The sequence below is a fragment of the Convolutriloba macropyga genome, chromosome 6, assembly GCF_964194025.1.
Source record: "Convolutriloba macropyga chromosome 6, txConMacr16.3, whole genome shotgun sequence".
NCBI lineage: Eukaryota > Metazoa > Xenacoelomorpha > Acoela > Convolutidae > Convolutriloba > Convolutriloba macropyga.
This window is the reverse complement of record NC_134473.1, coordinates 61,602,027-61,664,317: the sequence shown is the minus strand read 5'-3', so window position 1 is coordinate 61,664,317 and position 62,291 is coordinate 61,602,027. Positions and strand designations below refer to the sequence as shown.

The 62,291-nt window shown below is 36.1% G+C and overlaps 1 protein-coding gene across 3 annotated transcripts; it reads right to left on the bottom strand.

Annotated features, from left to right (window-relative positions):
• Positions 1–3,813: 3,813 nt before the first annotated feature.
• LOC142341113 (uncharacterized) lies at positions 3,814–50,166 on the bottom strand. Of its 3 annotated transcripts, none has more exons than XM_075391994.1 (5): positions 49,910–50,166; positions 22,772–22,897; positions 9,835–10,018; positions 6,643–6,746; positions 3,814–4,084 (listed from the first exon to the last, which is right to left on the bottom strand). In XM_075391994.1, the coding sequence occupies exons 2-5, from the start codon at positions 22,772–22,774 to the stop codon at positions 3,998–4,000; spliced, it is 378 nt and encodes a 125-aa protein (XP_075248109.1). In that variant the 5' UTR covers positions 22,775–22,897; positions 49,910–50,166; the 3' UTR covers positions 3,814–3,997. The 3 variants fall into 3 exon arrangements, with proteins under 3 accessions (XP_075248109.1, XP_075248110.1, XP_075248108.1); XM_075391995.1 differs by lacking the exon at positions 49,910–50,166 and adding an exon at positions 41,436–41,833; XM_075391993.1 differs by lacking the exon at positions 49,910–50,166 and adding an exon at positions 26,344–26,708.
• Positions 50,167–62,291: the final 12,125 nt, after the last annotated feature.

Sequence of the window (62,291 nt, the reverse complement as noted above, 5' to 3'; positions counted from 1 at the left end):
TTCATAAAAATTCGCTAGGCCGACAAAAGATTTCAGTTGTTTCATATTTGATGGTACTTTTCGATTTTCTCGACATGTTTAGGATCGGGTGCTATTACTTTGTTTGAAAGTGAGTAACCAAGAAAATTATCGCTTGAGACTGGTTTAGAGTTGGATTTTTTCATTGATGGTGGATTTCTTCTCCCGTAGTCCGCTTTTTACCGCTAGCATTTGATTCTCGTATTGCTCCTTTGTTTTTCAATATACAGGTACATTATTTTGAAAGATGAGCACAACCTTGATTGCTTTCAGAATTGACTCCATACATTTCTGGAAAATGGATGAAGATTTTTTCCCTTCCTATGGAAGCCTGCACAACTTGAACAACCCTTGCGATGAGTTGAATTTGCGTATTTCTTTTCCATCCTCGTCAAATTCAATTTGATAATATGCGTCTGATGTCAATTTTGCCAAAGTAAGAGACCCCATGGAGATTATGGAATGTGGTCTCCGTGTCTGGTGTTGGATAAACCTCTTCAATGACATTGCCGTTAAGTTGACTTTCAGGTCGACGCATAGCTCCCTTTTTCTTCCGCTGCCAAACTACTGGCGATGCATTTGTGACCCCACCAGGTTGCACTGGCTCCAGGATGCCTTGTCGCACAATCGTCTTGTTTCTTTTTGACCCTGTTTTGTAGAGGTTGAGCTTTATTTCTAGCCTTGCAAAACATCGGCTGTTATGCCGGTATTAGTTTCACATGCGCTTTGTATCCTTTGACTGCAGATAGTTTTTCATGTCTCTGCCATTTAGTCCAAACTCTTTAGTGATCTGCTACTCTTACTTTAAAAGGAGTGTCTAGTAGTTTTTTAAGGCACATATGGCTCCTAAGTTACAGAAGTGGTTCTTTTCCGCGCATACTCAGAAAGAGATTTGCTACCTGTAGATCCACTTTAGTACCGTCGGTGTTGAGTTTGTCTTTCTTCTCTGCGCTACATTTCGGCACAATAGACACAATTCACGCAGTCTCGGATTCAGTTCTGCAGATCCAAAGTTTGTCTATTGGTCGGTGGTCTGGACGCCATTGTCGTGGTCTCGAGCATGAGTAACAAGAATTTGTTTATTTTAAAATCTGAATTAAAAGTTGTCTAAAAGTATAAAAATTTACAGGTATTAAAGAAAATTTACAGAACCGTCTAGATATTGGTAAAGTGATATTTGATATAAACTGATTTTTACTGTATGAAAATTTACAGAACTGTCTAGATATATATAAATTGATTTTTACCTCCACATCCATTACCTCCACATACGACTAACAAGAATTTTACTATTTGAATAATTGAATTCAAAGTGGCCTAAAAGTTCAAAAATTCACAGGTATTAATAGCCGCTATCGGTATGAAAATTTACAGAACTGTCTAGATATAGATAAACTGATATTGGCTGAAGTATGAACAAGTTTTTCCCCTTGCCGTTTATAGCATGTATTAGTGCATTTTTTGCACGAAACATGGTTCTCTTAACCTGAGAATGTGTCATTGGTATCTACAGAGAAGATCATTGAATTGGTTTATGGTCATCACTGATGGTGAGAAGGTCGAGTTAATCGCTCAAATTTATGGTTTATTTACACGGATAAACTCGTTGTGTTACGAACAAATTTGAAATAACGATTCGTTTCAAATTAGTAGCCATTAAATAAATTTTTCTTCAACATCAGGTAAGAAAGGTTTGTTTATATCGAAGTTTCATTGTAATCTCCTATTTCGGATCTTCGCGATATATCAGAGGGTGCTTCACGTCAAACCAATCAGTGCCAATGTACACTTCGTATATATCTGATCTTGATGTTTTAATCTCATATCTTATATGATGGTGTTGATAAACAAATTAGATTTCAGATTTCTAGATTTGAAGATCCTGAGAGGCTTAGAGTATAAAATTCCTAATGAAAATTTTTTAAATTGTTCTCAAACGTTTTCTGAAGCAAACGTGTGTATTTTTAGTCTGCAAATTTTTTGCTTCTCCGTTTTCTTCAAAAATATTTTTTTGATTTCACTTCTCGAGTGACTTTTACGCTTGACTTTTTGATATTTTCCGAGTGATTTTACTCGCGAGCAATCAGAAATTAAGTTTGTTACTAAATTGAAACCGATTTTGAGACGAACGGTTTGTTGACCGTTTATTGTCGTCGAGGAGTTTTATCTGGAGTTGCAGATTCGAGCACCTTGCTAGTGAGAAGTTTTTTCGTCAAAAAGTTTTTCTAGCCTATGCACCCTCTAGACCGAAGTTCAACCTGATTCGTTGATCTTATTTCTTAATGCCACAACTTCAAATGCATTTTACACTCAACGATTTTAAGCAATGTGTTTGCCGAAGTTGGCATTAATGTAGAGCAACAAAAAACTGACTATCTTCAGGGGTAGCAATGTCGCGTGCATATAGGTAACCCGGTTGAGCGGAAATGTGCGTTTGCATATAATGCTCCCTGATCAAAACCTGAAAACATCGATTTAAAAAGAGCGTGTTGTCCCATTGATTGATTGCTGCATCTTTTCTGAGAAATTTTTAGTGGAATTTTTTCTTGAAAAAAAATAATTTTTTGCACTGCTGGCTTGATCATTTTCTGAAGCTTTATCCTGGGATATGAAGAAAGCTAAACAAAAATCTATTGATGAAAAGTCAATGTTATTTTCCTATGTAAACACTGACGTCTCAACAGATTCATCGAAGAAAAGTGTACTTTTTCCACAAATTCCGATACATAGGGAAAAGGTCTTCTTACTGTCAAATCAATAATATCGCAAATAAATGTTAAAAATAAATAAATAAAAGTAAATAATGTGTGCCAATGATTTGCAACAAAACTTCATAAAAAGTTTTGATTCATCAAAAATGCCTCTTTCCGAAAGAGAACTTTGTGGGGAAACTTGAAAGAGGGAACTTTGTGGGAACGTTCCAAGAAATAACTGCGCATGTAAACATAAAAGCGTATTTTTACGTCAGAAGGTGGAATTTAATTGGAAAATGCCAGGATTGAAGTACCCACTAATTGAAAACTTGAGTTATCGCAATTGAAATGTGTTTTGATTTAGTTATCTATTACTGGAACAATCCTTCTGTTGAAGTTGTTCAGTAAAAAGTGTTACTGTTAAACGAAATCAATTGTTAGAAATATCATAATAGAAACTCAAATTCGATTGACGGTTTATAGTACGAAAAGTAGCAATGTTTTCTATTCTACTTAGATTTTTCTCAAGAAATAAGTTTTATTGTCTCTTAATAATGTTGAAGCTATAAATTTTCTATAAAATTTTGCTAGATACCAGAGAGATTTTTATTTTAACCAAAAAATGATAGTAGATAAAATTGAGCATGAGTACTGTGGGCAGGTGATGTGAAATCAACCAATTGTTTTTTTGCCTTCGCCCTAACGTTGTCTCATGTGCCAACTATTTCAGTTAATTTGGCTTTCATTGGTTTCAAAAAAAGAAATTTTACTGGTTAACATGAATGCAGTTCAGTAAAAAAAAATTTGAAATTTTTTCCTCCATAAATCCAAAAGTGGTGGCGATGTATATATATAATGTGAATATATAATAGCGATGTATAAGCAAGGCTTTTTGAAAGGTTTTTCTGCTCATTTTATTTCGATAGCCCTTTACACTTCGATGTAAATTGAGTGATTTTTGAACTGATTATATTATATTTTTAGAGATCAGAAAATACTTTAATACTAAATATTGAGTTGAAAGTATTGGGTTGAAGCAGGATGTGCATTACACGTACATGCTCATTACATGCTCTCAATCACTCAATAATGTTCAAAACAATTAAGGTAGCATGAATTTGTAAATTGATCGAAATTTGTAGAAATGGAAATCTAAATTGCGAATTGCTAAGGTCAACAAGATACACAAGCACATATAGAGAAAACAAAGTTCAGAGGAAGGGATTGTTAGCATAGAAAGGGATGTTGTAGAGAACGGGAACAATGTTCCTATGACGTCACACTTGCTAATTAAAGGCGTTTGTGTAGACTGCAGTGTTGGATGGAAGAGAGGCTGATGATGCTGATTGCTGCTGAGAAGCAGAGGCCGTGTCCTGTAACAAACTTTCATTAGAAAATTAATTTACCCACAGTTACAACACAATTAAGTTCCTCCAATCTGTGGTTCAATTGAACTATTAGTAATCATCACAGCAAATATAATCCCAGGGTGAGGTCCACGACAAGACAGGTGTGGGCGAGACGGACGTGAGTCGCGGACAGGGGCCCAGTGCGACCCTCTATGATAGTCTGGCCCGCGCCATCCGTCTGACCCATACCTATTTTCGGTCTGGTCTATACCTATTTCCTAGTGTGACCCCGAAAAAAGTTTTTTCAACCTCTGGAGAGGTTATCTTAAGATAGTTAGCTCTAATTAGCCTCCAAACAAACTATTTGGACTTATCAAAGACCCGAAGTCCAGCTTAATACTGCCGCCAGTCCTCTGCATGAAATATTTGAGCCTTGAAATGACCCTTTTTGTAAACAGGAGCCGACTGTTAGCAACTGGCAACATGACGTTAGACGATTGAACAAACTGAATTTCGATTAAATACTCTAGGATTCGAAGATTGCTTGGTTAAAAAAGACAAAATAGTGCAAGTTGATTTTTGGGCCTAATAGTGGCAACAACACAATCTCACAACGTAATTTATGAGAGAAACGACAGCCAATTATTTTTGCCAATTGAAAACTTGTCAATTTATTGAAGGGGGTACATAGCAGTCTCAAAAGTTAAGTTCATACAGCCAGAAACAGATTTTTATTCAATATATGTAAAATATCCACATTATTTTTAAAGTAAAAACTGAGCAAAAACTAGTAAAAACAGGAATAAATTGGAAATTTTCAAAATGTTTTTTTTTAAAAAAAACTAAACTGCAATGGGTAGTTTTTATCTGTCTGATGAACTTTTTATAAAGAGCGCCAATGTACAAAGTTTATCAGCTATTTAGCAAAATATTATATAGCTCTAATTGCATTATAATGACTTTGACCACTTTTACGAGGGATTCTCCAAGAATACAAAAATGTTCATGTCAAAGTTTGGTTAATTTTGTTACAAAAATGCTTCACTATGTGACAAGAACTTTTGGTGACGTTGCCAATTTCAGTTGTTTAATAGTCTTTTGCATGGCGTCTCTTTCTCCCAAACTCTTTGTCCCGACGAGAATCAATAGAAAATAGATTTGTAAAAGTCCATGATTACTGAAAATTTTTCTAAGAATCAATTTTTACTCCGAAAATTGATAAAAACTTTCAGTTTGAAAGGCAAAATTGATGGATTTTGTGCCGCCCCGTTAGTTAAGCAAGAAGAAAATTTCCGATTGACGTTGTTTATTTCGAAATAATGAATTGTTTTTTTTTTCACAAAACCCGTTGAAGTTTTGAAACTTAGGTGGCAATACGTGTAGTAGGGTGACAAAATTAGTTTTTTTAATAACTAGAATTTGAAGTTTGCAAGCATAGCCTTGAATTGTTTTTTTTTTCACAAAACCCGTTGAAGTTTTGAAACTTAGGTGGCAATACGTGTAGTAGGGTGACAAAATTAGTTTTTTTAATAACTAGAATTTGAAGTTTGCTAGCATAGCCTTGAATTGTTTTTTTTCACAAAACCCGTTGAAGTTTTGAAACTTAGGTGGCAATAAGTGTAGTAGGGTGACAAAATTAGTTTTTTTAATAACTAGAATTTGAAGTTTGCAAGCATAGCCTTAGAAAGTACAATCTTAGTCTAAAATAATGTATCTTATCACGTAAGTTCCTTTTTGATAATGGACTCGAATTCTATCGGGATGAGAATGCCATAATCTCAACCTTAAGTTGAAATTTTAAGATGAGGAGGTTGTATTAATTAAAAATAAACCGATGTTAAATTTTGTCCCACAAAACCAAGAAAGCTTTGTTCATTGGCGACATTTTTCACCACTTTTTTTAATTGCTCCCGAGCAAACTGTTAAATCATTATTGTAGACGTGTGTGTTTTTTTAACAATATTTTTGCTTGACCGTTTTTGTCGAAAACATTCTTTCGATTTCACTCCTCGGGTAACTCTTTCACGCTTGACTTTATGATTTTCGTGAGTGATTTGAATTGCGTTCAGAAGTTAAGTCTGTTGCTAAAATTTTAGGCGATAAACGTTTATAGCCCATGTAGTTTAGAGGTTGATATACAGGACTTTGAGCTGAGAGTTCGTGGGTACAAACAGCTCCACAGTGGCAAATGACAATTGTCTGCACCACAAAAAAGTTTCACTAGCCTATGTCTCCTTCTAAATTGTCTGCATCGCCAGTCGCTCGAGAGCGTTCGTCCAGCGTTATTCCATTTATGTTTTTTGACCAGTTCGACTTTTTTCAGCAATGTTGTTTTTATGAAATATCGTTTTTAATTTTGACCGTTTTTTATTGGTTTTCCCGCGAAGGCGATGAAAAAGATTCGCAAATAACTGATATTTTCCGAAAACTAATTTTTGTTGGGTTTGGGTTTATTTTGGTCGTCTTAAAATTTTCTTAAATTTTGGAGTAGAAAACCAAGTCATTTTTATCTCCACAGGAATTTGGTACAAAAATTTTTCTGAAGTAAAACGTAAATTTGAGACTATATGAGGAATATTTACCTGTGATTGGGGTTTTACTAGTTGTCTGGAGAGACCCTGCCACACTTTACACTGGCTCTCTGCGCCTGTATCTTTGTACACTAGAGATGCGACCTCTGGAATCACTAAACAAAGATCGAAATATGTTAACATTCTGTCAGAATCTGGGCTGAAATTTTCGGCTACATTCTTTGAGAAAACAAAGGCAATTTTTCAACTTCGGTTCGTTGAAGCTATACACTGACGGAGTTAAAACTTAGGATTAATTTTAAAGCAAAGTTAGGAATTGCTGATTTTGTCCTACACTATTTTCAGATGGTGAATCTTAATTTAGATAGAATTATTGCCCTAATAAACATTATTTGAAGCTTTGCTTCATGATTATACAAAATGTTATTGATGTATCAATCGTTTCGAAGGTATTAGGAGCAACATTAGTAGCTGTGCATTCCACAATTCAGTGTAACTGTTTTCAGTCAGTGCATTGATTAAATCTGGAGGAGTTTTAATCGCCGGCGAATTCCATCTATAGACATTATAAAGCACATAAGCTGAAGATATTCGGGTAAAAATTGTCCATCAGAATTGCGATTGTCTGTAATGTTACATTTTTGACTGTATAGTTTTGTTCCCTATTAGCTCACACATTTCTGTTTCTCTAGAGTTAGTGGAATTTTAGTATTAGTTAAAGGCTACTTCTGCATTTATGAATTGATTATTGTACCGGACAGGGTTGAGGCAAAGCCGAGATGAAACGAAACCCGACAGTTATCAGTGAGGCGTTAAAAATAGTTAAACGCTAAAAAGAACACAGAATTGATTGCGGAAGCTCTTCTTTTTATCAAAGGAAAAAATCAAAGGACGGGCAGATTACAATAAAAAATTAATGGTCTAGCTTCGGCTTTTAAATCAAACTTTCAAGACTAAGAAACTCCCCCTCAAACCTTAAATTGTCTTGTCAATTTTTTTTGGGAAATCGCCTACTTAGAGCCTAGTAAGGCGTATGGCTCTAAGAGAACTGCTCTGCCAATTAATGCTGTCCGAGCGCTACTTGTTTATTCGGTTTTTGAGGACGAAAAGTTAAATGGGTCAGACAAAAAATCCATTCGGCGAAAAATCGCATCAAAGAACCAAAACCCTGGGACTAATATAATTGCTAGAAGCTTCGTCAGAGAGCAATTGAAACTTAAAAAAAAACATAGCAAGACAAGTCCTGAAATACAGTTCACAGAATTGAATGAAAAACTTAGAAGTACTCTACCTGATCAGCAGATCAATTGAACAATGCCAGGCAACACTCAAACAAAATCATCTAAAAACGTTGAGAAACTAAAATAATCAAACAAACTAGACAAAAATATGTTCATTGCGTAAATTCTTAAAGCTTTTACCCCAAAGGCCAAATTTGATCCCTTTAAATATACCTATTTCAAAAATATGTTCAAGAACAATTGTTGTATCTGAAATCGGTCAAGTGTTAAATCTGCTTGACCTGAAAAAATTCATTGGGCCTTGAAGATCGATTAACTCAGAAAATGACACAAAATTAAAGAAATAATATCAATTGCAAATTTTAATGAAATGTTGCTGGCAATCGTGATATTAAAATCTTCAGAATTATTTCGATGTCTCTAGAAGCTATCCAGTAACACAATTCTAAGCCTCAGAATTTTTTTAGATATCAGGGGAGGGGGTGGTGTTGCTGGAGTAGGCGGAGTGTTGCTGGGTTGGAGTTGGGGATGAGTGTGCTCGGTTAGGAGTGAAACGAAAATGAAAACGGGTTGAATGAGAGGGGGAGGCTGAGCAGGAAGAGAGAAGAAAAGGGCAGCAGGAGGAGAGGAGTGGGGGCTCGAGAAAAAGGGTATGACGATGGAATGAATTGGTCCAAACCGCCAAAAATGCCCTTTACACCATGGTTGGTGTCTTAACAGCATGTTCAAGGATTAGTACACTTTAGACTAGAAGAGATCTGAGAGAACCGATCCGCGACTTAATGCCATCCACGATTTATTCATTTTTTTGGTTTTGGTGTAGCAAAAAAAAAAACAAAAACGCCAGACAAAAAATCAACCAAGCAACAAATCGCTTGAAAACAGACCAAAGGATTAATGTAATTAGTTTAAACTGTGGTTGAGAACAGTTAACAGTACAGTTATTCAAGCGTCGTCACGGTCATAACGCACGGAAGGGAGGATGTAACTCTTTGTTAAAACCACTGAAAAAGATTCAGCGTGTTAAATAACTGTAACTTTCGTTTCTGTAACATCTTAGGTTTCTAGCAAACAAATTTCAAAAGTTCGCAATTGTGGCAATAAATGGAGGAAATATATGTCGTGATGGCTAGCTAAGCAGTGTAAGATAAACGCCTCTACACGACAGCAAACGGTGCTGAAAAAGGCCAAATGATTCCTAGAATTCGCTTAGTACGGTGCTAATTGATTCTAGCTCTAAATTAGTTGTTTCCTTATTGTAATATACTGAAAATGATTTTTTCCTCCATTTTAATTGCTTTATACAAAATTTAACAGCATTCTAACAGCATTCATCAGATGTAATAGTTATACACAATTTGCTCTGAATGCCGTGTTTTCAACCTTTTGCTGACTTAAAAAAATAACATTCTCTGTTCAACTTATTTCTTAGAGATTAGAGAAGAAATGGATGCCTGAGAAGTTGGTCTGTTTTGATTATTTGGGTAGGGGTTATGGAAACAATTAGAAAACTACTTCTAATAGATTGATTAGTATTGGGCTTCCTCTCTCTGTTTGACCTCGTGTCAGTTCTTCCGGTGGACTGATCAATTTGTAGTGCAAAAGTATTTGGATCTTAATGCTTGCTCTTTTTATTTTTCATAGATTCAGATGCCAGTGTTATCGTTGTTGAAAAGGATAAAGGATCAAGTAGGAAATTTCAACAGAGCCATTGGATTGCGTGCGGTACTAGCTGGTAATTAGAAAACGTAAGGAGGAGTTGAAATGACATTCTTGTGTCTCCTTCATATTATATCCCATCAAGTTAGTGAGCATAGAGTCTACCTCCCCTAATACCCCTATCAACCTCAAAAACCCTAATTATACCATTATGTGAGCCTATCTTAATGGGTTTAGAGCGCACAGCCCAACCAATTATGGTTCGTATGATTAGGAGGGATATGGGGGTGGGGAGGGGGGGGGGGGGGGGGCTCATAATAGACAAGTGACTTGTGATGTGTACCTTTTGTGACGAAGTTTCCCCTGGATATGCTCTTCCTCTCACTCCTGCATTTGGCCCACACTTTGTCCACCTGGCCAGCATTCAGAGACACTTTCTCACCACTGTCAAGAGTGAACTCTGACTCAGACAGGAAGTGTTTGAACCCACTCACGTCATACACCACTTCACTGTCTGTAAATGTCGACTGCAGAAAAAACACAAACACTTTTATAATTCATACAAACACTATTGTAATTTCTACCTACAAAGGTTTTAATTAATATACTAATTTATGAGTCAGCGAGTCAATTTTAAATTTTTGTAACTAAGAAAGATGATTGCGAGTGACGGATCAAAATGAAAGTTTTCAATCTCAAACCCAACTGAAGAATGGGTTTTTCCTGTTTGTCCCACTACTAATTCAAAGTGTTGTTTAGCAATTAAACTGAACTGCAACATTAGGCCCCAAAACAATTTTATAGTTTTATGATTTTTTGAGGGTTTTGCCTAGAACATTGGCAGTCTTATCACATTTTTCTACTTTACTTGAGTACTTTTCACTGTAAACAATTGAGATCTATTCTTACCCCCCCCCCCCCACCCCCCCCCCCCCCCAGCTTAGTGAGCATATATCTTTTTATCCCCCCATCTTAGTGGGCAAATATCTTTTATGCCACCTGTAGAATTTGAAAAAAACTAGGGTGGGGGAAATTCCTTATTCAAATCACAACAATTGTATTTATCTAAATTTTCGTTAAAACAGAGAACTAGAGTAGTGGTAACTTCGAGTGCCTATTATCCTAAAATAACAGAAAGGGGTATACCAGGCCCTTATATTACTCCTAAGATTCAGATTGGAGGCAGTCGTTTGTATTAAACAGTAATTATAAGGTTCGATTGAGAGTTGTCTAACCTCAGCTAAGACCTAAATATATGGAAAAGAAAACAATTATGGAATAGGTGGCACTATAATTGAGAAGTATACCAAGTTCCCAATACAACTATTTAATACTAAGAGATCAATCTAAGATCCTAAAACTACTAAGTGTGAAGATGAAGGGAAGCTCGTCGTAGTTCACTCCACAACCCAACCAGACGAGTATTAATCAACTTGAATAGAACACTAAGACATTGCCCATCAGGTACTTCAGGCTACTGCAGACCGTGATAATGTCTACCTGGTTCGCCATTCCATACTACATGGGTTAACTTAGCTTGCCAAGTCGTCAACGATCAGGCAGCCCTGACCTCAGCGTGGCTTTCACTATTCAGTCTCCTAAAGGAGCGCGGCCGATTAATACTCTCAGAAGCACTCGTCTTGAAGGCGTCTGTAGTTCCCCTCTCCAAAGTCCAAGTCCCGGGAAATCTTAACTTAACCTAATAGTGACTGATCTCTGTAAAACCACCTATGTATACTAAGATAGATATGTTAAGTTCTGGTTTTAATGCCAATTCATAACACTAAGAAATTACTTAACTTAGAAATTTAAGATTGCAAAGTTACCACAGACCTTATTCCTAACTAAATCAAAGTTATATTCAACCAAGGTGTATTCTCAAAAAGTCTCCAAACTATTTTCTATTTCTCTATTCGATCTCTGAGTCTACACCGACTCTATCGAATAATCCTAAGAAGTTAGAAGAATCGAAACTAAGGAAAGACTATTACCGCTGAGAATAACGAGGATTGTATAATAAGCAGTGAATTTAGAATCAGGCAACTGGGTTAAGAAAACGGCTCAAAAATCAGCCCTATTTATACTCATTATCAATGCGAACAATCAAGATACAATACTAATCTTAGCACCATGATTTATAGTGGGGGTCGTACGGGATACCGAATATGGTTTACTTCTACAAAATTCCTAGAAATCAGTCGCGAGGAATACCATTTATAGAATGCATTTGCACTTTTCTAAGAATTCATTCACACTTCCAGAGATATCAAAATCAGTTAAAACATGCTGAGGAGAATAATCTGACTTCAATAATAGCTATCTAGAATCATCATTTTGAATCGAATATTGGTTAACAGTACCATTTCTCAAAGATTCGTTTATATCAAATTGACTTGAATCAATTTGCTCTTGTCTTGATAAAACTGGTAAGTTAAATTTTCTAAGTTTTAATACTATAGTTTGAATCAAGATTAATTTCGGATTCGGTTTATACGCGTCAAATATTAAAGGTTAGTTTAACTTTCTACGTTTCTAAGTTTATATATTCTACACTTCTCCCTCGGACTCAACTATTCTCCTGAATAGTTATAGATTGCCTCAAGTGATTAGCGCCAATATGTGAGATACACGGTATTATGAGATTACAAGAAAGGTACAACACTCATTAAAATGTGGAAGACTCTAGTTTATTCTGTTCCCTGACCCTACAAAGTAACTCTGTGTGCTGTGTTGGGTGTATATTTTCCCCTGATTCTTCATTGTTATCTTCACGACAAGGTTGTTCCTTTTGTTTAGAGCATAATTTTTTGTGTTTCCATAGTAGGAAAGCTGCTGTAATACAGATAGTTGAAATCCATAAAAACAGTCCCAGAAAACTTATCACAATATTGAACATTCCACCGGCTGCGTGTTTTATTGATTGCCGTTGACTGTGCTGGTGAAACTCCCGTACTAATTTTCTGATAGTTCCGGTGTCTATTTCTAGTGGTGGTTTTGCTTGTAGTTCAACTTTTACATGTTCCAATACTTTTCTTTTGTAGTCAAATGTGGCACTTAGGGAGTTCAGATTGTGGGTTTCTGGGGTTGGCATGGTAAATGCTTCCTCAAGTAAGGGGTTGAGGCTTACCTTCATGACAAGCCTAGATTCGTTCTGACAACTGTCTGTCGAGGGACGAAGAATCAACCTTCCGTTAGGTATTTCAATTCTCCCGTTACAAGAAGGTTGTACGATGCAACTCTGACATCCTCTCAATTTACTGCTCTGTAAGGTGTTTTCTGCGATGTCAGTTATCCAGAATTTTGTAAATGCCGACAAAATAAGGAATTTTGAGTGCGCCAGATAGGTTGCCGTAGGTATTATTGGTAGATGAATGACATCAAATTTGGAAGTTTGTAAAACAGCTGCCTCGTGACCGGAAAACAGACTGATCAGGCAACCAGCTTGTTGGTTTCCAGTCATTGGGAAGGGTTGTTCGCAAAGTTTCAGTCGTTTCGAACCTTGACAGGAGAGAATCTGTGTTTCATCAACTTCGGCAAAGTTTGTCGTAGCTTCCGAGACGACAAGCAGTTCATGCTCGAGTACAAGCACTGAGGCTATGGTTGAATTTGTAATAGGTTGCGGAAGGGGCACTCCTTTAAAGACCTTATGGATAGGGCTTTGACTTGACATAGGGATTTCGATTTTCAATAGGAGTCCATTGTTTCCAATAAAAACATTACGAAGTAGCTCAAGTTCATAGTAAAGACTAACATGCTGGAGTGGTATTGACATCGTCTTGCGATGGAATCGAAGGGGTTGTAAAAATTGTCGTAGTTTGTCTGGTTCAACAAGTCTTGATGGTATTCTTCCGTTCGACAAGTCCTGAAAAGCCTCTCGAACTTTGCTATTGAATTGCTTCAGCTCATATTTGAAGGATTGCACTTCCGAATGAAGAGATACTAGCGCGAAGGAAACGTTATTGATCACACTTTGTGTTTTGAGAAAGAAGGTGAACACGTCGCTCCTCTTGTGGTCGCAGACTTGGGCCTGCTGTACTTGTTCCATATCTTGTTCAAGATTGTTAACAGCGTTCTCTACGGTTCCGAAGTTCCCAGCCGTATAGTTCAAGATAGTTTTCATTTGTTCCTGCTGTTTTAAATTTTCGTTGCCCAGAATGTGTATTGTGTTGTCTGTGTCGCTTGTTAAATGGTGTAGCTTGTACTCCATGCTGTCTAAGTGACTTGCAATTCGCCGCATCTTTTCTTCTGAGTCCTGACAAAGATGGAAGATGGAGAGCATTTTGCAAGCTGTTTTTTCTACTATGGGCTCCAAAACAAGTGCGGCAGCAGCTCCCGCTGCAAGCAAGGTTATTGACCTTCTCTTCCTGTTCGAGAGCTTGGTTGAGTTTGCAAAAATCTTCACATCTCGAATCAGCTGTGTCCTGTCTTCTTCGATCTCGGAAATATCTTTTTGTAGCGACGTGATCAGGGTATTCTGACTGTTTTCGACGATGCCGTTTAACTTTTGGTTATTGCAATATCCCCATTGCGCCTCTCTCCACACACGAGTCTCCATTTCCTTCAGGGTTTTTGAAAAGTGTTTAAATGCGCTCCAATTAATGTCCAAGGGTTTTGGAAAGGGCACTGCAATTTCGATCAATTCAATTGAATCAGCCAGAGCAATCGGAGTCTGTGGGACAAACGCAATGTTTGCTCGGGTTGTTACTTCTGCTAGAGTCAACCGGATAACAAGAAAAAGATAGCACCACTCCATCTAAATACTTGCAAAGTTAGAAAAACTGCACTTGAAGCGAAAAACTTTTTCTATACTGAGACCTAATTTTTTTATTATTATTCTAGTTTGTTTCATATTGTTCTTTTTTTTTAAAGAATTATTATTTTTTTTAAACTAAAACTAGGCTATTAATGAATTGCCTTTTTTCCGGTTTTTTTTCTAATACCAAATTTTTTTATGCTTATTTCTAATATTTTTGTTGTTTGAAAATCTAATTAAACCTTAAAAAATTCAAATTAAATTCAAATGCAATCTGGAATCCGTTTCGACGACTGTTTTTATGCCTAATCGTTTTCTGAAGTCTTAATCGCGACTTTTTTTTAAGGAAAAATTTGATACTTTTGTTTTTGGTTGGCTACAAAAAAAGAGAAAAATTTTATTAGTCCATAGTGATTATTATTAAAAAAAGCGTTCAAAGTACATAATGTAGAAAATTAGTTTGTTCCTGGCTTAAGTCTAAAGTCGAGTTTGTTATGATGATTCGTCATAGGTGCTCAGATCAGGGTTTCATTCGTCATCGATTCCGTATCTCTTGGGGAATCGTTTTGCTCGTTTTGGACGTCCTTCTGTTTCTGAGATCAGACTTGGGCTCGGTGTTTCAAGGTTGAGAGTTGTTGGTGCTCTCTTTACCCCTTTCAATTTATGAGTTCTCTGCATGTCCATGAACTCCGTGTTGATAGTCTTCTCTGGAGTAGTGTTCAGTTGATGCGTTGTCTCTGGCAGGTTTGCAAGTTCAGAGATTGAGGGTGGGGTCTCCAGTTTGGCCTCTGTCATGTCCTTTCTCCCATCAGGTGCGGTCAGTTCGCTTGCCTGCGTTTCTTCAACATCCTGGGTCTTGTTGTCTACCTCTTCTCTGACAGATGGAGTTCTCCCGTTCCTCAAACAGGTTGTGAAAGAAGTCATCTTCTTCCTCCATCCATCTGTATCTTTCCAAGTTTCGAGGGAGAGCCCTTCGTGCAGATTTCCTCGAGAAGAATCCCGAATTTGCTGTCTCCTCCTGGTCATCCACTTCTCCAGTTGGTGGCCGTCTTCCTGGTGCTGGGCGAGTGAGGACTCTGTGTTGATCAGTTTCTTCTTTTACGGGTTTCAGTCTGTTATAATGTACAATCTGCCATTTGTTACAGGTACCCGTTTTCGATATTTTATAGTGCACATCAGAAGTTTTCTCTAACACAATGTAGGGGCCGTCCCACGGCAGAATGAACTTTCTCGATTTGGCTTTGTGGGGAGCGAACAACCAGACGCGATCACCGTTGCTGTAGCTTTCTCCAAAAATTTCTTTACGATATCGGTCTTTTTGTCTCTCCTGGTTGCATCCCAAGGTTTCCCTGGCGTTCATGTGGGCTTCAAGAAATTGTTCCTCTAGCCATCGGGTGAATTCGTAACTTTGGATTTCGTGACCTGGTGCTTTGGGTAGAAGTAGGTCGATTGGGTATTTGCACTCTTGTCCGTATACCAGAGAAAAGGGGGTATGACCTGTTGTTCTGTGCACTGTTGTGTTGTAGACGAAGCTCAGATATGGAAGCATTTCGTCCCAAGTGTTCGGATTTCCAGCGCAGTACTTCGATACAACATCAGCAATGACCCGATTGTGTCGCTCAACCATTCCGTTGCCTTGAGGGTGGTAAGGTGAGGTCTTTGTTTTCTCCATTCCAAACAGCTTGCAGAGTTCCAAGATCAATTCACTGCAAAAATTTGAGCCCTGGTCAGTGTGAATTGAGTCCGGGGCCCCAAACATAAGAATCCATTTCTCCACGATTGCTCTTGCCACGATTTCAGCAGTTGTGTTTTGTAAAGGTGTGCTAACTACATATTTTGTGAAGTAGTCCGTGAGTACGAGAATATATTTGTACCCTCCTTTTGTTTTCGTTACTGGACCCAAAATGTCTGCGGCAATTTTGTTGAAACGAATTCCGACGTTGATCGTTTGCAAGGGTGCTCTCCGTTTCTTCCCAGCTGTGGATCGCGACTGACAAATTAAGCAGTTCTCGCATTTCCTCTCGATCTCTTTTCTCATATTTGGCCACCAGAATCGTTGCCTGGCTCTGTCGAGTGTTTTCTGAAACGCAAAGTGTCCTCCACTGATCTTGGAGTCGTGTAGTTGTTCTAACACTTTTTCTCTTAGACTAATGGGCACTACAAACTGTCTGATATTTGTATTTGTTCCCTCCACAAGCCACTTCCGGTATAGAAGTCCATCTGCAAGTTCCAGTTGTTCCCAAACACTCCAGAGTGCCACCGCATCTTCCCCGGCTGCAATAGCTGCTGCTTTCTTCACGTTGAGTTTGCCAAGTGATGTTTGAGTACCATTCTCGTTTGCGTTGGCCCATTGAAAAACGAGTTTTATTGCAGGGTCCTGCGCTTGGTGTTCTCTTGCTGCTTCTCTGCCCTCCTCCAGGATAATTTCCATCGATGCCTTTTCGTTTTCGGACTGTTCAACTCGAGTCCATCTGAACAGCCAGGGTTTGTAGTCATTCGAACTCTTCCACATTTGGTATTGCTTGGGGAGTCGTTCTCCTTGACAGCTGCACAATTTTCGAGCTGGGTTTCGTTGGGGTAGTTGCTGTCTTTGGTCATCCCCGGATTCCCATAATACTCAGTTTGGCTGGTGTAATCACTCTCCTCGTCGGTTGACCAGCTGAGTCCAAATTTGCCTCTTGATGCCCGCTCTGCCAGTGCAGCTTCAAAAAGTTTTTGGAAACTCATTCCGTAGGGAATTTCGTATTCGTCGTCGTCGTCGCTTTCCTGCTGCTGAGTTTTATTTTGTTGGAGCAATTCGGAGTCCGCGTTCTCCGGTCCGCAATCTGAATCTGTGTCCGTTTCTATCCATTCTGTAGTCCCATCTTCGAACTCGTGCCTGGTGAACGTAAGAGTTTTTGCCATTTGAATTTTGGACAGTGGTTTAGTCTCTGAAGAACATGGATTAAGTTCCGGCGAAGTCACCATTTGGATATGGCCCAGAGCTTCGCTCAAACTTTCAGCTGGGGGGCAGTCGCCAAACATCTCTTTCTTCTCCTCCTCAGTCAGTTCGGGTGTCTGGCTACACTGTCGTGAAAGTCCGTCCGCATTTCCATGTTTTTCGCCAGGGCGATGAACCACCTGGAAGTCAAACTCTTGGAGTTTCTGTAGCATTCGAAAGATCATTCCATCGTTGTTTTGCCTGAACAGCCATTGAAGTGAAGCATGGTCCGTTCTCAACACGAATTTCGTACCCCCTAGGTATGGCTTGTACCATTTCATTGCCTGAATTACGGCTAGGGCCTCTCTTTTCGTTGTTGAATATTTACATTCTGCTGGCGATAGCACTCTGCTTGCAAAAGCAACAGGATACTCAACACCATCTATGACATTTGAAAGTACTGCGCCCAAACTGTTGTCACTTGCGTCTGTGTCCAGCACGAATGGTGAGTTGTAGTCGGGATGAGATAAAACCGTGCTTTCGATCATTGCAGTTTTTAGACTCTCGAAGGCGGCTTGACAGTCTGGTGTCCAGGTGAATCTCCTATTCTTCTTCGTGATCTCGTGTAAAGGTTTGGCTATTCCTGCGAAGTCCTTCACAAATCTTCGATAATAACTGCAGAATCCAATGAATGATCTCACTTCTGTGACGTTTTCCGGCCTTTTCCACTCCTTTAGGTCTTTGATTTTTCCCTCGTCGGGTGATATTCCTTCGGCACTTAAATTGTATCCTAAGTACGTAACTGAGTTTTGGTACAATTTGCATTTCTTTGGCTTCAACTTCAAGTTTGCTTTCCTGAGGGCTTCAAACACACTTCGCAGATGTTTCTCGTGTTCTTCCTCCGACTTGCTGAAGACTAGAACATCGTCCAAAAAGATGAGAACAAAGCCTAAGAGGTACTCGTTAAAAATTGTTGTCATCAATCGTTGAAAAGTGCCTGGGGCATTGCAGAGTCCAAACGGTAGTCGCAAGAACTCGTAGTGACCACCATCTGGAGTAACGAATGCGGTTTTGGGTATCGCTGACTCTGCTAATGGGACCTGCCAGTATCCGGAGGCTAAATCCAGGCTCGAAAAAACCGTTGCTCCATGAAGATGATCGAGGATTTGATCGATTCTGGGTAACGGGAAGGCGTCTTTTCTCGCCACTTCGTTAAGTTTTCGAAAGTCTACACACATTCTGTTGCTGCCGTTTTTTTTCGTAACAAGTACAATGGGTGCGCTGTAGGGGCTTTTGGATGGCCGGATAATATTCCGTGAGAGCATATCTTCAACTTCTTGTTTCACGACTGCCATCTTCCCTGGCGCGAGTCGATAGGGAGCAAGTTTAATTGGTCCAGCGTCTCCTGTATCAATATCGTGTTCCACTAGCTGAGTTTGACCCAATTCCGCATCGTTGAGGGCAAAAACATCTCGAAAACAGGCAACTGTATTCAATGTCTTGAGTCCAGTTCCATGATCACTTGAATCGGATTTCACTAGATTGCAGATCACGTTGAGCTCATCTTCTGACGTTGGTTCGAGAGGGTAGTTTTTCTCTGTTTGTAAGGTTTCACGGCCTTGTAACTCACTCTCCGCGCCGCAAACCTTGACTTGTCCGGGTTTCTCTGTTTTCCAAAGGAATGTCAAATTCACTGTACTGCTCTCTGTGCCCATCATTAGTTGCCTGGACTGGAAGTCGATCGACATTTGATTCTCTTGTAGTATGGGTGTCCCTAATATCAAGGGTACATCTGTGTCCGGGGTGACGAGAAATTCCGTCCGAATAACCATACCCGGACCGAATGCAAGGACTCCGGTGAATTTTCCTAGAATGCGGAATGGGTCGTTCGTTGCTGATAAGACTGTGTCGTGGAAGTCCGATAGTAACATTGGGGGTGAATAAAGTTTGTACGTCTGTTCAGATATAATATTCACATTGCTACCCGTGTCTAGCAGCGCTCTGTGCAACTTCCCGTTCAGTTTAGCATCAACATAAACAGTAGGTCCAAAGATGCCGCTATTGTTCTCGATACTCGCACTGTTAAAAGTTTCATGTCTCTGCGCCCTCTGCAAAATCATCTTAACAACTGGCTGCGTTTCGGCGCTTCCATCTTCTTGTCGTCTTGAAGCAGTGCTACGTTTAGGGCAGCGACTCGCAAAATGCCCCCAATCTTGACAATGATAGCATTGTACGTTGCTGTTCCGATCCACTCTTGCAGGGCTGCGCGATGTTCTCTGGGCTGGTGCAAATTCTGTTAGAAACCGACTCTGTGTATCTAATATCCGTTCCATGATCTGCGTGTGACGTTCCTGTTGCTCCAGTAACTTGTTGAAACTCCTGATTTGGTTTTCCATCAAGTCACTGAGTCCCATGCCAACATTGGTTGCTAGGTCTCTTATTTCAGTTTTTCTTCCACTTTCATCGTCGTCACCTTGGGTCCAACGTACATGTCCCGTCCGCCTTGGTCGATATCGGGCATTCTCAACTTTCTCAATTGCTTCGAGGGCTATAGCTCTTTGGGCGGATGCATTGAAGGTGTCCGGGTCTTCCTTGAGGAGGGTGTATCGTATTTCACTGTCCAGCAGTCCATCGATAAACGCGTCTTTATTAGCTTCCTGCCTTCCTGCTGCGTTCAAGTGAGCGTTTGCTGCTTCGCCCAATTTTCGAACTCTTCGAGAGAATTCTTGAATGCTCTCCCCTTCATTTTGCTGGAGGTTCTTGAACTCGGTTCGTGCACTTCTTGCATTGGGAAAATCTCCGATTCGATTGTTGAGTGCATTGAGAACCCGCTCGATCGTCGGTGCCGGCTGTCCTTGTACTTGAATAAGGTACTGATTTGGAAGGTTGTAGTACTCGTCCAGTGCGTAGTTGTTCAAGCAAGTGGGGAGAACTGCTCGCTGCCTGGCATCGTCCCAGTTGTTTGCCTGAGCCATCGCTTCGAAATGGCGTATCCATCGCTCGAAGCAGTCGAAGTCTTTGCTCGGATAACGTAAAGGAGTTAACGGTGGAGCAGCCACTACTATTTGCTGCTGGGCGTTGTTGTTGTTTGCGTTTGCCATCTGTTTTTCAAATTGTGTTCTACGCTGATAATGTTAGTTTCTCTTTCTCGCAAAACTGTTTCAAACACTTTGCTTTCGTTTTGAGACCCCCCGTGTCAGTGATTTTGGTTTTAATTTCAAAACAGAAATAAAAAGCAAAAACTAGAAACTACGAGTTGTTGATTTGGATTCTCAGTAATTCAAAAGTTAAAACTTTTTCACTATTGTTTAAGTTAACAGTCAATTTTTGTTAATGCCGTGCTGATGTAACTTTTCTACTTGGATCAGTCTTTATTTCTTAATTTATCCTTTTTTTTGTTAATACCAAAGTTTTTTTTTTGGTTTTCACTGACAGTTCGTGAGCCCGGCTCGCGATCTTTATTCTATACCCAATTACTATTTTTTTTTGCTAGTTTCTGATAAAATATCCCTCTGTGGTCGCCAATGTAGAATTTGAAAAAAACTAGGGTGGGGGAAATTCCTTATTCAAATCCCAACAATTGTATTTATCTAAATTTTCGTTAAAACAGAGAACTAGAGTAGTGGTAACTTCGAGTGCCTATTATCCTAAAATAACAGAAAGGGGTATACCAGGCCCTTATATTACTCCTAAGATTCAGATTGGAGGCAGTCGTTTGTATTAAACAGTAATTATAAGGTTCGATTGAGAGTTGTCTAACCTCAGCTAAGACCTAAATATATGGAAAAGAAAACAATTATGGAATAGGTGGCACTATAATTGAGAAGTATACCAAGTTCCCAATACAACTATTTAATACTAAGAGATCAATCTAAGATCCTAAAACTACTAAGTGTGAAGATGAAGGGAAGCTCGTCGTAGTTCACTCCACAACCCAACCAGACGAGTATTAATCAACTTGAATAGAACACTAAGACATTGCCCATCAGGTACTTCAGGCTACTGCAGACCGTGATAATGTCTACCTGGTTCGCCATTCCATACTACATGGGTTAACTTAGCTTGCCAAGTCGTCAACGATCAGGCAGCCCTGACCTCAGAGTGGCTTTCACTATTCAGTCTCCTAAAGGAGCGCGGCCGATTAATACTCTCAGAAGCACTCGTCTTGAAGGCGTCTGTAGTTCCCCTCTCCAAAGTCCAAGTCCCGGGAAATCTTAACTTAACCTAATAGTGACTGATCTCTGTAAAACCACCTATGTATACTAAGATAGATATGTTAAGTTCTGGTTTTAATGCCAATTCATAACACTAAGAAATTACTTAACTTAGAAATTAAAGATTGCAAAGTTACCACAGACCTTATTCCTAACTAAATCAAAGTTATATTCAACCAAGGTGTATTCTCAAAAAGTCTCCAAACTATTTTCTATTTCTCTATTCGATCTCTGAGTCTACACCGACTCTATCGAATAATCCTAAGAAGTTAGAAGAATCGAAACTAAGGAAAGACTATTACCGCTGAGAATAACGAGGATTGTATAATAAGCAGTGAATTTAGAATCAGGCAACTGGGTTAAGAAAACGGCTCGAAAATCAGCCCTATTTATACTCATTATCAATGCGAACAATCAAGATACAAAACTAATCTTAGCACCATGATTTATAGTGGGGGTCGTACGGGATACCGAATATGGTTTACTTCTACAAAATTCCTAGAAATCAGTCGCGAGGAATACCATTTATAGAATGCATTTGCACTTTTCTAAGAATTCATTCACACTTCCAGAGATATCAAAATCAGTTAAAACATGCTGGGGAGAATAATCTGACTTCAATAATAGCTATCTAGAATCATCATTTTGAATCGAATATTGGTTAACAGTACCATTTCTCAAAGATTCGTTTATATCAAATTGACTTGAATCAATTTGCTCTTGTCTTGATAAAACTGGTAAGTTAAATTTTCTAAGTTTTAATACTATAGTTTGAATCAAGATTAATTTCGGATTCGGTTTATACGCGTCAAATATTAAAGGTTAGTTTAACTTTCTACGTTTCTAAGTTTATATATTCTACACCACCCCAACCGCACATGCTATATTTCATATAGTAACTTGCTGTATAACAACACATAATTGTCGCTGGGGGCCTAAAAACACTGGAGGGAGTGGGGAGGGCGGCGAAACAGACTATATCCAACAATTGGTATGCTAACTCTGGACAACAAAGGCTAAAAAGCACACCAATTTTGTTTATAATATTCACAAATGTTGCAACATCGGTCCACAATTTTGAGCATATAATTCTTCAAAGTTCTCGGTCAACCTCAAACTTACATTGACTTGACCTTTTTAGAAATTAATTGAGACCCAAGTTAAAGACTTAATTTTTCATAACAGTTATCGACAGCGTAGTCACCTAATGTCACAAAATTCACAAACAACATGATGCCTCAAAAAAAATTGCTTAAATCGCATGTTTTAATCTAGTCAAATCCAGCACCCAGTCAAGTTTAGCATGTCGAGTTTTGTCCCAAATATATCAATGTTGAATGCCTTAATGAGATTTAGGAAGTTAGTTTAACAGGGTTATGTTTTTGTAATGTACCATGATTATGGCTAGGCAGCTCTGAGGGAGGCCTCTTGTTGATTTAGGTCACAGATGACGATTCAATTCGCAAACACAATGTTCACAAACTCACTGCAATTCACACAGCTCCTCTTGATCTTCGTCCTGAAATTGTTAAAATATCTCTTTATGATTACGCAACAAACTCAAATCTTTCTTGTCACCCAATGAGCAAGAGAAAACTTTCGAAAATTCAAATATAGTTCAAAAATATTTGGTGTATTAATGAAAAAATTCCTCCAACTCAAACCACTTTGTAGAGTAAATAGTGCCACATTAGAAGGCCGATAAAACCTGCCATTATTAAGACTACGAGAGAAGGCAAACACCAAAACCAATTAACAACAAGAAACATTATTTACATCCAAAATTTAATGTTTTTTGAAGAAAAAAAAACTTAAAAATAAAGTTGAAAAAAGACTCAAATATAACTTAAAGTGAAAAAAGCTTCAGTAGAAAAAAATGATGAGACTCGGTGTCAAGTAGTCAAAAAGAACAAAAGGCCAAAATTAAAAAAATACTTCTATTTTTTTCTAAAACAAATAATTTCCAATAACGAAAACCTTTAGGTAGGTCAAAAAGCCGAAAAGCAATGCACTTAAACATTAGATTTGTTCATTTCTGATATTCTTCAAAATCAGTCATGTGATATGCAACCTGTAATTGTTGACACAAACAAGAGCAGAAAAAATAAAAATTAGTCCTTATTTCTCTTAAAACAATTGATTTCAAAGTCATGAAAATTCAGATCTTGTCTGAAATCAGTAAAAAAGTTTCTTTGTTTTTGCATAGTAAGCTGCTAAACTTGCACTTAACTTTTTTTTTCATACGAATACGAAGAATAAGACAAAAACCAAACAAAAAATTGACTTATTTCTGCTTGTGGACGGTGCTGACACCGTTTAAACCATATTGCATCCACTCAAATACATGATATGTTCAATTATGTTTTCTATTAAGCGCCAATAATATGGTGTCTGACTCGTAGTATTAAATCCGGAAACTGAAAATGCCATTACGCAAAAAAGGCAGTTGACATCAAATTTTAATCTATTAGAAAGTCAATACGACCTTTCATTGCTTGTTTTAAGTTTTAAGTTGAACAAGAAAGGAAAAATAGCAGAAGTCAATAATCTACTGTTTATTTTGAAAACGAGTAATTTCTAAAAAACAAAAAGATCATAAATTTTTGACTAAATAAAAAAGATAGACTTCCTTGAAAATCAGTAGAAAACCGTTTAGAGCTGTCAGTATTACTCCTCGATTCAGTTTTTTCTGTTCTGTATTTGACATTAAAAAAGCAAAAAAGGTAAAAAAAACTATGAAAAGGACAGCGACTGATTAGAGTCGGAATTTGGACTGTGAAAAAAAAACTAATCGCGGAAAACTACTGCTCTTGCGTTGAACTAAAACTAGTTCTTCCGAATATTCTGGATGTGGATAATATGACAAAGAGTCATTTTATTGAATAGAGTTAATTTATCAGAACCGGGCTAAAATTTAATTCAAAAACACTCTCAAAGGAATTGCTACTAAAACTAGCCCTATATGGAGTTTACAAAGATTCTGTCAGCAGTTTTAAGGCGTGTTAATCAGGCAAATTCAAACACAGTGTACTAAGGAAGCTTAGTTCCTGGCATTTTTGATGAAAAATTTTGAAACTTGAAAAATATCGCAAATGTTTCAGACAAAAGATTGGATGAAACAGTTCAACAACTCTCATATATCTTTAGATGTAAAACCAACAACACTATCGTTAATGATTTTAATATTTTTTAACGTAAAGACTTCAAGACATTTTAACATTAAAACTTTTAAATTAGGGAAACTGAGACCAAATTCAACAAAATTTAGACAAACGTTCACTGAAGTTTAAACCTCGATAACTTCGTCGAAAAAATGAATTTAACAAAATCTTTTTAAATCTCTATTCTACGCTGGACGAGCTTTCTTATAGAACCACTCACTTCTCTCTTCGATCAATATATTGATTGGTCAAATTTGACTGATAAAATAACGCATTCGATTATATAGTTCCTCCCCCTAACAAAGTGGGCCGGAACAAAAACTAAAAGTGCGCATACAAAAATTTTGCACAATAAAGTTGTCGAATCACTGAGCTACGTTAATTAGGAGCAGAGATTTGATTGCTGCAATCTGTACTTCTGGCACATTTTTAAAAAGTATCATAGGCTAACTAGTTGACGGATCGCTCAATTAAGATGAAGGGTAGCCAATTTTACAATACAGTCAAGGTTGTTAATTTTTGTAAAGAAAATTTGTTGTCGCAATCAAATTTATTTGCCAAAGATGCAACAGCTGTTTGCTTTATTGATAATTCAAACCAATTTCAGAATATCTCGTTGTTAAGATTTCAACATTTGGTCACATGACTTTTTTTCAGTATATTAGAATTGAGACTTCAGCTTATTAAAATTAAAATTTTTTTACTCAAGGTTCAACTGTTGTTTTTTTTTTGCGTCGATCCCATGTAATCAGCGAACGATATCGGTACCACCTTAATTTTTGTTTTATGAGTATGACGACACAAAACCTTCATACTAAAAATTTACCAGTTGTATCATTTCAAAATCCTTGCATGGAGGTCTCTTGAATCTCGTTTTTTTTGTGACATGTCTTTTGTATTTAAGTTTTCCTCTTAAATTAAGGAGTAACTGAAACTTAGTTGCTAATATCCTTGAATTAGTGGCAAATTTTTGTAGCGGCTATTATTCATCTGGACTTCGTTTGGATCCTACACTGTAAAATCTACGAACAAGATTATAATAGGCTCTACTTAGTTTTTTTTATTGAAATACATATTTATGGTTTCTCTGGTGCAAAGATGTGTTGCAAAGAATTTGATGCAGAGGTGTTTCTTTTGCTTTTTGTTGCATTTGATCATTTTGTGCGTAGATTTTAACACTTTTATATATCCCCCTGCTAAAAGAATTACCCCAGTATTTTGATTTTTGCCCTTATTGCTATTTATAGTTTTGTTAGTATAGCGATGCCTTGCTTTGATTTCTTAAAAATTGCAACAGATGCTGCTAGCTATAGCTTGTAGCAAAACTAATTTTTCCAAAAGTAAATGATTTAGTTCTGCCCGCTTTTCTTGCTGTTTTTTTATTTTTTTGTTCAAACTATACGTTTGATTAAGTTTTTATGTATCTTCTAAAAATGTATAATTTTAGTTGCTTCAATATATCAGTTCTCCTATTGATGTACATGTCCTTGGCGACATTTATTTTCAAAAACTTTTGTCCTTAATCTGTGATTTTGGCTAGCATTTCATGTTGCGTTCCTCGCAATTATATTAATTTGGCATGTGTTTTCTTTGACACACAATTTGATTTTTACTAGATTGAAATTTGCTGAAGACAAATTTACCTAGTGATATTTAGTTTAAGTGGAAGGTCGGAAATAGCTATCAAAAGCCCATACAGACGCGACGGCCGCTTTCTTTACATGAAAAAGTTGAAGTTTGAGAATAATTTCAAGCTGATGTCTTAAAGGAACTCAATAAACTTCCAACTTGATAAGGTACATACTTTTCCAGTTGCTCAAAAATGAAGGAGAGAAAAATTGGACGGTAGTAATGTAACTCTGTAAAATTGTAATGTGCTAATAAATGCACTATGTTAATTGTTTTAATGGCAGTTTTAATAGTAAGACTGTGACCTTTGCTTTGACTGTTTATAGTTTGAAGCCGAAACACAACACACAAGCACAAATAAATAATAACAAATTGTCGTGAGTTGTTTGAAAGTGGATTGTGATTATTACAATATTACGATCAGGATGATGATGTGATCAAATTCTACACAAATACAAGCAAGTTTGTTTGAGCGTTTAAATAAATTGTTCTTTTATACGCAGTCTACAGGAAACACTTAAGATAACATACTTATGTTTTATTTAAACACTCTATTCTCTATTCATAATAAACAAAAACTAAATGTTCAGATGTGCGCGCTCCTTTCATTAATTTGAACCCCCCCCCCCCCCCCCCCCCCTCTTCTAACTCACTTGGTTTGCTTCATGCTCCGTTAGTTGTTTTATTTCAAAGCTACTCACTCAGATGCCATTTGGTATAACAACTTCACTCTCGATTGCCAGGCGCCATTTGTTATACAGGAAGCATAGTGAAAATACTGTAATCATTTTTAATTCTTTTCTCCAAGTCTCTTTTCAGCATTTTGAATAGATGGAAATAAATGTGAGGACCACGGATTCTGTTGCAAATTTCTGTCCCCCCCCCCCCCCCCCCCCGTCTGTGACTTAATGAAAGCAAAAAGATCAAAACTATTTCAGATTTGTCTGAAGCGAACGAGCAACTGATAGTTTTTTTTAGCCGTGAGACTGAATTCCATTTAACATTTATAGGAAACAGGCTAACTGTATGCTAATGTGCTTGTTATAACATATTTGATTTAATATGTGGTGGAGTTTGTTTCTTTTTAAGTATGATAGTTTCAAAACTATTTTTTCGAAATGCTCTTTGTTGTCACAAATATTGACAATGTAAACGCAAATGTTTACGAGTAAACCTTTATCATTGAAATCACTAGGTATCATTTAAAGCAAAATAAGCATAATTCATGTTTGACTGTTCGTTTTTATGCGCAAAAGCAGACCTAAATGATCCAAATTTTCTGTTCAATGGAACATTTGACTGTTCTTTGTTTATAATAAACTTTTGAACCCGAAACAGTCCTTGCGACAATACGTTCATAACAAAAATTAAAATACTCAGTCATTGCCGCAGTCGTTGCAAAAATGGATGACATTGCAGTCGAATTGCTCTTTTTGTGGATTCATTATCTTGTAGGAAAACAATTTAAGGTCCTAAAACCGTGCCTTGAGTTACTCCTAGGTTAGCACTAAAATTCGCCAAGAAAATTGAACCTTTTACAACGCATTGTGATCTTCCTACCCGAAAAAAAATAGGAGACTTTCAGACTCGGATACAGTAAAGCACTGTTTTTAAAAAAGAAATGTGATACCAACTAGGGTTGAAGGCCCTCAAATATCCCAGAAGACGGCTGCACGGTAAGGTTTTTTAAATCACTTCCAAAACTCTCAATTACAGTTTCTGTGAGATTTTTTACTTTGTATATTGGCGATTATAAAATGGAAAAAGGGTAGGTGTGTTTGTGTTGGCGTTTGAAAACAGTCGGGAAACTTTAGTTGTGAATCCATTCGTTTATTTTGATGTGCAAATTCGTTCAAATTGCATATTTTCCAGTCGTTACAGCCCATTCGTGGGATTTTTTTTAACAAGTCGCTTATTGTTGTCTTATTTATTGTTGTTGATTTCTGGATATTTTTTCAATTTTTTTTTCAGTTAACCAGTTAGGGACATGTCTTGACCAGTCTTTTGACCCAAGTCCAAAGAACTTTGACAAAAAGTAAAACAATGATCAATATTAAAAAAATGGCGAGTTCATTCTGAAATCTGAAATTGTTTGTTAGTCTTAAAAAATTGATTAGTTATTCATTTTAGCTATTTACAGTTGTAGGTGTGTCTTTGTTTGTCTATTTCAGTATTTGTCCCCTTGAAAGCATTTAATTTTCATTTTTGTTAAGTTGAGCTCTGTTGAGGTCAGTAAGCAATAGATTTATGTCTGTTGATGAACATGGTGTGGAATTTTTAAACCTCAGATTGTTGAGAGAAGCCTTCTCTAGGTAATTACTGAGATTGTAAGAAATGAATGTCACAAACATTTTTCCAATAACGGCTCCCCATTTTCAAGCGAAAATAGATTCGAAAAAATATTGACAGATAATTCATGCTCAGTTTTGCGTTCTACTTCGAAATGCAGTGGAGGTGGAGCATATGCACTTCCACCATTTTGGACGCAGTCTAATGTGATAGTGGTTTGCATAAGTAAGAATGGTCATTATTATTGAAAATAATATGTTTGGCTTTCTGTGATCCTAGTTTCATGTTTCATTCGCAAGGAGAATTGTTTCCTTGTATTATTGGTGAAGAGTTTTTTTAAAAATTAAATGAAAGTTCTATTATTTGCAGCTCAGGATTTGTCCTGCTATGTTTTCTACAGTTCACAATTTTGGAAAGTACTTTGGCTAATATGTTCATTCATTTTGCGATGATCTCGATCTTTCAGAAGCCGGAATGAAACCGTAAAGCTGCGCAGGCACTGAGTTATATAAAAGTTTTTGCGCCAATTTTAATTGTCTTTTAAAAACTAAGTTTGTTGAATTTGCCTAATTCTCTATGTTTGGATCAAAAGGTTCGGTTTACAGCCTTTGAATCTGAAATGTTGCACTTTACCAATTCTTTCTGGTTTTTTAAATTTTTTAAAATAAATGAATCTTTAGTTCAGACTGATCTCAGTTAATTGTGACACAAAGGTCTCAAAATTTTTTACAGTATGTTTTCTGGGCTTTCTATAATTTGGCAATGCCCACATTATTAGAAAAAATTGACGTTTTGTTTTGTTTTCTTTTTTAATAGCTTCTGAAACTAATTTGGACTGCAAACGTATGCCAACAAGCACATTTTAGAAGCTGTGTAGCGATCCGGAATACATTCGCTTCAACAACTGTATTCCAAATTATGCCGTTTCCCCCAATTTTTGACAGTGTTTTGCCGAGGAGGTTTCTGTTATTATTCAGGCTAATTTTTATTGATTTTCTCAGACAGGAAGAGCATTTAAATCATAAGAATAAAAATTCAACAATTTAGCAATGAGGAGAATTGTTTACTTGTATTATTGGTGAAGAGTTTTTTTAAAAATTAAATGAAAGTTCTATTATTTGCAGCTCAGGATTTGTCCTGCTATGTTTTCTACAGTTCACAATTTTGGAAAGTACTTTGGCTAATATGTTCATTCATTTTGCGATGATCTCGATCTTTCAGAAGCCGGAATGAAACCGTAAAGCTGGGCAGGCACTGAGTTATATAAAAGTTTTTGCGCCAATTTTAATTGTCTTTTAAAAACTAAGTTTGTTGAATTTGCCTAATTCTCTATGTTTGGATCAAAAGGTTCGGTTTACAGCCTTTGAATCTGAAATGTTGCACTTTACCAATTCTTTCTGGTTTTTTAAATTTTTTAAAATAAATGAATCCTTAGTTCAGACTGATCTCAGTTAATTGTGACACAAAGGTCTCAAAATTTTTTACAGTCTGTTTTCTGGGCTTTCTATAATTTGGCAATGCCCACTTTATTAGAAAAAAATTGACGTTTTGTTTTGTTTTCTTTTTTAATAGCTTCTGAAACTAATTTGGACTGCAAACGTATGCCAACAAGCACATTTTAGAAGCAGAGTAGCGATCCGGAATACATTCGCTTCAACAACGGTATTCCAAATTATGCCGTTTCCCCCAATTTTTGACAGTGTTTTGCCGAGGAGGTTTCTGTTATTATTCAGGCTAATTTTTATTGATTTTCTCAGACAGGAAGAGCATTTAAATCATAAGAATAAAAATTCAACAATTTAGCAATGAGTCTCTTAAACTTGTGGGGCGACGAACTATATACGCAAATGGCGTTTTTCTGTTCAGTCAATTTTGGCCGATCGATGTATTCATCGTAGAGAAATGTGAGTTGTATCATTAAAAAGCTCGTCCAGCGTAGAATTCAAAATTAAAACGATTTTTTTGAATTTCGTGTTTTTCGAAAAGATATCTAGGTTTAAAATTTTTTGTGAACACGCGATATTTGCATGATTTTGTTCACTTTTAGCAAAATTTTTGTTCAAATTAAGGCCTTTCTATAAAGATATTATTTCAAAATTACATTTCACGCTACAAATTGAAGCAATTTTGTACTACCAATAGACCGATAAAAAGGCTAGTTCTGGTCTCTTGAAGAAGTTTACTATCAAAAAATGTCGAAATCATTTTGAGAGCTGTTTTTTTAGAAAAAATTTTCTACCTATTATTGTTTTTAATCACTCAGAGACTAGTAATTTTTAATATCGAGATTCTGTAAAAGTCAAACCTAATTCATAGTCAACTGATACCCAATGAACAAAATATTTGTTTTCAATTTCCTACTGTTCATTAGGTAAATCTATATAATGCTTTGAGTGGACAGCTAATGGCTGCTAAGACTTTAAATTTTTTTTAACATTTAATTGATATTAAATTTATTCTCATGAACAGTAAGTCAGTCTCAGCAATGGCAGGACCAAGTTCCTTTTTAATGCAACCAAAATTAATCTGGTAGGTGGTTTTATCTGATAACTATTAGTTTTAGGACTTCAAAATCTATAATTTTAGGACTACATTATCTGTATATAAGACTTATTATGATGTCTTTTTGATAATATATTGATGTGAAAGATCTTTTCCCCATCGAGGCATAAGGTAGCGTATTTTTTGGATTTCCTTGAAATCTCTTGAACTTATTGGCCGTTAAGACTTCAAAAAAAATTTTTATGATTTTTTTGGACATTAAACAAACTTTAACTTTTTTCGTGAACTGCAAGTCAATTTAAGTAATAACAGGACCGCTTTTTTGCTACTGCATCTAAATCGAATCTGGTTAGCTGTTTTATCTTCTACCTATTGGTTTTATAACTTGGATGCCATGAGTTTTGACAAAATTTTAAAAAATTTTTGGATATATTTTTTGTGATCTTGGTCACCTTTTAATTTTTATCACAGTATTCTAATATTGATAATTTCCAGATGCTTGACAAAGTTTTTCAATTGATCATATATAAATTTCACAGCGAAAAAATTTATGATTAAAATCGCTTCGACACTTTCTTACACTTTTCTACTGAATTTTTTGGGTTTTGCCTGCTTTTTTGTTGTTTTTGTGATGTCTTTTTGATGACCTAAGAATGACAAACATCTTTATAATCCTCTCGGGGAAAAATGAGTTACGCTGAGAGCTATTGGATTCAGTGGCTGTTAACAATTTTTAAAAAAAAATTTTGAATTTTTTTTTATTGCTAAACTTTATTAAGCCTATTTCCATGATATGTAAGTTAATCTCAGTAATGACATGACCCCTTTCTTTTTTATTGCATACGAAATTAATCCGGTAAGCTGTTTTAACTAATTATTGGTTTTTTGACTCCGATGCCACGATTTTTCGTAATTTCAAAAAAATTCGGATTTTTGTAATTTTTGTTCCTTTTGACGTCTTATCTCATTATCCCATCATTAATAGTTCCCATTGGCTTAGAGAAGACGTCCAATGCATCATCGATAAAGTTTTCAGAGAAACGCTTATGGTTTCAATGGCTTCGAAACTTTGATCTTTTACTTCTCTAATGAATTTCTTGTTTTTGCATGTATTTGTTGTTGTTTTCATAATCATAAGACTTATTGTGATGTCCTGTTAATTAAATATAATTTACAAACATCATTTCTTTCTTGTTGAGGTATAACTTAGCGTACATTTTGACTTCCGTTGAAAGTCATTGATTTTAATGGCGTTGATATAACTGGGTTTCTCAAAAACTTCGTGGTTCATTTTTTTTCTTTATACTTTTTGAGTCATGTTGTAAAGAAAAGAACAATATCATTGCTATTAAAAGTATATGAAGAAAAAGAAAATTTTTTACCAAAAACTTCTTTTTTTTGGGTTTGACACATTTTTCGCTCAATTTTTTCTAAAATTTTCTGTAATTCTTCTTGTCGTGAAATGCTGACTGGTCTCATAGGCTTCTAAATAAGGATTAAATGAATGATGTTTCTCAATTCAGTCAGTTTATATCGAACAGTATTAGAACTTATGATATTGTTCGTTTTCAAAACATTTTTTTTTCAGTTTTTGTTCTTTTCGTCAACTTGTAGTTTAATCTCATCATTGAGAGGTTCCATCCAATTCATTGAATTCAGAAACCTTTTTTCCTTTGATATCATGTCCTAAACGCTGTTTTGTTTGTTCGGCAATATGCGTTTTCATTTACGTTTTGTGAGCGGTCAATATTTGTGTTTCTTTTTCTCTTCTTTTAGCACATTCGCTAAAAAATTTATGTTTTTGCTCATTTTGTCGTTTGTTTTTTTTATCTTAGTCGCTCTAATAAGGCGTGGTGTTATGTATTTCAATTAATAGTTCGGTCGTGTAACGATTTTTTTAAACTTAAACATCTATTTTCAATTATCTCATCATTAGGTTGACAATTATGTCAAAAATGTAGATGAGCTCGGGTCGGAACATTATGTGCGAACGCACATTAACGAGCATCCTAGTTAGTATTCATTTTCTAATTGTGAAGTCAACAACGTAGGAAGCATTGGAGAATAAATGAGAGACAAAGTTTAGGTTCTGTTTGTTCTGAGAAAAAAAGTTCTCGTTCTATTTCCTGTGTTTGCCTTTGCTTATCATTAATTTGCCGAGCAATATGTTAAATTTTTCATTCTCAAGTTCAATTTCAGACAGCAGTTTTTCAGCCGTCTAAGATTCTACCAATTTAGCTCAAAATAATTTTTGGTTATGATTTTATGTTGTAAGAAAACAACCAATTTTTTAATCAGTTTCTGCTTCTGTTTCATCATTTAAACCCCAATTGTTTTCACGATATTCCATCGCAACTGTTTTTTCAATAATCTGCCGGTTTGTTTATTTAAAATTCGACTAGCTGGCTCAGAATTACATCTGAACGTTTTCTCCGAATGGCTACAGAAATTATCTTTACCCAATCATGCCATTTGCTAACTTCCTCAGCCCTTCTTCCCCCCCCCCCCCAAAAAAAAATAATGCTCAAATTTTAAAAAAGCTCAAAAAAGTATCTGGTCCTCTTGAATACGACCAAATTTCATATGCCAACTCTCTATTTTAAGCTTTATCGAATTTAACTTCATGCTCTTTTTTCGATGCAAGGTGAGGAGCGTGTGGTCACATTATAAGAAGAATTTTGAAAACCGCAGGTTTAAATGTTTCTGATACTCAAAGAGTTAAAGACTGGAAATGCTTCCTCATAAAATCAAATTTGATTTTTCCAAGTTTTCTATTTCTCTAAGACGGCATTTGAAAACCACAATGTGTAGTTGCATTTTCTTTTGAAAGAGAATGGAAAAAATGTGATTTTGGAAGGCTTCCGTTTCTGTATTTCTATCGTTGACTTTTTCAGTTTTTTGGTGATTGTTTAGGCTTAATACGGTTATGCTTCGCCCAATGAACCTATGCGGAGTGAACGGAGTTGACTTGTTATTTTAAGGTTTGTTCTAATCTACTAATGTCTTCAAATTTTATGCATTGTGCCAGATTAGAAATATTTTGTGTCAAAAGTGTTTAATTTATAAATAATTTGAAAAAAAAAATGCAAATAGATGAGGTAGAAATAACAGCTGAAACATTATTCCAAAACATTTAATCTTGGTTGCTCTTGTCATCTGTTTCTTAAAACACTATATGTGGTTTTATTCATATTCTTTAAGTGCACTTTGAGATCATCAGATTTGTGGTTTTCATTCTTCTTTGTAGCTCTTTAGCTGCATATCCAATGCTTTGTGATGTAAAGGGTGGGATATTTAAAGATGGTAGATATTTAAAGATATTTAAAGGGTGGGATATTTAAAGATGGTAGACAAACCCAATAATTGATCCGACCCCACATTAGTAGAGGAAGGGTGGTGGGGGAGAAACTGCATACTCAAATGGGTTTTTTTGGTCAGTAAATTTTGGCCGATCGATTTATTTATTCATCGTATAGCGTTGTGAGTGGTATCATTATAAAGCCCGTCTAGCGTCGAATTTATAATAAGAAATACGTTTTTGCATTTCAGTTTTATCAAGGATTTATCGAGGTATAATTTTTTTTCAAAAAGTAGACCGATTTTCGTGTTGTTTTTATTCAAATTTTCTGTGATTTTTTAAAGAGTTTTTTTTATTTTTTGCTAAAATTTGTAAACAATGTTAGTGAGTTTACATTTAAAGATAGAGGAAGCTTGCTGAATAATTTTATCTGAGGTTATTGGCTAAAATTTTTATTCTAATGTTTTCTGAATTTCAGACATTTTAATCAAAATTTTGCTTTTTTAGTCCAATTTGTTTACGTTTGCCAGCGAATTTTTGCGGTTTGCATCTTTTTAGCTTACTTGTGTCGACTTGTAGTTAAATTTTAGTAGCTAAAGAGAGCTTAATCCTCTTTTTATTTCCTAATGAAGTTCAATTTCTGTATTGGTTTTGTTTTAATTAATGGTTTCCTTGCTTTAGTACTAAAAGTTTTCAAAAAACGATGTGATCTTTACATGTTTGCCCAATTTTGAGTTTCCTTTTTTATTAGACGGACAACGGTAGTTGGGACTTTTTTTTAGCTCTGTTCTTGTTTTTTCTCTAATTTTTGTTGAAAATGTTTTTGTTATGACCATATGACGTCACAACCAATTAATATCTGCTTTTTTATCATGAATTTTTAATCGTGACGTCATTTTTCACTCTCAGTAGAGCAACATTCTTTGTTCATTCACGTGTTTAAGATTTTGGTCACAGGTGGCTTACCTCATTCTCATAAGTTATTTCCTCACTTTGAAATTGGCTTTTCTTTACTTCAATATAAAGACATAAGGTCAAGTGAATGTGGGTGTCATTCTAAATGAAGGTTATTTGAGAGAAGCACGTTATAGAATCAGCGATAAGTTGTACAGATTCGTAATGAAAATATAACAACTCAGCATTTATCAAAAGATTTTTTTGTCTGTTTCTTTTATTATCTTTTCACTGTGCAGATCTACGAAGCTATAGCGGCTATTTTCTAACAAACTTCGGCTATGTCAGTCGGCTTTGTTTGTTTAATTGACAAATTATCAATGACCAATCCACTGTGTTTTTAATGAAAGGTCCAATGGAACATAAATAAGTTTATAGTGATTTTTTCTGGTTTTGTTGGCTGCGACACCGTTTTCTAGACATTTTTTAAACAATTCTTTATTTTTTAAAATTATTTGTTTTTTTAGTTGGTCAACGAATTCTTTGTAAGGAACGATTGCAATGTCTGCCTTCAAATGTATACAGGATCAAACCTAATGAATTCTGCGTATAGTTGATGATTTAACTAACTTTCAATTTATATGTTTTCAAAAATAAAAGGATTTTTGAATATACCCATTTTGTTCTGGAGTTTGTGATCTTGTAACTTGGTCTTGTAACAGGTCTTTTTAATTTTTTCCCTAACCGTACGGCAATTTGTATATTTGTTGAATGTTTCGTTTATATGGTTTTTAACGTCAAATCGGTTTATTACTCTCAAAACTGTAGTTTTGGAAAATTGAGGTTCAAGTTCTGTCCTTATTAGTGTCCTTACTTAGTATCAAGCCCAATTGGCTTCCTAGGAAACTCGGTGATGATCTGCTCTTGTTTTTGTTTTAAAGCTTATCGTGTTTATGTTTTTCGATGAAATTCGTTTAAAAAAACTTGCTCAATTTTTTTCTTACATCTGTCAAGGTTCGGGCATTGACTTTGAAAACAGGTTGCACCCTCTTTACAGCAAGCTAAAATTCCATAATAATTTGTCTGTTTTTTTGCAACCAATGGTTTGTTCGTTTTGTTACTACACATATTCATTTAAGAAATGCGATTTCTGATTATCAGGATTTTGTTTAGTTCTCACAATACCAAATCAATGGGAAGGTCCCTCTGTCATTGAAAAAGTTTGCAATTGAACTTGTTTAAAGTTCTGCGGGAATTTTTTATTGTTTAAACGGCTGCGACACAGCCACAACGCTTTTTTGTTAAATTTTTCGTCGGTACGTAATTGTTTCAACCACATAGGAACGGTCCTCAAAAATGAAAACATGCAATTGAATTTTGTCCATTCTGCCGTTTATGTCAAATTGTTACGGCGTCTCATTAGGGCCAAGCGCCATAACTGTTTTAGTGCAACAAAGTATAATTTGCTTTGCTTATGTTTTATCTGAAGCCAAATTGATTTTATCATTTTGTTTTCTTTTAAATATAGACAGAGAGTTTTGAGTGTAATTAATGTTTCTCGTTATTTGAAACTTATTTTATTTTGTCGCAGGTTCTCTGAATGGCAGGTTTCATTGGATTTCTAATGCGCCAATACTTTATTCAGTTAGTGGTTTGCTAAATATTATGCCAATTTTTTATATCTTTCCTCCTTCGGTAGGCCATGAATTTAAAAATGTAGAGGTGAAAATAATGTGAGAACGCACATTGCAATCCTCCTTTTACTGCCTGAAAAGTAATTACTGAGAGACGTATGAATATCATGCCTCGTACGGCAGTGCACATTGCCGTCTGTTGATGGCGAATAACAGCTCAACATGTTTTTTGAACCTGCTCAGAAATCATTGCAATTCTGTCAAAATGCTGATGAAAGAGCAAATGCCTCTAAGTTCTGATTGTTTTGCAGGAGTATAAGGTTTAATCCATGTGATGTAAAATGAGTTATCACCCGGTCTGAAGAGCTGACCACCCAAAATTTTTCAATACTGAACCTGCCTATTTCAATATTAGTTTGTACAAGCAGTACTGAAACAGCTTATTTAAATCAAAGAAATTGGTCAATATGTCCAGGGAACAAAATCACCCGTTGAGAATACTCAGTGTATTTTTATTGTAAAAACAGTATTGTAAAGTTTAAAAATTGATGAAACCGCCTGAGCAAGTCAAAAAAGCATGGAAAATGGATGCATTTTGTAAGGAAACGGTACCAGTGACTTGCATACATACATACTACATACAGTCTGCATACTGATTCATTACATGCCGACACTGATACTGGCTACGTATAATCGGTGAAACGGGTGCTTTCAGGTTTCGTTTTGTGTGCGTTTGGTCTCCGCTTTGGGTGCAACGTTGAGCGTGTATTTGCTTAATTCAATAACCAAAGCAGGTATTTTTCAACCCTCTCAGTCAATTAGCAGTTATTTTCACAATTTTCCGGGTCACTTAGCAGGCGTATTTACAATCTCCTGGGTCACTTAGCAGGTGTATTCGTGATCTTCCGGTTCACTTAGGAGGTTTAGTCACTGCCTCCCCGGTCCTCGGTCACACTACAGTTGTTTTTAACGATATCCCGGACCATTTAACAGGTGTATTCAAGATATCCCGGATGACTTAGCGGGTGTATTGACGACCTGCCACTATTTGCAATTTTGTTGTCTCTCGCCCTTCTTCGTTTGCTTCCTCTATTCGATGTTTGTTTACTTCTTCTACGTTTTCTTTTCAATTGGCAGAGGTGTGATGTAGTATGGTGTGGGGATGCGTGTGGTGTGATTTAGTACGGTGTGGGTATGCGTATGGTGTGATGTAGTATGGTGTTGGTGTACGTGTGGTTTGATGTAGTAAGTTGAGGGTATGCGTGTGGCGGGATCTTGTATGGTGTGGGTATCCGTGTGGTTTGACGTAGTATGGTGTGAAAATGCCTGTGGTGTGGTGCAGTATGTAATGAAAATTTCGGTTGACTAGGGTGCGAATATGCATGTGGTGTTTTGTATTGTGGTGCAAAAATGCCTGTGGTGCAATGTAGTATGATGTGAATATGCCTGTGGTGTGATATAGTATAGTTTAAAAATGCCTGGCAAGTGATGCACAATCGCTGAAGAAACACTTTAAAAACACTGTATTTTAAACTGACAAACAGAGCTGGAACAGGTTAAAAACAAAATGTTTTTGGGCTTACAAGAATCATACAAAAATGTGAATTAGGCTGATAATTGCATGATAGTAGTTATGGATAGATCAAAATCGGGATCAAATCAGAGGTGCAATTTAACTTAGGAAAAAATTCAGTGTATATTTTGACATGAAATAATGTATATATATATATATATATATATATATATATATATATATATATATATATATATAAGTGTAAGAAGTCTATATACAGTTTCTGGATTTACAATCATTCTCATTCCTGGCACCGACTTTTGACCTTTTGATAACAACAAGCCATAACCAAATGGGACTAAATACATCAGTTTGTTGAAAAACTTGTGCAGTAAATATCCAATTGATTTGTGCGATGAAGATCGAAGTCTAATATACCTAAAGATTTAAAATTAGTAAATGAAGGACCATATATGTAATTTGTTTCTCAATTAATTGACACATACATCATTAAACTTTTTATTGAGTTCTATATTTCGCCTTCGACTCATTAATCTTGTCTGGCGGCCTCTGTTAACTTTTGTTTTACTGTTTACCGCTGTTGATCATAATATTTTTGAGTCATTCAGCAGTTTTCGTTCATGTACTGCCAAGATTTGCATAGAAGCAAGATTAATCGCGTTTGTATTTAATGCAAATTTTGCAAATCATCAAAATAAAATTTCTGGTGATTTTTAAATTTTTACCTCTATTTCGAATACTCGCTTAAATTTTGCAATAAATACATCATTTTTTTGCAAAATTTGTGAAAAAATGGCAATAAAGTTTTGCAAGAGTTTAGTATTATGAAATTTTCAGTATTATGAAATTTTTTGCAGACACTTGTATTCAAGGCAGCCAATAATCTTCAATTGCTCTTTATTCTGAAAAAATCACTCAATTTTAATTATTCCCATTTGCATCGGCATTTTGATCACAAGTAGTATGATCATTTATCCTAGCTGTCTATTTCTGGTAAACGTTATAAAAACATAATCAGTAGTTCAAAAATTTTTCTTTGGAAAAAGAACAAAAAAAATAAGAATAATGAAGTTTCTCGGTCTGAATTGACTTTGATGCTTTGAACAATGTTTTGTTGTGTGGGATGTCAGATATCAGAGGATCCAGTTAGCCAAAAAATTGGAAGTCTGTCGGATTGCCAAAATTAAACTTTCTAGCGATTGATAAAACTGGCTCAAATTAATAACTCTGTAGCTTTCACTAGCTCGGCTGAGACAGATTCGTCATATCAAGTCACCCGAATCACTTAGGTATGGCCATGGCGTGCAAGGCGTTGCCAATTCAACTAATTACTTGTTTGAGTCTGATTAAAGGCCCTTTCCTATGATTAACATAGCTTAGCTTTATTTTCCGTTTTTACTGTGATTGACCAATCACAATTGAGTATCATAAAAAGATGCAAAAACCAATCAATCGTATTCCTTCGAAAAATGTTTATTTTTTCTGCTTAATGAACCTTTGCATGAGCCTTCAACTATCTGAGTGCATATTTTGTCGATGATTTATGTTATACGCTCAAGGCTTAACGCTGTTACTCATTTAGACGGATTCTCAATTCTACATTCGAAAAAGTTTTGAATATTAGTTAGAGCTCATTTTAGCTTCGTAAAAATTAGTGACAAGATTCTGTCCAGTTAACCTAAGTGAGTTTTAAAATATATTTTAAAATTGATGCTTAATAGTGTTTAAACTCTTCTCAAATATTTTTCTATACAATTCTGATTTCTGATGTCAAGTTTTGGTTTTGAGATCGATTATTGCAGTTGCAAGAATTTGAATTTTATTGCGATTATGTCTTTTTCACGACTTGAAGAATATTAGAGATATGTAGGAATAATCAATTCTATTGGATAGATTTTTAAAGCAGGAAAAGTAAGGCGTGAAAAATTTGGAGCGTTTCAAGTGTTGAACAAAAATAAGTTTTCTGAAAGCGAAAAAAAAACTTGTTTGCGTGATGCCCTTTTAAACATTTTTGTTTTGTTTGAAACGAGTTTGTTTGCAGTCTTTGTTGTTTGAGTAGGCCATAACAATCATTTTAAGCATTTTCAGAGAGTATTTCAAGCAGTTTCTCGATATTTCTTCACATATGGAAAAATTTGCCAGCCCGACAATGCTTGCCAGTTGCTCTGTGAGCAGTTTGGTGTTTTCAATTTCAATAAAAAATTTTCGTTGTTAGTTTTACTTGTGTTATACAAATAAAATTTTTAAGCATTTTAATTTTTTGCTAGTTAATAGTTTTTTTTGGTTTTTCGAGCTAACTTTTTTTGTTTTTCGTCATAATTTTTTTTAAGTTTTATTGATTGCTTTAGTTGGTAGTTAACGGGAAAAGTTGTTTTTTGGCAGAGACACCTCCAGTCCTTTCTTTTGAACTTTTCGGTTTTGTCTTTTTCAAAAAATCACGTTGACACGTCTTCATGATTTTTGAAGTCAAAAGGAAATGATGATTTCAGTCAGGCGGAAACAGGAAGTGGATCGAAAAAGCCAGTTTTTTTCACTTTTATTTTAAAGTACAGTAGGAAATTTGCGATTGAGCAAAAATTTGCTTTCTCTCTAGTGCTTTTTGTTCACATGCAACAATTTGATTTTAATGTTTACTGTTTTTTATTATTTTTTCATCCAATTTTTTTTCTAAAAGGTTTTGAAAATCCACTCATAGCCCAATCTATGTCTAGTTTGCTGTTTAGTCAACAGAACATTTTCGAACTGTAGGTCAGGACTTGTCATGCTATGCTTGTTTATACTTGATTTTTTGATCAATTTTGTCCACTATATTTTTCTAATGACTGTATTAATATGATACATTTAAACTTTTTTTTACTTACAGGTCTCTTTACTTTTATAATTTTGTTAAATTTTGGTTTGAAGCTTGATTTTAATTTTTTAAAATTTTGGACCAAAGTGAACAATTTGTCGAACGTCTCTTTAAAATTCGCTCCTAGTTGTCTTCGAGTAACTAGGAATGTAACTTACAAAAAACGCACTTTAATTACGTTGTCAGATATAACATTCAGTGGCAAAGGGAGTGTATGTTCAAAAGTTAAAAAAACAGATTTAGACAGTTGAAGCAAGAACCTTACCGTGAACAATAACAAAACGTTAATTGGCATTCATTAATAATTCGTTGTCATTTTGACTTCTTTGTGCAAATTGAAATGTTGAGTAAAGTGTGGTGTGCTAACGTTTCAATTGTGGAATATTCTTGTAACATTAATGAATTATGTCGACAAATAATTCAACGGTAACTCACTTACAAGCGGTGCCTGATAAATCCTCAAAACCAGTTACGAAGAGTAGAAGCAAAAGTGGCTTGCAACTAATGTTTCCGTTAGAAGCCACCGCTCGCTGTGCAGAATGCGTTTATGGGGATTAGGTTGTGATTATTTGGATTTACAACTCCAAATTGTTTATAATTTCAGAATAACACACAGCCACTTGTTTTCCAAATTAGACTGCCAGAACGGAAAACACTTCACTACGTTTAAGCCACGCAAACATGTAATGGAGTACTGTTTAAAACATGGTTTAAAAATGAATGCACAACTTTTTTTCAGTACTTCAGATACTGCTAAACGTGCTTAAGTTTTATTTCACAAATATGTGTCTGCGATCAACTTATCTGTGAAAATTCATTTAAAAAGCGGAAAATGGACAGTCTTTTTCCAAACAATTATGGTAAACTTTTTCCAAACAATTATGGACGATTTTGCCAATCCGTTGCCATACTCTGCTACTAAAAGAACGCTGCATCTGATTTCAAAAGAACCCGTTTTCAATTTCATTGGTTCCATACAGGGACGATGTATGAGGTTAAACAAATCATAACAACCTTTTAAGTACGATCCTTCCATGGAACCAGGGAAATCATATCTCGTTCTTGCAGGGAAAACAAGAACTATCATACAAATAACATTTGTTAATGCATTCAAGAACCCGAATAAACCAGAGACATAGCAGAATGAAATCAAGGAAACCATATATAATCCTTGTACGAAATCAAAGATTTGATGTATGATTCTTACATGAAATCAAATCAAGAAGATTTCATATTCGGATCGTGGCGATCTTATACGATTATGAGGACGATTTTGCCAATCTACCGTAAAAATATGTCTAGACATTTCGCTGCCTTAAATTTTTAGTTGTTTCTTCACGGTACTCTAAGAGCTATAAAATCATTGTTCTGACCCTCCATGAAATAGGGGGTTAGGAACTCTATACAAGCCCTTCTTTTTTGGCTGAGCAAATTTGGCCGACGGACAAAATTTAACTCCGTTTTCAGATCACTTATGATTTCATTAGAAAAAACCTACGGAATTGAAACCTGAATAGAATTTGATTCAACGGTTAGTAGTCAGTGCAATTTTGCTCACAAAATAACGCGTCCATTTGCGCTCGCTACTGGAAAAGCAAACATTTTTTTAATTTTTAAAAGTTTGACAAAACTTTTTATTTGTTAATTTTTAAACTACAAATTGTTTCAGTTATTCGAGACATTGGATTAATCTTTACAGCCTTTTGCTTATTCTCCTCAATTCAAAACAATATCGATCTGCAGCCTTGAAACTAAGCGTTTTTTCGAGAGGGATAACGAATATATGTTGCTGTAATTTGAAGTCCTCCAAACTTCAATTATTGTGCCGACACACTTTAGTGAGGGAGGAACTATATACTTAAACGGTTATTTCTTCAGTTCTTCGATTTTCGCCGACCGAACATTTCACAGTAGAGGGTTGTGTGTGGTATAATTAAAAGCCCGTCCAACGTGGATTATAGAATTAAAACGATTTTTTCAATTTCGTTTTTCCACAGAGTTATCGAGGTAAAAATTTTTGATTTTCGTTCCTATTGTTCCAATCTTCCGTAGTTTTACTCAATTTTTGCCAATTTTGCTCTAGAAAACATGTTACAATTGGTAACGATAGTATTGTTGGGTTTACCTCTGAAAACAAGAGAGTGTTGTTGAACTGTTTGATCCATTTTTAACTCAAATTTTTGCTAAATTTTCCAAAATTTAGCCTTTTTTCATCAAAAATAGCACAAAATAAGCCCCTTTAGTCCATTTTATTACATTTACCGACCGGATTAACACTACTACAAAACGTTGACTCAATCTTCATTAACTGCAAAGATAGCTAGTTTGACTTCTGAATCCTTTCAAAATGTTCATAAATTAAAAAAAAAAACATTTTTTTTTGCTAGTTTAACTCGATAGCTTTTCAAAATGTGTCATTTTTTAGATATATTGATTTTTGTCAAATTATCTATGTTCATAATATTTGGAACAATTACGTGTTTCTCAAACACAAACTGCAATAGCAAGGCTAGTTTCGGTCTAATCGTTGTTTCTTAAAGTCCAAAAAAATCCAGTTTTAATCAGTCGATGTTTTTTATATCCCGTTGGCATATTTTGTTTTTTTTTCTACATTAATTCCCCTGTTTATACCCAAAATGACCTTTATTAATTTAAATTTTGGTAGCTAATCCCTGTAATTGCTGATTGTTAGCGGAGATCTAAATTTGTTACTATAATATTTACCTTTTTTTCAATAATTTAGGTTTCTTTTGCGATTAGCAATGGTTATATAAGAGTGCTAATAAATTTTTAGTTATGTTTTATTTTTATTTATTTAAAACATTTCAGTTAAAAACGTGCGTTAGTTTGCAATTTAAGGAGTAAACAAATATTACCGATCATCCTTATATTGATATTTTTTGTTTGTTTTGGATAGGAAGAAGGTTTCCAGAAAGACAGCTTTCTCCTCCCGTATTTTCACGTTTTTCAAATTGTCAATTTCAAAAATTTGGGTAGCGTGAGTGTATGTTCAAAGGAACGTGCGGCAACAATAAAAAAAATTTGATCATAGAAAAAACATCGAATGTCTATTCAAACTCTTGTCGTTAACTTACTTAAATAATAGAAAGGAGCAAAATCGTTAAAGTCACCAAATTGACATAAATACATCTTCAAAGTGTAATGTGGTGCTGTGATTCAGTAATTGGTTCAAAGATTATTTTAGATAACTAGCATTCGAGTTAGATTATTTGATGTGAAATCTTTCAGCAAACATTTCATTATGATACCACCAGAATTGCGAATGAATTCTTAGAAAAGTGCAAGTACATTCTATATCTGGTATCCGTTGCGACTGGTTTATCGGAATTTTGCGGTAGCAAAACTTGGTGGCTGATCCGTGCGACCCCGATTATAATTTATGGTGCTATGGTTAGTTTACTATCCTGACTTTTTTCGCAATGATAATAAGTATACATACAGCTGATTTTTGATTCTTTTTTCATCCCTAAATTTAAATATTCATCCTGATCTTCAACCAAAATATTCCCGTAAAGTTCTACTGTAAAATATAATTTTGATATTCTGTCACTTATTTTTGCAATAAAATTTTTTACTGAGTTAAACACATTTTAATTGCGCTTCCGAATTTCGACAACCCAACAATTTTTTAAAGGACTCGGCAAATCACTACTGGGAACAAAGGAGTAACCCAATCAGCCAGCACCACGAGCCAATGGGGCAAGCAATGATGAGAAAAAGAACAACAAGGTGAAAAATTATGCATATAGTCGAGCTGCAGACATCATTGAGAAGCGAAACAATGTGTTTTGTCATCTGGCACTGACGCTAGATGCAACAACACTTGTTTTGATGAGACATGAATTTGTCGGTGATGACGGCACAGGAGATAGAGCAAAGGCTTAGAAGTTTTTGCTATAGAGATTTCATTCAGAGGGTTGAGACGCCGACAGTGATGGGTCTGGTGGCAGTGTTGGCTCAACTGCAGCTCAAGGGTTCTGAGTTTTCAGAAAAACATTTTCATCAGAGGACCGGAGGTAGTGGTAGACCGAAGGAAGTGGTATCAGAGACATTTTTCAACGCCTTTGTCTGCCAATAAGTTGTGAAGGTTTTGTCATACAGGATTTCTTTCATCAGACAACGAACTTCACGGATTTGAGGAGCATGCTGAAGAACTTTCATGGGAGCACGGCAAACATACAGAAGGAACAAGTTTGTTCAGTAGAAAAAGCAGTGACGCTTGACTTCAGGGATCCAATAGAGGAAACTGCTCTGTGTGCGGGATCCTTGGACTCTTTGCCCTTGGGCTTCAGGGGGAACGAGACAGCGCAATGCAGGCAGCAAGTGTGGCTATATGGGTAACCCAGGAAGGACAAGCAAGAGACAAAGAGATGGAGTTGAACGTAAGTCAGTCGCCATGGGTCGATCATTAGCTACATCAAACGAGAATGCTGGGTTACACATACCCAGTGGAAGACAGTAAGCATGCTAGAGTACAGTTGTTGCACAGATCACTTGGTGACAAACATTGAAGCCTTTTTCGGTTTTCTGCCCTTTTTATTAGTTGATGAAAATCTCATTGTAGAGGATTCCAGAGTGGTGGGCATGGGATATGTGAGAATCAGCAACCCAAAAGCAAAGGGACTTTCCAAAGCGAAATCAAGAAAATTTTCTGTGCCTGAATTTTCCTTCGAAACTCCTATCAGTCTCAAAATGCACGGAATGGTTAAATACCTTCGCTTTCTGGAGATGAAATGGCTGCTGAAACTCCAGAAGGGAACTCAGAAAATTTTAGTCAAGAAAAAAAATTGTTTAACTTACACTGTAGTACTTTCTAGCGTTGAAGATGAGATTGATGAAGTTTGACAGTGCAAGGAACTAGCAAAAGCTATTTTGCCTGTCGAATCAAGCGGATGCGGTCAGGAGTGCATCAGAGAGAGTGAGGTAACTCAAAGCTGTATGCAATTTGTGTGCATTGGCCAAGATAGTAAAAATTCAATGACCAAAAGGGACATAGACCAATGGAGAAGAGAAACTGGAGAGGGTGTTCACAAAAGTGATGGGACTATCATTATGGGGTCACTATCAAAATTGCTATTCAGCATTGTGTTTGCAGACCAGTGCAGGAAGTTTGTGTTTAAGGACTTGCTTATGTCGAAGAATGAAGCACTGGCCGAACTGAAAAATTTTGGTCTCAATGCGGGCCGCCCAGGAAGCTGAGACAAGGAACGGCAATGCAGATTCCCACAACGCAGTTTAAGACGTAGTGCTTAGATTAAGGCATTCTACTGGAGAATACCGTACCAGAGACTCCGCAGTAGAATGCGTTTGCTGATTGCAATAGGACATTGCTGGAGACGGGATGATGTTTGCTCTTTGACTCAAGACTTCCCAAGTAGACGCAAGGAATTGCCATTCTCCAAGCAAAAAGTATCAAAAACTATGTTGTGAGACGGGGAGAAGACAGATGCCAAGCAGACCTCATGCGAGGTATAAGACCTTAATTTTCATTTAGTGAACTATCGATTTTTGGTTGCACAGTCTCCATGTGGAAGAGAGAGAGAGAGAGAGAAGTCAGCAAGCTTGAACGCAAGGCATTGGAAGGAAAGTTTCTTGATTTTACTAAGGGTTATAATGCATATCCATTAGGACATGTCATCATAAAGGAGTTCGAAGCGAGCTTAATCACTGACAAACCAGAAACGCCTGACCAACTAGATGAGGTGTCTTTGCAACTGCGGATCTGGCACTCAGATGAACGTTATCAGGACGATGGCAACAAAGAGAAACGCCGCATAGCTCTTGCAATTGAATGGGAGTGAAATGACGCAGAGAGCGTAAGCACTCAGGAAAAGACACTGAGACGAAATGCTTTGAATGATGAGGAAGAAGCACTATATAAAGAATTTACAACAACAAGAGTAGGTCCTAGCAAGTAAGAGTCTTCTCACAGTCAGAAATAGTTGGCTTCACTGAGAAGGCACTGGATTAAGCGCAAAAAGTAGGACCCAGACATGGGACACGAGCAAGAAATTTTCTGCAAACTTTTGGAGAAGTCAGAGCCCATCTTTTTCTGAGCGTGACTATGTAAAACCCAAAACATTCTACGAAGCCACTCATGGTGAAAATTAGAACCAGTGACACCCCGCTATGAAGGGCAAGATCAAGGCTCTTTAAGCCAACGCAACATTAGACCTAGTGAGACCAACCCCAAACACGGACATCTTTTTGGGCAAATGGGTTTACAAAATTAAATTGGGACCCAGTGTTCAAGTTGGCAAATATAAGACACGATAAGTGGCAAAAAGTCTCAAACAAATAAAGGAAATGTACCACCTTGACGTTTTTGCGCCTGCTTGTAAGCCAGAAGCGATCAGAATTCTGCTCCTGGTATCAGCAAAGCAAATTCATATGAAGAACTAGGTTGATACCAAGACCGCTTTCCTGAGCTCACCAATAGAGGAAAGAACTGTATATGGAACGTCCACATGACTTCAGGAAACAATTGATATAATCAGTTGCACCAGAAAACCGATGCACAGTCTCGCCAGAAGCAGAAAGGGTCTTTGCTTGTATGTGTGAGCAGAGACATATGGTCACAAATTTTCGATTTAAATTGCCGTCGTCATAGTACCATCACTGAGCATGACAGCAATCTCCGATGTCAAATAGTTTGCAAAAAACAATTCACCTGGAAAACAGAGGAAGATTACGCTAGTTTCAGGGCATCAAAATTAGACATCATGAGAGCGAAGTCACACTCGACCAACAACACTACATAGAAGCAATGCTTGAGCGGTTTCAAATGTATCGGTACAAAACCTCAGGGTATCAAGTTGACTCGAATTTCACATTTCCGACAACGCAGAACGATGACGTGGATGTGAACAGAAACTTGAATTGATAACTTCTCTCTCTCTCTCTCTCTCTCTCTCTCTCTCTTTCTCTGGCGAAACAAACAAGGTCAGCCATAATGTTTAGTCAAACATCTGTCTAATACACATAATTGAACCTGCCAAATAATGCTGGCTATGAGGAAAATGACTTCTTCGATATCTTCAAGATTCAAGAAATTTAAAATTTTCTACGCAATTTAGAGTACTTGTGATTTAGTGAGGGAAAGTAATGTAGACTGGTCTGGTGATGTAAACGACACAAAACCAACGACGGGTTACTTTTTCAAGCTCAACGGAAGTGGCGCAGCACTTTTCTGGGGGTCAAGACGCAGAAAAAAATTTTTTCACTCTCCATCAGATGCAGTATACCAGGGTATGGCAGCAGTAGTTCAAGAAGGAGTGTACTTGAAGCAATTTTGAGAGGATTTTCGCATCCCACAGAAACATCCAAAAGCGATTTGAGAGGACAACCAGACTTGTATTAGACCTTGACAAAAACCCATTCACTCATAAGAGAAGCAAACACATCGAGACATTTTTTTCACTTTTTTTGTGACCAGATTGAAGAAGGGACTATCTTATTTCACTACGTTCCTACTCAAACCCTACGCAAAAATGCACTGGAATACTTCACAAAATCCTTATACGTATCGAAGGTGGAAAGATTTAGAACAGTTTTGATGGGAGCAGACTTTATTCAGTCAGCTCCTGAGTGGGGATGTTCAAATTTTCATTCAAACGATAGTTCGGAACTCAGTTACTAATATTAGAAAGTGTGAATTACAAGTTTAATTAGATGAGAAGAATTTGATTCAAGTCACTAAATTGCTACAAATGAATCTTCAACACTTGGTGCTGTGATTCAATACTCGACTTAAACCGATGATTTTAGATTGCTATTATTCAAGTGAGACTATTTGATGTAAGATCTTCCCAGCATGCTTTAAATGATTATGATACCACTGGAAGAGTGAATGATTTTTTTAGAAGTGCAAATACATTCTATTACTGGTATCCTTTGCGACTAATTTTTTGCAACTTTGCAGAAGGGAATCAAATTGGGCAAACATTGCGACCCCCACTATAAATCTTGGTGCTATGATAAGTTTTGTATCTATACAAAAACTAATGGAGTTGATTTTAGATTCTTTTTTCATCCCCAAAACCAAGTCATCATCTTGATCTTTTAATCAGATCTCTCGTAAATCTCTAAAATCTAGTGTAGAATATCATTTTGGAATTCTCTCTTTTTTCGGGAAATTAAATTAATTCTTTTTACCTAGTGAAAACGCTTTTATTTCCTTTGCGAAAGTCCATAACACAAAAAACCTTTAAGGTTCTAAAAATAAGGCTTGCGTGTTTTGCAGAATTTTTAGTAGAGCCTGGAAAACCATCAGAAAACAAGATTTTTTGTAGCAAAACTATGACAACTTTGAAAGTGTTCAAAGCTAATTTTGAATGTAGTCTGCTTCCCCCCCCCCCAGTGTTTTTTATAACCCCCAGTTAAAAATTATACGTTATTTTATACGTTGTTACACTTTAATATGAAAGAAAATAACACGTGCGCCTGGGGGTCATAAAAGATTTATGCTCACTAAGGTGGGGGGGGGGGGGCAAAACGGAACATAATCCTATTTTTCGTGGCAAAATATCAGTAATATTTGATATTTTGTGACAACGAAAAAAAAGTAATCGGCGTGAAAATGAACGCTATTAATTAATTTGAACTAAATGAATGACTTAGAGAAGGAAAAAAAATACGATTAACTAAATCATATCTCTGATTTTTCTCGAATTGAATAGAAGAGCGATGTAGAAAATTTCTGATTTCTGAATAACTCACCAAATTGGAAATGCAGGCCCGAAATACTTTCTAAAAGGGCTGGACGGGATTGGATTTTGAACAAATGCTTTTTGTGAAGATAAGAAAGCGTTTAAAAGGGATATTGCAATGACTGATGATGAAATGGATTTTATTATATTTATAACAGAAGTGGTGCAATTGATGAGATGGCGTATAGTTAGCGCCAAACACAACTAGTTAGATATAAAAGCCAAAGGAGATATATAGATGAATGGATGAATAGTGATCGTGTGTAGCGGTGGCAGCGAATGCTATTGGGGAGTAATGAGAGAAAAATGTGAGGGGGGGGGGGGGGAGGAGGAGGGGAGGAGAGAGTACGGAAGAGGGAAGCCACTAAGTCCACGCGATATTTAAATTGGTTTTTAGTATCGATGAAAACGCGCATCAATTGCCTCAAATAAATTTCAAGTGCCGCACTGGGAAAATTCCCACAACGCACATGCACACACGTGAAGACACATAACCATACCACAGATCAGGCGCACATTGAGTACTTTCAACACATGCGCACACACATACCACTATGAGCAGAATGCAAAAAAGACACATGAATTCATTGCACGTCATGAGAATGTGTGTGCGCGTGAACACGTATACTGATGAAGCACATCTACTAAATCATGAGTATGCTTCTACCTATACACGGAGAACGTACACACATACACAAACACACACACACACACACACACACACACACACACACACACACACACACGTACGCAGTCCCCACTTTGCACTTATATACACAAGACCACTGAAAGTCTTCTACCAAACACTATCTTTTTTCGTTCCCTGTTTTTTTCTCACACACACGTACACAGACACAGGAGCACATACGTATACAGTTACGCACACACACACCCACCCACCTAACCACTAGTTGTTGATGTTCACGTGTGTATCCTGAAATAGTAAATAAGGACAAGATTATAGAAAGAGAGAGAAAGGGAAAGAGAGAGAGAGAGAGAGAGAGAGAGAGAGAGAGAGAGAGAGAGAGAGAGAGAGAGAGAGAGAGAGATAGAAAAGTGTGGCACCAAGTCAATTGGTTTAAGTCAATTTAAACTAGGCAAGGAAGCAAGGAGAAGTGAAGAGAAATAAGAGACAAAAGAAACGGGAGTTATATTTTTTAAAGTGTATTATATGTCTGCAGAGGCTGTGACATCACTGCTAACAGGGACACACAAGGTGGAAAGGAGGAAAAACAGTTAATCTTCACTTTAACTATATTGCCTGCTAGGTTTTCACAGCCATGACAATATTATGATGAGAACTAGCTTAAGTTCCCGCACCATAAGGTACTTATCAAGCTAACTCATGCTGAGGTGTGCGCGCGAAATTGTCCTGATCAGACTATCCCAGATCGAAAGTTTCTCCGATCAGACTCAACCCAGCTCGACAGTTTGTGAGCACCCGAAGTGCGTTCGAATTTGTCTGTGATCAAACTCATGCGCAAAGGACAGTTTCTGTGCGCTCGAAAAGACCTCTGTTCCTGATTAGACCGAAATCCGCTGAAGTTCACTTCTGATCTGACTCCCGGGTCGAGGTGTCACCGCTAAAAATTGCTAAAATGTTTAAAGTTGGCGGTGCATGCGGTTGATTTTCGTACGATTTACTGTTTTTAATGGTGAAAGCGGTAAACGCGTTGAAAAAATTCACCGCTAGAAACCGCAAATCTTAAATTTATTCACCGCTAAACTCACCACAAATCTAAAAAATTAAGGGTGAAATTTGTCACCCTTAATGAGTTAGCGGCGAATAAAAAAATAGCGCTCACCTCTAAGCGGTGAAAAAAGAAATCACAGCTACACAATTAGGGCTAATTTCTGACTCAATGGATTAATTTGTTTAACTTTCCCTAGGAAATGTCCAGATCTAAAGTTAATTAAAAACCTCTAAAGGGGACCAGCCTTCGCTATCAACTGGACTCCTTGGTTCCGATCAAAGCTATCAGACTTCATGAGAGTCTCTGATCAGAACGCTGCTTTGTTCTAGCCTCCTGGCAGAGCCAAGATCTCTCAAAAATAAAAAGATTTTTTTAAAAAAAATGCGGTCGCAGTTGTCTCTGATCATATTCATTTGCATTCGAAATTGTTCCTGATCAGGCTTAGTTGCATTCAAATTTCTCTCTGACCAAGAGGCTTCGAGAGCTTGATTTGCGAATTCTTTGAGCTGGAAGCCAATCAAAATCAAATTGGATTGCGCACGAAGCCGTTTATGATTAGAATCAAGCGTGAAATAGATGCGCTTGAAATAGTCTGATCACAAAATGATTTTAATTATAATCAAATCTCTTAATTTTGGTGTAAAATACTGAATTCATTAAAACTGATGTTTGCATTAACTCACTTAACTAAGGAAGCCCCAACTCTGAAAGTTTTGCTAAAGAAAGTGAAATCGAGCTGCTTGGAAAATAATGTGTTCTGTATACCTTTAGTGCATGTTTCTGGTGGCAGAGCCAATATCTCCTAATAACAAAAAATATTGAAAAAACCATGCTCTCGAAGTGGTCTCTGATCAGACCCACTTGTGCTGGAACTTCTTTTTGATCAGAACCAGCTCCATTCGAAATCGTTTCTAATCAGAGCCATTTGCGCTTGAAGCAGTTTTCGATATGACCCAGTTGCGCCGGAAGTTGTTTTTGATCTGCCTTAAGCGCGCTTGAAACCGTTTATGATCATAATCAAATGCTCTCGCAATCGGCTATGATCAGAATTATTTGAACTCAAATCTAATTCTAATAAGACTCATGTGCCCTCGCATCCGCTTCTAGTCAGACTCAGGTTCAACCGTGCGGTCGAAATTTTGATTTTCTTTCTAGCGCAAAATAATCATGGTGCGCGCTCGAAATGGTCTGATCAGTCAAATGAAAACGTCATATATGATTCTATAGAGTTTTAGAAAAAATATTGAGGTCATAAATGGTTTCTTATTATACATTATAAAATTATCAAAAAAATAGAAGGACCTTGAAAAATCTCAAAAAATTTATTCGGGCTTAATATGTATATATATATATATATATATATATATATATATATATATATATATATATATATATATATATCACAGTTCAGCATCTTTTGTTTACTCTTTTTCTAACGGAAGATTGTTTCTCAGGTGCGCTACTGTGCCTTCCATTGGTGGTTTACGAAACAAACTGGGCTTGGAATGAATAAAGATGATAATTTGGAATATCGTTTGACATAGGCATTGAATTGTTGTAGCTTGCTTGGCGGTAAAAAGAAGTCGGAGTGGCAGCGTTTGTGGGTGCACTGTCTTGCATATTAATAGTCATTAGAACGTGTTTTGGGGATTATATTTAAAACTCAAAAACTGTCGGTATTATAGATATTTACAATGAGAATTGTGTTCAGCGTTTATGTATATGAGTTATTGGCAGCGATCACTAACGTTATATTGTATATCGGATCGTTGCGATAAGTTTTTGAGAAAATACATTTAACATTGAGATGCAACTTTTCCATTTCGTTAAGAATAGATCGGTCTTTCCCCCTTATAGCTCCCCCCCACGGAATAATAGCCCCCCGTTTGGTATGATTTCCTTGATGGGGGCTAAAAAAATATATGAACACTAAGTTTGGGTGCGGTGTTGGGTTCTATAATGTGTTTTTCCAAGTATAGCCCCCGGCATAGTAGCTTAATGGTAATATAATAGCCCCCATCATGGTAATCGTACCATAATGGGTGGATAAAATGGGGGGGGGGGCTATGATGGGAAAGACTCCATACTTGAGCATGGGAAATTTTCTAAATTTATTTGTCATAATATCGAGTCATTTGTGATGAACATTGTTGTGATGAGGCTTGCATGAACATAAGAACTGACGAGATGATCAGATCTGATCCACTTAGCATCTCTAACAGATACTCGGTCAATTCCAGTTTGATTTCAGATATCTCAATTACAAGCCGTTCAAAGCAGATAAAACCAATTGGAGTGACAAAAATTATTCAGAAAAAGGTTTTAGTTCGAAAAACTTAGAATTTGTTTTGAGTTTAAAAGTTGAAGTTAACAAAAGGCCGAATTAATCAGCTTTTAGTTGGCAAACAGTTTCCGATGATTTATGTATTGCTAACATAGTAAAATAATGTTTGTTTTGACCCACTTTGGCTGGGGAAGAGTAGCAGAAATCTTTGAATTTTATCTTCTTGAAGGAATTGAAGAGGTTTAAAGTTTTTTGGACACCGGCCGATTTCCATTATTTTTGTTCGATTTTGGAATATTTTCAAATTTGTACCATTGTTTTCAAAGTTAATTTAGAACTATTAATCATAACTTTATCATCTTTCTCTGTAGAGATAAAAAAGATCTTTTGAACCACTTGGACCGACTCTTTCTACCTAAGTTTTGCTATTATGGAAAATTCAGCCGTTTTTCTAACAATGGGGCCGGGATATGATGGTTTTAGTTGTTTCATCTATGTTTCCCCTGAGAGCACTGACCTTAGAACTGAGCTGCCACAGTTGAGCTGACATAAATCATAATAGAAAACAAATTTATTCTCTATCCAGCTATGGTACACAAGAATTATGTAAATATACTAAATTATCTCAACCTCCAGAAGATCTGATCTCATCATATTGAATCCACTATTAAATCACTGATAAAAATATGATTTTAATTTTTTATATCATTTGACTTATATTTCTATTCCCACAAGTCTGTAGATATCATTTCAAGCAATTGTCCATAAGTATTTAAATTCCACAATCAAAGTTTCCTTTTGATTTATGAACTCAAGTTACACATAGTCGCTCTTCAACTGCTAGTGAACATAGTTCTATTGGATTCGCGCAGCAAACGGAAGGCCGTCGAGTATTCAATTGAAAAAAATCAGCAAACAACCGCGGTATACCACTACAAAAAATCTGTGGGATCTACTCAATAAAGCATTTGTCAAATTTCGAAACATAAATTATGGCAGATACATTTTTCTCTCCACAAAAAATAATAGGGCGAACCCTCCGAGAATCTCTATAGCCATTGAGGAACTTTCTGGAAACTGCGATCTAGAAACAAAAGTAGTTAGCATGATACGAGATGTTTCATGGCAATTTTTTTTTTAATTTTAAGTGGTGATATTCAACGTGAACTGTAAAAAGAAACAATGGAACCAGATCGAGCACCAACAATAAAAGTCAGTAATGAAATGGGGATTCGAAAACAAATCAAATGAACGCAAACAAACAGCGAGAGGGAAGTCAACCACAAAACTGACAGAATAAATTCGCACAGCGAATGACAATCTTTATTCTATTGTTAATTCAACATCCCGAAAGAGGCCAACAAACTGCTGTTTCTGTGAAATCACTTGGAATGCGGACCACAAAAATAAGTGACGGACAGGTGGAAAAACATGCAATAATTGTGGCATTGCCAACCGTTCTTCGAAAGTTTGCAGAGATCCCAACAGTCCAATTACTCAACCTTTGAAGCCTAAATATCGAGTCAATTAACAATTGACACAAACAATACAATCAAAGCCATCCAAAAAAAAACAATTTTAAAAGTTAACTTTTGAAAACTTAATAGATTTGATCTCTCAAATTAAGAATTGTTCATCGCTCAAAAATGTTTATTTAAAAACACTGGATTTGCTATACGAGTTCAGTCCAGTCAAATTATACCACAATCAAACGCCATTGCATTTTTCGTTTTAATTCTAGAAACTCGACGGGAACTTTTTAAAACCGGTTTTTACGGTCTCAGAGATATGCCTGAAGAATTCCAAAGAGCAATAAATTATAATCAGATTGGTCTTAAAAATAACTAATGGTTCTTTTATAAAATTATAACAGCTAGCGAAGGCACTAAAGCATACCTCCTCAATTTTTTAGTTCTTTTTTGAAAAAATATATGGAGGCAACCATTAGGTTGGATACTGGGAAATGTTATTTTGCAAAATCAAACATCAAGGGGCTAGGAAACGCATTTTCTCAATTAGTTATAGCCCCATTTGAATAAAAACATCAACCAATCCGAAAATTATAGCTCCAAGAACACACAAACGATTATATCAGTTTTGTGAAGAGTTCATTATTAAAGCAAATTGATTCATAAAATAGCGCAATTTTGTCATCCACGTCGTCCATTGCTAAAAAAGACAAATTGGTTTAAAACTACATTCATCAAACTTAATTTGAATATATTAAACGGAAAGTACTCAACAGAAAAACGCAACAGAAAACACTCGTTATTTCTTTTGAACTGGAAACGCATCTCCAATGAGAGCAATTTCGATCAGGCTTTGGTACGCCATTAGAAAAACGACCACAATCAATGGAAAACTGTAGCCTTTTGCTCGATTTTCGAATAGCAATGATTAACTCTATGGCATTTTTGAATTTGAAATATAAGGCGTTGTTTAGTCAGTGAAAAAATGATGACAAATTTGTGGTGGCAACATTTTTGCGCCATCCCAACGCAAATACGAACTTGTTTAAAAATTCCAATCAATTGTTGCCTCAAAACTAGAGCAAAAGCAGCAACCAAAATTCACAAACAAACGAATTTGAGTTCAATTACAGCAATGACCATCAGAATCACCTTACGGCCTATACTTCAAATTACTCCAGCATAATTTCGAATACACATAAAACAGGTAATTCGAACTCGCTTTTTGATTTTAATCGCCATGCTAAACGGTTGCTAGAAATGAGAGATATCCCCATCAACTCAAACCGCGACACCCCTTTTACCCAAAACCAGCTTCCAGCCCACTCAATTCACAGATTACGGCATTAATGTCACCCGCACTTCAGGCTCAACGTTCTGTCGTGTGATTGAAATGTCTATGAAGGAGGTTTTCAAAAATAACTTTAACTCAATTAATTAAATACTCCTTTCTGGCAGTCATTATAATCAAAGATGCCATTCTAATGGAAATAAACGATTGTGTACTCCAGGATGACGATAACCAATTTCGTGAAGTTAACCCAAACAGTCATTCATTTTGGAAAGATATCCACGTAAAATTAGGATGCTTAGTTGTAGTTCACTGGATTGTTGGAGAATGATTTACCTATCCTAGCAGACATGGCGTCATTCTATGCATCGAACTCAAGATCAATAAATTTTGTTCCTTTTGCTGATATAAGTAAGAAACTTCCTCCAATAAGACCAAACTATAAGTGGCATACTCATCAAAATGTACGGAACAAAATAAAAAACACAAGTAGAATTTTGGGGACCATTTTTGAACAAAAAATCAAGCAAAATTTATTTTGTTGAATGTACTGACCGCTATACAAAGTTTCCTACATTTAAATATTTTGAAAAAAGAGTTTCAACAGAAGTACAATTTCTCTGCGATTATCTCCATATACATTGAGTTTGCAGAACCATTTGATTAGATCAAGCGACACGCTCAGTAGGCAAGCAAGTGACTATTATATTATGAAAAAATAATGAACGTAATTCATGCCTCTGGAGATCAATGAACCTTTGATAGAAGTAATTGTCCATTGGATTAGTGGAGCGTTTGATGCTAACAATTGAAAGAAGTTGATCAAGTATGCAAAAGAGCAATAAATGTAATTATTACAGACGAGCAACACTAAAATGAATTACTTGTCTCATAAAAATATTGAAACAAAAACGACAAATGTAAGCCCGTTTGAAGCTCACTTTGGCAAAAACACTAGGTACAACTCTCAGAAAAATTGTATATCTGCCTCTAATTTAAAATTAACTCATTAAAAAATTTAACTGCTATTTAGACGCTGACACACTCCTCCCAGCGCCGTATTTAGACAACAATGGATGAATAAGCCAAGACAGAAGCCATTGGAAACCGAAAAGGCGTTTTGTTCTGATAGGCTCAAAATTTGCAGTCAGGCTTTATTGGGACTCAGGAAAAAAGAAGTAACAAACCCTCTTCTGCGAAGCAAATATTCTCTTATAATTAAATTGACAGGAAAACCTACAACACACCAACGAGCGAAATCACTTGGCTGGCCTAGATGAAGTCTTCAATCCAGACTCTTGAGCAAGGATCTATAATCTACATCAATCATCAATGCGCCTGGAAAATCACCTGTAAAGGCACGTGACAGTGACTTGGCCAAATTTTTAACAAAAGCGCAAGGCTCCACCAAATTTTTGTCATACGCACACAGAACATCTCCTCCGTATGCTACACGGGAGAACACTTCTTATCATGGTCACAATGTGAAAAAACACAAGAGAGGAGAGACCAAAATTCGCCATCAAAAACGGGACACCACTTCATTTGTTTTTTCCCGTCAAATCAAATTTCAGAGGGACAATGAATAAGCGTAAGCAAACAAAACTTGAACCACAACGGCTAAGAGCCTCAGCCATTTCACCACTTTGCCACCATCCACCATAGAACCATCAACCCGTTATAAAACCTCAAACATCTTCAGCCGGGAACCAAATGGACATCCAAACTCCTGGAACATCGACATTGTCTTCTCGCGAACCCCTCCAAAAAGGGCAAATATCCTATTTCTGTATATCTGTGGAAAATTTATTCCGCCAACAAGCACTCTAATAAGCACGGAAACGAAAGATAAACACGAAATCAGCAAGCAATTTCCGTGATTAATCATTTTCAATGATATTTTTGTTTATAGCGCAAGCAATTTTTATTTTTTTCTAATTGTTAATTAACCAGTACATATTTTGACAAAATTTTGAACTGTGCACTTTAAAATTATCAAAGAAGGATAATGTGGTATACAAGAATTATGTAATTGTACGAATTTATCTTGACCTTTAGAAAATCTAATCTCATCATATTGAGTCCGCAATAGATTTCATCCGTGTGGACTCAATATGATGAGAATTTTGTTTCTAATTTCTCTATGACTTTTGTTGTTAATACCATTTCATTGTTTTTTACTCCCTCAAATCTGTATAAAAATTTCAAACAGTTATTAATAACTTTTTCAATTCAATTCAACATTTCCTTTTCTTCTCTGATTTCAAGTTACTCTTAGTCGCTTCTAATTTTTTCCGAACAATTTAAAATTTATTGCAATCTGCGTGGTCTCCATTATTAAAAAATCTTGGTTTATCTTGATCTAAAGTTCAAATGTTTGCTGACTAATTCCTATTGCCAATTTTAATGTTTTCTCAGATCTTTTATATTTTTTCCTATCTCCCTGAACCTTTTAACTCTCGTTTTGTAATTTCCTTGCGTTATTGAACTTGAAATGAGCACAAGTCCCCTCCTGTTGGATGACGTTGCTACGGAAAAGGCTCCGCTCTCATTGGGTGAGCTCAATAATGATTCTGGGCGCGTTTCTAACTCATGAAGAGATTGATTGAGCTCAACACAAGCATCTAGGAATAGTTATCTTCACATTGCGTCCCACGTAATTGAATCGCTAATTATCAGACAAGTTCAACTAATTGCTGCGTTCAACTACGGAGCTCGAGACAACATCATAGTAGCTGATCCTCGTATAATGACAACAGAAAGTGACTGAACTGCTCTATCGAAGGAAATGCAAAGTCCCACTGACTGATAATTTCTGCTAACAACGACATGCGCAGTAAGGCTTTTTTCAGAGTTCTTGAAATTTTGCCCAAAACTTTGAGTGCCAGAGGGACGAACAAAATTCCTTGTTGAGCACAGTTTTTTCCATATTGAGCATATTTTCAAATTCAGCAGATTCAATTGCATAGCCAGAAATCTCTGCCGCATGAGAAATGATGTTCGGTTCGAAAAAAGAAGTCACGGTTATGTCTAGAGCAGCAGATTGGCCAAATTTCAAAGAAGGCAGATAGACGTACACTGGGCGGTATTTATCTTCCGCAATGAGATTCCGTTTTTCAATTAATGGGGCCAAATTAGCTGCTGAACAGGCGGTAGCTCTACGGTCGCGAATTATATCTGGCCTCGAAATCGCATCTGCCCTTCCATGACAGGCAACTGCATGGTCGCCAAATGAGTCCATTGTACCTAACCTGCAATCAGGGCATTTTCTTTCTTGATAATAAACCGGGATCCTGAGCCTGTAATTGACACTGACCTCTTAAATTCCTTAGCCGCTGAAAAGTGTAGACGTAGAGCGGGAATTGGAGGCGCGGCAAGCCATGTGCCAGAAAGTGGCAGGCATAGTGATTGGGGTCTTGCTTTTGTTGTTTGGTTGTCTTTTTGGTTTTGCACTTTGTTTTTTTGGTTTTGCACCGCAAATCCTTCGTATTGACAAGAGTCTCATTCACTACATTTTTTTAATCAATTCAAGTCACACAGTACCAGCATTAAGATCTCGAGTTGCATTTTGAGCGTAAATTGTTAATGCTTTCGAATAGATTTTTAATCCTTTCAATTTATGTGTTCATTTTTTTTAGTTTTTGATTAGAATGAGACGTTTTGGTTAAGATGGTGCGCAATTAGTTCCGTTCGTTTAACTATCTGCGAGTTTACTTGAAAAATTTATTCCAGTCAGAAAAAACGTTATTCAAGAGAAAATTGAGAAAGGGTAGCAGGCTAGCCTCTGTTTCTGTCTAATATTTTTTAAAATTTATGTGCGACTATGGAACCCAAAAAAGTTGAATTAAAAACTGCTGTTGTTGAAAACTAATTTTTTAAAAATAAAAGCAGGGAAGTGACACATAATTGTTCCGACCCCTCTTGAGGGGGGGAGGAACTATACACTCAACTGGTTTTTTTTGTTCAGTCAATTTTGGCCTATCGATATTTTCATCGTAGAGAGTTGAGACTGGTATAATTAGAAAGCTTGTCTAGCGTAGAATACAGAATTAAAAAGATTTTTTTGATTTTCGTTTTGACAGGGAGATATCGAGGTTTAAACTTTCGAGAAAATAGAGTGAATTCCGTTGATTTCATCCACCTTTTTTCAGAATTTTTCACTAAAATTTCGCCAATTTTGATAAAATTTAATAAAATTTTCAAGAAATTGTTGTTGATTTTACCTTTAAAGACAAAATACATTATCGGCTAATTTCATTGAATTTTTTTTGTCACAAATTCCGGCTAAAAATTTCACAAAATTCAGACTTTTTCATCAAAAACAGCATGAAATAAGTTCTTTTAGTCCACTCTGATAAAATTTGCAGCAAGTGCACACCCAAACACCACTAACACAATCTTTGTAGACTGAAAAGGGTGCTAATTCTACTTCAACTTCCGTTGAGAGTGCTCTGTAAATAAAACTTTGCCGGTTTTTGCTAACTTTATTCGGTGATTGTTAAATACGCAGCATTTACTTTTGATTTTTTAACAAACAAAATATCTATATCAGGGACATTCCATAAATTAAATTTTCCTAATGGACAATCAACATTAGTAGGACTAGTTCTGTACCAATCTTGGACCGTTACAATCCAAAAATAAATCGGATTGTCATCAGTCAGTTTTTTATTAAAAAAAATCGATTTATATTTTTTGTATTAATTAAATAACAGAACAAAGCTCACTAGAGATAGATCCTATTGGCTTCCTAATTAGCTCGAAAATAATTTATATAATTGTTTGCTTGTGGTCGTTTATGGTCGTTTTGACTTTTAAAATATTTGATTTTTAATTAAAAAATGGCTTATTGAATTTTGCCTCCATTTTTCTCTTACATTGGTCAACTTGTAGCTTAGTGTCAGCAATCAAAGAGTGCTCCTTCTTTCTGCTGAATTCAAATTTAGTCTTTATTGCGGTTTTACGCCTTAAGTTATGATGTTCTGGCTTTGATTTTACTAGATTTCACAAACTTTTTTTAATTTTTAGGTATTTACCCATTTTTCAATTTTTCTAATTTTGTCAAATTATCACGCCATTGTCAGTTCATATGTCACGTCTTTTGCTTTCAAAATAACGCACAAATGATAATATTTAAATCCTTAAAGATTTTGATTGTGGTTCTTTACCGCTTCGACAATACTTTCTCGAGGAATTTATTTGAAATTTTTAATTTTGTCTTTCAAAGTCGTTTTTACTTTGTCTTTTCAGTCATATTAAATTTTCTGTACAATGCCCGGTTTGATTTGCTTTTCCTGGAAGAGTAGATGAGCGGAAGTTCTTATATTAGAAGATAGATAAAGACTTTCAGGACTTTGAAAACAATTGTTTTCCAAAATGAGAAAAAAACGTGTCAACTTCGCAATTTTGTTCCTTTTATTGTCTGTTTGTTACCTGGTCTCGTTAATTAAAGGTTTGAGATGACATTTTTTTGTTGGCGGAATGTGTCAAAAGGTATCGGTGTCACAGAATCTAATTTTTTTTAAGAATTCGTTATGAATTTACTGGCTTCGACACAGGTTTTTCACAAAAAAAAAGTAAAATAATTTTTGAGTTTTGTCATATTTGACGTTCTCTTTGTAGACGTAAGACATGTTCCGGTTAATTGCAGGTCT

Bases quoted from the DNA above. Each gene is read 5' to 3' on its own strand.
- LOC142341113 (XM_075391994.1), bottom strand. The intron at 6,747-9,834 runs GTACACATCACA...ATCTTTGTTTAG, and splicing joins GGGAAACTTCGTCACAAAAG to TGATTCCAGAGGTCGCATCT. The intron at 4,085-6,642 runs GTAAATATTCCT...AGTTTGTTACAG, and splicing joins TAGTAAAACCCCAATCACAG to GACACGGCCTCTGCTTCTCA.